The sequence below is a fragment of the Chrysoperla carnea genome, chromosome 3 (assembly GCF_905475395.1).
Source record: "Chrysoperla carnea chromosome 3, inChrCarn1.1, whole genome shotgun sequence".
Taxonomy (NCBI): Eukaryota; Metazoa; Arthropoda; class Insecta; order Neuroptera; family Chrysopidae; genus Chrysoperla; species Chrysoperla carnea.
In genome coordinates, this window is record NC_058339.1 from 22,555,466 (window position 1) to 22,627,554 (window position 72,089).

Consider the following 72,089-nt stretch of genomic DNA (forward strand, 5'->3'; position numbering starts at 1 on the left):
CAAAAAACAAATTGAATTGGATTTACCTGTGTAACAGGTACTAATCGCTGTCTCTATTTCGAGTGTTATGGAAGGGGGATAAGTGAGAACAAGAGAGGTGGTCTTTACTTTTAATCCTAGCGAAGCGAGTGGGTATCATGCTAGTCTTGAAATATGAATTGTAATCTAGGCTAGGGTTTTATGTTTACAGTGCTCTTACAGTTGTAGCTACCTATAGGGATGAAAAATGATTTTGTTTTATAAAATTAAATTACATTTTACAACTCTTCAAAAGTTTTTGCTATTTTTTTACGCATTGTTTTGTCAATAACTTCAATTTCAACAGATACGATGAACAAAAAATATTCATCAAAGCTCATAATTTCAGCACTCGGAAAGATTATAATATAGAACTTTTTCTTTCATTGTGGTCCCTCTGTCTACACATATATTTGTTGTACGTATATAGATCACGAAAATATCGAATAATATTGAAAATGTATTGGGCAATTCTACATAGCCCTTTCTTATTCTTAGTAAAAGTACACAAAGAAAGTATTTAAAGAGAAAAAATCTTATAAGAAGCTTTTCAATTTAGTTAATAAATATTTAAAAAAAGATTATATAACGTTTATGTAAATTTTATAATTTTTTTAAAACATTCATGGAAAAAAATGCTTTTATATATAAGAGAAAGAGAAAGTATAGTAGCTAGAAAATTTTTATAGTTATGCACAGTTTTTAATGTTGATTTATAAAATATCACAATGGAAATAGTCTTTGTATATAGAATTGAAATACTCCTGATTACTTTTTATTTTTTTCCAGAATTTAAATATTGAACATTAATCGATAAACAAGTGAAAACAAACAATTTACTGAGCTAATTGTTGAAATACCATGTACAGACAGTGTTGATTACTCTGTCACATTACACATACATACGCATGTATAACTGATATTCCCATATAATACATAGTATACAATTAACGCATAGTTTGCGCTCCCACGGGAAAACAGTGATGTTTACGAAAAAATGTTTCAAACAAAAATTGTTTATTCTTAAGGAACATTTTATAAAGAACATTTTTACATTTAACCTTTTGTTCTATCTCTAACGGTTGACAAGATGGGTCCGTAGACCTAAGACCTAATTGACCTATGTTGCTCATTTACGAACCTGAGCTCACTTTTTACGTCCTTTGCACGCTATAATAATTTCAGCTTGATATCTCTTTTCGTTTTTGAGTAATCGTGATGAAAGACTAATTAGGATTTTGTTCACAGTATCAATATTTTTAAGCGTTATAAACTTGGGACTAAACTTAGTATAACTTGGTATATTTCATATACATGGTATAAAAACGTTTGATTCATGATACACTGATGTTCTATGGTACACTAACCAACATTTATTTTACACTGGTTATATTAACTTATTCTCAATCAAAACTGTATGATCTTAATATTTCCATATAATACTTGACGTGAAAAACTATAATGATTTTAAGTATAAAGTGTCAAATTTGATAAGAAAGAAACACTAACCAGTCTTTATGATTAATAGAATTTATTGTTTTAAAAGATGACCACTAATATAATACGCCCGACACGACCACCAAGCCTTGGACTCGAAGGCAGACAAAAGTGGATCTTATAGTGGATATTATAACTGATATAATACCACCGCAAGTATAGTGGTTCTAGTAGCTATTACTCACTTCGAAGTTCAAACCTCAGAGGTATTAAGTATGGTATAATATTATTTATAATTTATCAAAATCTTGTTTCTTCATGTCATATAAATGTCAGAAATAAATAATATTTTCAAATACAAAGCATGTAATTTATTTTCTTCATGGTATCAGCTACTACCATTTCTTATCATATATTAACGGAGCGAGTACTTTTTAATTAAGTAAACAATAATTCTTTATGAAGTATATCAGAATGGAAAATCTTGAAATACATCACATTTAATAAATATTTTGAAAATAAATATTTATTGAATAAAATGTTTCATTGCATCGTGAACAAAGCAAATATGAATCAGTTGGTTTGAAAACAGACGTTGATTGACCTGAATAACTTTGGAATTTTTTAGTTGTCATTGGAAATTTAGAATTTATAAATTGACTAGCTTGATACCCACCCGCCTGCTACGCTGACCTTAAAAGTAAAGATCACCGTGTTATAGCCTAAACCTCTCACGCTCTCACTTATCCTCCATCTATAAAACTAGAAATAGAAGGAGGAATTGTTTTACACAGGTAAAATATATGTACAAATTTAAATTTTTTCGAAAATGTGATAAAGATTTTATTGAGGATATCAGAACAGGTGGCCATGAATAGTATCTGGAGTAAAGTAGAGTAAAGTATTATGGTTTCGCGGAAATCAACATGCTACGAATATAACTACAGATATAAAACCGTAACCTAAGAAACTTAAACATTTTTTAATCGAAAAAACGACACCTATTTAATAATAGTTAAAGCTGTACAATAAGCTATGAAATAAATGATGCTTACCTTTGGTAACTTCTGATTCTTGTTCATAGATGGTGTGTTTTATTACTTATAAGGTTCTTTTTTATATAAGTTAATAATTTTTATTTACAAAATTTGAATTTTTAATTATTTGTACTACAATTGAAAAATTGAAGAAAAAAAAATTTATTCCAAAGTTTTAAGTTCTCTTTCATCGATAATCCCCGTAGCTGACCATCTTTTTTTTTTTAATTAAAAATATTCTTCTAAAAAGCTGTAAAAAACTAATTTTTTTTTTAAAATTTTTTTTCTTAAATTGACTTCATCAATCGATGTGTCTGAAGTGTAACAGCAAATATACTTTAATATTATTTCAGGAAGCACTAAATCAGAAACAATAATATTGAATTTTTATTCTTAGAACAAAAACAAACAAAAAATGTATTATTTTTTTAAAAAAGTTTGTGCAAACTATTGAATTGAAATCTATAACCTGAACAAATGTAATTCTTTTCCTCTCTCAAATATATCAAACACCAATACCCATTTATTTTTAGATACATGAAAAATATGGAACAACTTGTTACTAACTTATTGAAAAAAATAACTAGAATGAAAACAAACCTCTACATACATCTCTAAATATCATAAATGCGAAAGTAAGCATGTTCGTTTGTTTATTTGCTTGTTTGTTACGCTTTTTTTTACGCTTTCACGCTAAAACTAGCGAATAGTTTTTAATGAAACTGTACAGTAATATAGTTCATACTTCAGAATAACACATGAGATATAATTTATAAAGATATATTAATAAAAAAAAAAAAAATTAAAAATTAATTTAATTTGACATTACCATAAATTACAGATATCTGTAAAAGTAGTCATTTGACATTACCATAAATTACAGATTTCTGTAAAAATAGTCAATATAAAATATTCCAATATCCTTACCATTATTTCGCGAGTTATAGAAAGGGGATAAGCTAGAGCAATCTTTATCAATCTTTACTTTTAAACCCAGCGAAGCGGGTGGGTATCACTCTAGTATAATGTACATATGTGTACTATGTATTGTTTTTCGTATAAAAATTTCAATTCGGCATACAAAGTGTAGTAGGTTTTAATATGAAAAGTCGTATAAGCTTTTAATTTGGAAAGATATAAAGAAAAGTTCATATGAATTAGTTAACTTTCCAGCTTCATAAGTAATAAGTTAAAACAAATTGTTTGCGTTCGCCATTGCTTTTATTTCAATTGCATATTATTTTCGATTAAGTAATTAAAAATAGAATTTTCTCTTTGTCTTGCTTTTCTCCGTAAAATTGTTTATATTTTATTTATTATTTGTTCATAAACTTCTTTTTATTTTTCAAATGTAAAGATGTTATGGAACTTAGAAAACCTTTTACTCAAGTTTTTTTATATTAATTTTAACTTTTATCGTGAAAACAAAGGCTTTAAATATACAATCGCATGTGATATCTAATTTGCAACACTTAAACCTTAGACACCCGGTAAAGGTAAGTATAAATGTATATGAATTTCGACTATGCGAAACTAAGTTTACTTTGTTCGTTTACTGTTATACAATATATAAAGCTATGAGAATAACGTCACAAAATTTTAGCCCAATATCGTTTATATAATACTTTTATTATGCTACATAACTTAATGTAATACCTACATTTCAGGTGTAGACAGAGTGTCGTACTGAAACGACATAACGGGTAAGACAAACACAGACAAGTACTACCGCTACAGATATCATATACCCCTATATTATCAAACATATAAAATTTTATATTGCAAAACTTTCTTTGAGGCGACTTTTTTAAGTAAATAAGCAATTTTTTAAGTAAACTTACATATTGAAAATGAAGAAAATAAACAAGCCAAGTCATTTACGAGGGATTTTAACCCTGCAAGATGCTTCCAGGCTTGATCACCTGTCAGATAGAAAATCCCACTAAAATGACCTGTCTTTTTTAGATTATTTATTTTTAATACTAAAATATTTTTTATATAAATAATACCCTATAAAATTTCAACTTGCCTTAAGCATATTTTTTGTATTTATTTGCAAAATACTTTTGCAAGCATCTTGCAGGGCTAAAATTTCATGCATTTATTTTCCTCATTTCTCAATATTTAAGTTAACTTTAAAAAAGATTTCGAATTGCCCCAATGATATTTTTGTACATCATAAGTTTAATAATTTAAGGGTTCTAACGATACCACTACCAGGTCTGTATTTTTGTATGAGGATATTATGGGAGAGGTATCATTGTATTTCTGTTGAACCACTTTTTATACCTGCAATACTTTATTTTAATAATTTTTATCAAACATTTCTTATCAGTTCCAAAGTATTTCATACACATTTCGTTTCAGATTTCCACACTAGAAAACACGCTAATATATTTCGACACGACACCAACAATTTAGTTTTGAAACTTTTGTATAGAATACATTCAATCTTGCTTTCAAATTGTTTCGAAATCGAATATACCATAATATTTATCAGATAGTTCTAAATAATCGAAAAATAATAACAAGCATAAACAAGGTTTATACAACAAATCAAACATTTGTATAATGTGTGACAATCTGTATGTAAAAGTATATAAGAGAACGGGTATTACATTCCATTTTGAAAACTATTTCAATTGTCTTTCGATATTTAGTCAACCATGCCTAATAGATAGCCTGTTTCTACCAATACCTCTATCTATCCGTGTAGTTCTCTCATACCTTCTGATAAGTAGAAAAAGATCAATTCGGCATACTTGAACCATCCACGTTTGAAATTTATGATGTTTTGTATTGGATATCGTACTCGTTTTCTGTACGTAATTACATTCTTTATTAAAACGTTGTCTGCTTTTTCATTTAAAAATAGGTAAACGTTTATTTTCTAAGTAAATGACTATTCTAAATAGTATTTTTATGATGCTAGAAATTTATGATTTTTAGTTGAATTGATGTTACAGTTCAGGGTCTTTTGTATTATTAAATTTTCAGTCGGCATCTCTTGAACAATTTAAAAAATCATTAAAAGTATGGGATACATTTTCATTGAGGTTGAAGTTGTTATGTTTCACTGTTTCAGTACCTTTATATAAATGAATTGAATAGATTATATAAATGGTTTATTAGTATGTATGTAGAATTGCTTATTGTATCTTTATATATTTTTTCGCGTTGTAAGCGTTTGTTTTGAAAGAAATTCTCGATTTTTTGCAATTTTTTAAGGGTTACCCCTTTGATAAAATTGAGAAAACCACAAAAAAATTGTGTTTTGAAATTTGATGAAACTCAGTGGATGGGGTAATTTTGATCCAAAAAGTATAAAAATCAGGTTAATTTAATGATTGGATACCGAGTTTCTGAGATATCGCAATATTTGGATAGATTTTAAAACGATTTTAAAAATGATTCTATTTGAATCAATTAAAAAGTATTATTGATATATTTGAATTGGTTTCAAATACTCGGAAGATCAGGGTGAGAAACCACACGGCAATTCGGAAAATTTAGTTCTAGAAAATTGATTCAGAGGTACTCTGCGATATTTTTATTTGAAAATTAACAAGGAAAATATTTTAAAGCATCAGAATAAATATATAAAATTTAAAAATGTAATATTTTAAGCCTTTTTCAATCACAAATTTTTTATCGTTCGATTTAATATTCAGAATAACAATATCAAAATTGTATTGTGAAACAAAACATAAAAACGTATGGCAAAAGTATGAGCTTTTTTTGTTTAATTTATTCAACCGTACTGAAAAATAATTGTCACATATATATAGGACACTTCAAATCTATATACCTACAATTCGAATATTTCCTTACCGTCGTTATGATTTTACAACATAAATCTTCTGGATACAAAAAATGTACCTACTAATGTAAAAAAAAACTCATCTTCTAAAAAAGGATTACTATTAATGTTTCTTAAAAACAATATACTTGTTCTGAGAATCAATTCCTTACTGTTTTTTACAGCAAAAGTAAATGCATAGCTGCAAAAATGAATCTTTAACTTTATCTGATGGGGAATGGAAAGTAGATGCTTTATACTGGAAAGTAGTATACTTTAAATAAGGACTTATTTTAAATGACGCCAAACGCAAGTAACTCAAATGCTCTAATCTGTTTGATTTTACAACACCTGGTATTCTTCACTATCAAGTTAATTCGCGCTAAAGTCCGTATTTTTGGGATTTTTACTGACTTCTTGATTTCGAAAATTATATAGGTGTTTCGTTTTATCCCTTAATGTGACAGACACAAAATTCATATTTTGATAGTGCGAATCGTGAATTTGTGGGGCCCTCAGCTTCTACAACTTAGAGGCTTACCTTATAACTCAACTAGTTGTCAATTTGAAAAACGAATTTCTATAATAATGTAAGTATACGGTATAGGAAAAAAAATAGGACAGTTAAAATATCGGGGGTCTCTTTTATACACGGGGCCTTGATGCAGCTCAAAAAGCCCTTATGTAGATCCGCCTCTATTGACGGGATATATTGCAAACAGTACAAATTGCTCTTTTTAACCCTCGAACTAAAAAAAGGAGTGCTATAAATTTGACCGCTGTGTATTTGTATGTGTGTTTATCTGTGTGTCGGTCTATCTGTGGCATCGTATCGCCTAAACGGATGAACCGATTTTGCTTGTTTTGTTTCGTTTGAAAGACAATTTAATGGAGAGTGTTCTTAACTATGTTTCAAGTGTGAGTTTAGGATTCCGTACCGGAAAAACTTAAAATATTGGCGATGATCTTCAAAATCGACTCTGTTTCGAAAAGGCTTTAATGAAAAAGGTAATTAAATGGAGACTGTTCTTAGATATGTTTCAAGTGCAAGTTTAGGGTTTCGTAGACGGAATATTTGTCAGGGTTTCTTTAAATTTTGTAAATTTCACATATATAATAATTATACAGCATCTTTTTTGAAAATTTTTTGGAGTAAAAAGTTATTTCACATACGTACATGTATAATTAATTATTAATTAAATTATAAAATTCAATGTGTACAGAAATTTATGAATCAATCTTTTCGTGTGCCATATTTGTTTCTACTAAAATTAGTTTTTTTTTTTTTGTTATATGTATTTGTGTGTCAACTGTCAATTTTTAATTGGTTTTATGCTCTTGTTTTATTTTAAAGCGAATAAACACTCAATATTTTTTTAACAGCAAATCGTTTTATGGAGATATGTTTGAGTGATCGTCGCTCGTATGCAAACAGAGTGGTCATCGCCAAATGGTTGTTTCGAATTTAATCAGTGTCATTTTACCAATTCTGAATTATTTAACAATCTATAAGTGTTTTCGATATTTTACAAAATAGTCGTATATTAAATATTTTAAAATCCTTTGTACTTAAATCAATTTATAGAATTTGAATGCATTCTTTATACTTCAAATGTTTGTGAATCACAATAAACCAGAAGTGTTTTTTGGTATAAAGCTTTTAGTGGAAAACGAAGCCAGATTTTTATTGTGGCTGTAATTTAGACAATGTTTATTATTAAATACCTCATTTTAATTGTAGTTTTGTTTTCTGATTCTTGAAAATGTGCATTTTCTGAGGGCTTTGTTTGTTTTTTTGTTTAATGCATTCTTACTGCACATTTGAGGGTCTGGGTTTTTGGTGCCTTTGCAATTAATGGTTTGGTAACATATCTATGGTAGAAATTGTCAGAGACGATAATATTATTTGCACAGAATGGCCAGAATTTTTATTTAACACCTCTCTGACCTTAAATCCGTCGACATCAAAGCAATCCTGCTGTTCTTAAAAAGCTCCAAATGGTTCATGAAGTAGTGGCCGGGAATGGGTAAACCCTTTTTCGGTATCACAACGGACCCTATGGTGTAAGTATGTCCTACCCCAGGACAGCCACTTCAACCTAACGTAGCCTAGTAATTCATGAAATGCGCATTTCCATAATGAGAATTTTGGACTCTCATCAATATAAATAAATTATGTAAATTCTATGAAAAACAATTATGAAATATGAATTACGTTATATTAAAAATATCATTGGTCACATCAATCAAAATACATGTTTAAATGAAATATATATATATGATAATATTTAAAAAATATAGGTATATATATATTATATAGAACCCAGTTTCATATTACCAAATATAATATTAAATGAAGCGTTAATTTAATTATAGATAGTATTATATAAAATAATATATAATATATGTATTTTAATTAATTTTGATTTATAATTAGTAAAAATTTTATTTTATATTTATACTATGAAACAATAATAAATTTTATAATTAACTATGACATTCATTATATTATTTTATTTTGTATAACCTAGTTTTAAATGAATGTAATGTTTAAGTAATCGTAGAATCGAGGGAATAATGTCTGTGAAAATGTTTAGAAACTTTTTATCAATTTCGTAAAGTGTTTTTTTTTTGCAACGGCTTTTATGGAATTTGACTGAAATGTTCCACAAATGACCGACCATTCTGGAGTAACTGTAGAACAGAAAAAGAACAGTTTTCACTTTATTCATTTACTATGCTTCTAAGCGTTTTGTTGTGTAAATAAAAACAAACGGCGACTGCAAATTTCTATGAAAAACCCCATCTCAACGAGAACTTAATGCGGAAAAAACTTCACATATCCTAGGACCCAAGTTTTTATACTACTGAGTAATGAAAAATACTTTGCTGACGCATTAAGATTTTGGAGTCATTATATTAAAATTTTTCCATTTTAACAGGACGGTCTGAGTTTTGAAATACTCTGCATATATACGTTTATACGGTAGAGTATTTTGTATATTATTTGTTTAAAATATTTTCAGGAAAAATTTGTAGAATATTTTCCAGGAACTGAACTGAATGAAATTAAACTACAATGTTCTCTCTTATTTTCATATTATCTAGATAAATACTTTTATTTATTGTATTTTTACCCGACTGCCAAAGAGTAGTTATGATTTTCGCGCATATCTTGTATGTATATATCTGTGTGTAAATATATTTCTTGGCTTGTATCTTCCAAAGGGGCTCGATGAATTTTGACAAAAAAAGCAGGGCTATAATCGTCTTAAAAACCCAAGTGTTTGAAATAGAAATGCTTTATTTAAAAAAACAAAAACAAAAAAAAAACAAACATATCGAGTTGGATATCAAAATAAAGAAAATCAAAAGTTCAAAGGTGAATACAAAAATATATATATTAGTTATATGTTTCAATTTAAAAAGGAATAATTAACTGGTTTTAAAAATTTTAAAATAGTATGATAAAAGGTTTTTTTAGTGCTGGGACAATAAAAAGTTTAAAATGAAATAAATAATTTGAAAATCAAAAACCCGACTGCGTTAAATAAAATTTGAAATGAAAGAAACAAGCTCTGCTCTTACATAGAAGTTGGGCCATAAAAATTTAGACCAGTTCAAATTTTCCCAATAATGAGCCCCGACTATTAAAGTCGCTATGTAACCTATACTAGACTTATTTCTTTCTTTTCAGATTTTATTTATCGCAGTCGGGTTAGTGATTTATTTTACTTTTTTATTTTATTTAATACAATAAATAAAAGTATGCTAATAAAAAAAACATTCTGGTGTTTGATGCAGCGATGTGTAAACTTCTTTTTTTGTTTGTAGCTAGAAACTGGTGGGTTGATAAAATAATGAAATGTTTTATCCAAAAAAAAAACAAACTCTGGTTAATATTACGAGTGAAAAAATAATATTCAAGACCATCCACTCTAAAATGTGGATAATAATATTACTACTACAGAACAGTACAACTTCACATGCCATTGTAAGACATTGCGAGGAAAATAAAATAAATGCTATATCGTGGTATTATTTTAATGCGATAAGACGAAATATAAAAACTTGGAATGAAATATCGTTTTTACGAGTTAACCATTATTCGTTTCGTTCATATGAATATTGTTATGTTACCTCTTGCTAGTTTAGTTTTTAAATGAATACAATTGAAAAAGTTATAGGCACCCACGCTCAAAGCTAAAGTGATCGAATCACTGTGTTTTTTGCACAGTTCGTTGAGTGAAAGGCAGTGATCCTTACAGCTGGAGCTGTGCATTTAAAGACAGTAATCTCATCTTGAATTGCAATCAATTTTGATCGATTTGCGATGCGAAATTAATGAGGCTTTAAATTTTTGAAAAATCACGGATGGCTGTCAAAAACCGAGTTGAACATTGTCATTTAGTCTTTCCTGGGCAACTAATTCATTGCCCCTCGGAAAAGCCGTGTAGCGTATATAAATTTTCATCCGAAATCACTCAGGTCATTCTCATTAATATATGCAAAAAATAGTCGCTTCGAAAATAGGAGTGTTTTCGGTTGAGTTTATATAAGCTTCTAATGTATAATGTCTCTAACTTCATAATTTCGGGGAAATATCAAATACAAAAGTTTTATAGTTTAAAAATTCTTAAAATTATTCAAAATCGTTCTATAATAATCCTTCTAGAATAAAAAATATATACAAACAAATAAATATACAAACACATCTTTTAGATCTTACAGCATTTGCTTTTAAAAGTAAGTTAAATAAAAAATATTCTACATTCCCTAAGGTTTAACAACATGGAAAACCTTTCTCACTTGCCGAAGTAATGAACAATGTTTTCATTATAAATTTGATACATTTTAAGAAAAAATTCCTTTATACCTTAAAAAAAAAAACGTTATAATTTCGTAATCGTAAACAAAGAATATTTACATAAAAAATTATTCTCTGTGAATAAAATATTAAAAACAAATTGGCAGTCGGTGTGGTACTGACATCATGTGAGTGCGACCCCTGTAGTCCACACGACTAACTTTCCAGAGGGAGAAAAACATCTTGAAAAACGGTCTTTTTAGCCTTCATAGATAATTTTTCGAACATGTACTGCAGTTTATGTTGGAACGATTATAGATAAATGATGTGTTTTATCCACTTTTCAGATTCTGTTTATTCAGTTTTTTCTAGGTTTTTTATTACCATGAAAAAACGGCTCAACTAATTCTGCTGAAAACTCTTTCAGTTCTTAAAGACGCGATTACGCGTCGAATAAGCCCAACCACGTGTTAATGTTATAACTGTTCGCGTGATAATCGAGGTAAAAAAATCCGAACGAACATACGCACATGCGTACACACACATACACTAACATCACATTGAAAAGGTTTGATTCGGATATTGCGTCCTTGAAACCGCCATTACATTACATATCCTCTGGGAACATTATCCTCTGGAAAGTTAACAAGGAATACGTATATAATTATTGAAACGAACTATACAAATATGCTGGTACATGCGTTTTCTTTTATTTGGGGATAATATACAACACAGACATTATAGGTTATGTAGTATATCTGGAATTTGATCTGGCATTATCCGTTCAAATACTAGTTATATGAAAAACATGGTTTTGATGATAATGATATCCCTAAATGCATAAAATTCCTTTTGCTTTTTGTACCGGAAAGATAATTTTATCCTTCTAAACTTAATATAATATTGATATCTTTTTTTATCGTGATGTAAAAGTTTAATACTTACGAAGGTAGTAGTAGTTTTACGTACCTATACCTTTTCTAACAACATGATATATTAACATGTAAAAAATTTGAGAACGATTAACCAGGAGGGGATCGTTAAGTAGTACCTAACTATTGATGTATCTTTCTATATTATGTATCAAATGCGTTAACAGATGATAACAACGAACACCCTCTTACATAAATTTTGGTTTAATTATATACTTCTCTGTCATAAAATTTCTAAATCAGAAGCTTGATTTTTGATGGTGTATATACGAAAATTCAATTCAGTTAGGAAATACGAGAAAAGTGAAAACTTTCAGGGTAAGATTGATTTTTTGTAATTAAATTTTGTTTGGCAAGTCAGTACTCGCATTATGAGCATTAATTTTGGTGGTGAAAAGGGGATGATAGTTTGTATGAAAATTTGTCATATTTGAATTAACTACTTAACCGATTTTGAAAATCATTTCATACTACAGTAAATAAGCCGGAAAATACCATCAAATGTGGAAAAGTGGTGGAACAGCTCCGATTTCAAAAATTTTTTGTGTACGTGTTCCTTAGACCTCTAGGAACATTCAGCCGCACTAACCTTGGCATAAGAAAAAAAACTGAGAAAGTTAGGGTAGTTTTCCCATCTCCAAATTGTAACAGTGAAAACAAATCAATATTTCACCTCAAAAATCGCCTTCCGAGGGTTTTCGAGGTCGCTGATCATGAATTCAAGGTTTAAAAACAACTGAAAATGGTTGAAACCCCATTAAAACTACCCCTAGAAGTGTCAATAATTGATAAATTTTGAAGATTTTGAATTTGACCTCAGAAATTGTCTTTCTGCGGTTTTTGAAGTCGTTGATAATGAATTTGAGAGTAAGAAGCAACCGAATGTAGTTCCAAGCCACCCCTAGAAGATACAGAGATAAAATTTTAAATTTTTAATCGAATATCGTCTTTCGGGGGGTTTTTGGCATCGCTGATCACGAATTCAAGGTCAAAAAGTAACTTGAATGGTTGCAACCCTATTAAAACTACCCCTAGAAGTGTGAAAATTAAAAAAATTTGAAAATTTTGAATTTTTTTAAATGTTTATCATTTTCACATCAAGGGGTAGTTTTTTTGGGGTTGCAACCCTCTTAAGCTCCTTTTTGACCTTGGATTCGCGCCCAAAATTACCCGAAAGACGATATTCGAAGAGAGAATTCAAATTTAAAATTTTATCTCTGTCACTAGGGGAGGTTTTAATAAGGATGCTGTGACATTCAGTTACTTTTTGACCTCAAATTCATGATCAGCGACTCCTAAAACCGCAGAGAGACAATTTCTGTGGTGAAATTCAGTATTTCAAAATTAATTTATCATTGACATTTCTAGGGGTAGTTTTAATGGGGTTGCAACCATCCAAGTTACTTTTTGACCTCGGATTTGTGATCAGCGGCTCCAAAAACCCCCCGAAAGACGATATTCGAGGAGCAATTTTAAATTTTTTCCCTGTCACTTCTAAGGGTGGCCTTTAGGGGTGGCTTGGGACTACATTCAGTTGCTTCTTTCCCCCAATTCATTATCAATGACTTCTAAAACCAGAGAGAGACAATTTCTGAGGTGAAATTCAGAATTTTCAAATTTTTTTTATCATTGACACTTCTAGGGGTAGTTTTAATGGGGTTGAAACAATTCTCAATTGCTTTTTGACCTTAAATTTGTAAACACCGAACCTAAAAGCACCAGGAGACACGATTTCTGAGTCAAAATTTTGAATTTAATAAAGTTTTTGTCTCTATCACTTTAAGGGTAGTTTTATTGGGGTTGCAACCATATTCAGTTGCTTTTTAACCTTGAATTCATGATCAACGACCTTAAACACCCTCGGAAGACGATTTTTGAGTTGAAATATTGATTTGTTTTCACTGTTACTATTTGGAGAGTTTTGGGGATGGGAAAACTACCCTAAATTTCTCAGTTTTTTTTTCTTATGCCAAGGTTAGTGCGGCTGAATGTTCCTAGAGGTCTAAGGAACACGTACACAAAAAATTTTTGAAATCGGAGCTGTTCCACCACTTTTCCACATTTTCCGGCTTATTTATTGCACTATCACCTGTAATAAGTTAAAAGAGTTTCTGAGAAATCGCAATATTTGGCTCGATTTTAGTCCGTATCTCAAAAACTATTCGACCGGTCATCAAATGCACCCGATTTTTGTAATTTTTGGGTCAAAATTACCTTATATACTGAGTTTTATCGAATTTGGATATAAAAAAAAAATTTCGATTTTTGCAATTTTTTTAAGGGGTATCCCTTTGAAAAAATCGAGAAAATCGGGAAAAAAATTTTGTGTTGGGATTTGATGAAACTCGGCGGATGGGGTAATTTTGACCCAAAAAGTATAAAAATCCGGTTAATTTAATGATTGGATGCCGAGCTTCTGAGATATCGCAATATTTTGATCGATTTTAGTCCGTATCTCAAAAACTATTCGACCGGCCATCAAATGCACCCGATTTTTGTAATTTTTGGGTCAAAATTACCTTATATACTGAGTTTTATCGAATTTGGATATAAAAAAAAAATTTCGATTTTTGCAATTTTTTTAAGGGGTATCCCTTTGAAAAAATCGAGAAAATCGGGAAAAAAATTTTGTGTTGGGATTTGATGAAACTCGGCGGATGGGGTAATTTTGACCCAAAAAGTATAAAAATCCGGTTAATTTAATGCTTGGATGCCGAGCTTCTGAGATATCGCAATATTTTGATCGATTTTAGTCCGTATCTCAAAAACTATTCGACCGGCCATCAAATGCACCCGATTTTTGTAATTTTTGGGTCAAAATTACCTTATATACTGAGTTTTATCGAATTTGGATATTAAAAAAAAATTTCGATTTTTCAATTTTTTTAAGGGGTATAAATAAATAAATATGTCTAGCCATTCCTTGAGTAAAAGACGAAATATTTTTAGAAATATTTAAAAAAGTTTATAATTAACTTTACCTTCCTGTATCCAACACATAAACGTGAGAATGCTTATTAAATTCAGTGGTTTCCTTTTCTAACGTCAATTTTTCTCATATAGTAAACAAAAAAATATTTAAAATATTTGTTAATATAATAATGATCGTACCGTCTACTTTAAATGGTCCAACCATAAACAAGTTATTAAAAGAGGAAAAGTCCTTGATAGTCGAGTATTAAATACAATACAGGCAACAAATTTTTAACACATTGCACAAACATTAATTTATATTTTCATAAATTTAAATTAATCAACAAAAATATTTATAAAATTTCTTAAAATGAATTTGTGGAAAAATTTTTCAAGTGGAAAAAGGTTTAAAATCAAATTTTTATGTACCCCAATTTGTAAATATATATATGTTTAAATTAAATATTTAAACAATTTATTAATTAATGTTAGAAAAACCATTTTGGCCTACTTTTATTTTATGATATATTTATTATGTGGTAATGATGTTATAATAGTAATTTTTCAATTTTGGTTTAATAATTTTGAAAGTTTTCATTTTAAATCAAATGTAATGTGTTAACCACTAGTGTGGGAATTGTGGAAAAAACAAAACATCAACGAATATGTAACTGGAATGTATGGTGTTTACATATCATGTGCGTTATAAGACTATTTCAAGCAACTTACATGACATATTTGAGCTGGCAACGTTTTGCAGAGTTATTTTTAGGTAGCTGAATTTCAGATATTTATTATAGCCTGTATTTATTTAATATATATCAAGGTATACTAAGTTTAGTCCCAAGTTTGTAACGCTTAAATATATTGATGCTACGAAACAAATTTGGTTATACGTGTTCATAAAATATCCTATTATAGTTTTGGAGCAAATGGACACCAAAGTTTTATCCTAATTTGTGCCCTCACAGGTAAACAGTGATGGAGATAAAAATATTTCAAACAAAAGTTTTTTTATTGCCTATAAGAAACATTTTTTACATTTGTTCTATCTCTAACGGTTTATAATATGGGTCCTACAGGCCCAAGACCCAGTTGGCCTTTCAAGCTCATTTACGTACGTCTCTCTTTTTGAGACCTGTGCACGCTATAAGTGCAATAATATAATTTCAGCTTGATATATCTTTTTGCTTTGGAAATATCTCGCCTGTCTCCACAGACAGACGACCTGTTTGCCTGTTAGTTGAAACTTTTCAGATAGCTTAAACTGGTGAATTTGTGAAAAATTCTAGAAAAACAAAAATATCCACGAAAATTTTCGAAAAACAAATAAAGGGCAGAATTTTCTTGGTTTTGCAATTTCTTCTAATTTATAAAAAAATTGATGAAAGCACTGACATTCAACAGTTTTTATACAAAGTATTTATTTTAACAATTTGCTCAGTTAATTGTTTGTTTTCACTTGTTTCACAAGAACGTTATCCATTTAGGATGAGTCATCCATCGGGGATAAATCATATAAAAATTACAGCCTCTTTTAAATTATTAAAATACGTAATTTTTATTAATAATTTTAATATCTGACGCGGTGTTAGCAACGCAAAAACTGTCTAATTATTTAAATTGCTAAAACAACGATTATATTACCATGATAATGCTTTTAAATTACGTAAATACTTTTTGGTTTGTGAAACCGACCCGAGGTTATTTATTCTTCAACTTTTGATTTTCTTTTAAATCAATTTTACTATGTTAAAACTTAAATAAAAATAATTCCTTAACCTGGCAAATAGTGTTACAACATAATATAATTTTTTAAAAAGAATACTTTTCATAAATATTAAATAGAGGTTTTTAAGAAAAATACTGTTCGGGGAAAAAACTCTTTAAAAGTTTTTTAACTAGAATATTATTTTAATATTGTATTAATAATATATACATAAAAATTTGATCATATATATTTTTAATATATAAAATGACTTTGACAAAACTTCTTAAACTGTATGTTTGTAGGTATATACACTTTGTTGTATTCTTTTATGAGTTACAAAATGACTTTTTTTTTTTGAGAATTTATATTCTGCGCAAGTAGTTAGTTAATGTTAACACAAAATACCTATTTGATACCAAATGTCATAACACTTACTAAACGTGTTGGATATCTATCAAAATAATATTTCAATGATGGTTAAGTATTTTTTTTTGAATAATATGAGGGTTGTTTTGAAAGATTGAAACTGATTTGAATAACAAGGTAGAACGAGCACCAAGGCGAGCGTAGACTTGTGATGAAATTATTTGTACCATATTTTCAACTTTGATGATGAATTTTGTTATAACTTCATGAATGTTGACGAAAAATAAGAATACAATTTTTCGATACCTGCCTTTATTTTTTTTAGTTTTCGATATTTTGAAAACTACACTTTCTTATTGTTGAATTTAATATTCAAAATGAAATTGAATATAAACAAGTGAAATTTACAAAATTTAAAAGACCTCCAACAAATGCGATTTATTCCTTGTAAACCGATTCTTGGAAACTTAGCTGTAAAATGTTCTCAATCGAGTCGATTTGACGGTTTAGGGGCTACGATGCCACTGAGAAACACACAGACGCACAGATGAACGCTTTAAACTTATAGCACTCCTTCTAAAATCAATATCAAATTGATGGTCAAGGACATTAGATGAGATGAAACGGATATTTGGAGAGCTATCATTTTTATGGACAAATTTTTGGAAATATATAAACTGAAATTGAAAAATTTGAGTTGGCTTTGTTCTTTTGAATTATTGTTTTGAATTACTTAATTATTTTACCATTTCACTTTTCGAAATGAATGGAACCAAGTTTATTTGACTATTCATTTCCATAGTAATTATTTATATGTTAAAATTATATGTCATGCCTAAAATTATATGTCAAACTGAATTGATTTTGAAGATGATCCCCAATTTTTTAGTTTTTTCGGGGTACAATTCACTAATGTCGCACTTCAAACATAGCTAAGCACATCATCCATTAAATTACCTTTCAAAGGAAACAAAAAGATTAAAATCGGTTCATCGGATTAGACGTTACGATTTCACAGACAGACAAAAACATATAGCGATCAAACTTATAACACCCCTTTTTTTAGTTCGGGGATTAAAAATGAAATAGAGTGTATAATATAAATATGTAGATTGCATATATTAAACTAATTTTCGGAATTTATGAAGAAAATTTTAAGTTCATAAAATGGTAATAAAAATCATAATAAAAAGAAAATGAGGTAAATTAAAAACTAATAAATAACACAATTCAAAAATAAATTTTATGAAAGACAACTATGAAAATATAATACGCGTATTTGAGGCAAATTTTTTATTTATTTATTTGCAAGCAAGTGTTTACACATTGTATTTAAAGATAATTAAGCTCTTTTCTACTTTACCATATACCAACACAACAACATTACCTTACTCTATACTAGAAACAAACGGTTGTGAAGTAAACAAGAAACAATACAACAAACAAATGATTTATTTTCAACAAGTACAATGCATAAATTATCGTCTTTAACTTGTGTAAACCTACTATTACAAATATTCGTTATGTTATATTGTAAATGTAAACATAGCAAATACGTAGATATGCTTTCTATGTACCATGGGGGAAATTATTGTAATAACATACAGCTTGAGAAAGATTCAAAAAGAGATTCTCCGTTTCCTAATCGAAAAGTATGTATATATTAAAAAAAAAAACAAAAAAAAAACAATTCGAATAACAAAGATGACAAAATTTTTGCTGCAAGAGGAAAATTGATGGATATTGGTTTCTTATTATAATAGAAAGACAAATTGGCAGTACATAGTCGGTGTTGTACTGCAGTCGTGTGAGTGCAACCCCTGTAGTTACGACTAACTTCCCGGGGGGGGGGGCATTTAAAAAGAAGGTCTTAAGGTCTTGGTAGCCTTCATAGATTATTCTTCGAACATGTACTGCAGCTTATACTGGAATAAATGATGTGTTTTATCCACTTTCCAATTTTTTATTACCATTTAAAAACGGCTCAACTAATTGTACTGAAAACTTTTTCAGTTCTTAAATACGCGATTACGCGTCGAATATTACCATAAACGTGTCAATGTCATAACTGGTTCGTGACATAATCGCGGAGAAAAAATCCGAACGAACATACGCACATACGTACACACACACACACACACACACACACACAGGCATCACATTGAAAAGGTTTGATTCGGATATTGCGGCCTTGCAAACTGCGGAATATGTAAAACTGGAGATTTACAAAATAGGCCAAATTACATTAACTTCCTCTGGGAAGTTAATAACAAAGCTATTCTATGAAAGCTATACTTAGAAGAAATGATGAAATCGAGAGCGGTTTAAAAGTGTCTTGGAAATTTCTGAGAGATAAGAAAATGATGTTTTCCCTGCAATTATTTTGTAAACACTATGTTTCTTAAAGCTACTCCACATATCACGAACATATCCCTATATAAAAGTGTCATATACACTCAAAAATTAGGAAATGCATCTAAACCTCGGGTCTTAAGTGTAAGAATTCCCTAAGTATCATTTAATACTTTCGATTGTTATATGAGCAATTGTTGATAATTAAATGGACTTATGTATCCGATAAAAAAATTCAGTGTCTCTTTTCCACTTATTACGCTGATTAAGCACTCCTAATAATCCTTTACAAGTAAAAATTTCCAATTGTGTAGTCTTAAGCACTTGCTTAATGAAATGCTACAGTATGTTCAAAATTGGTTAATGGAAATAATACTTAATTAAAATATTGTGTTGTTTTTATCAATAATTTTTTTGTGAGTTTTTAGAATAAACTACATAGGTTAATGCTAGGAAATGAGAGAATATATTTTATATTCTGGCTTTATATTCAGTTGGTTTCCATTAATACAGCTTTTTTTTGCTTATTTTCCTTTTTGAATTCCTAGAATTCTACTCAAAAATATTTCACATAAATAAAAACAATTTTATTGATTATTTTATGATAAAAATAAATTCAGAATAAGTTACTAAGAATCATAAATATAAAAATGAGCAAAATATTATTAATTTACATCGAAATGAACTTCATAGCAATGGAAAGGTGATTACGATGCTGTTAAGTTTTTGTATTTAAATAAAATATGAGAAACTTTTTCGAATTTGATTACGAATTTAGTGGCCAAAGACACATGTCATTCACTTATCGAAAATGAGACAGACACTAGCTAAATATATTCTTGACGTAGTGGCACGTTGAAATTTTTTTGAAGCAAGTCAATATTTTCTTAGTCCAAAAAATTCTTAAGCACTTAAATACTACTTTTCTTGATTTACTTAGGTATTGGAATCGTTTACTCAAGAAACTGATTATAAGAACAGAACTGGTTAACAGTCAAATAATCGTGTTTACTTTAATCTAGTAATTTTTTTTCACTGTGCAGGCTAAGCTTTTTAATTAATCATTAACGTTCTCACTTTAGTCAGGAAAATCGTCATGTTATATCCTGACGATTCTTTTCTTTGAGGCATGCCGGCTATTTGGAACCGTTGGGAAAAAGCATGGCATGGTGATTTTCATTACAAACGAAAATAATAAAGTGTAAAATTTAGCGCATCTTGTATAATTTAGTACATGTTACATATATTTCTATGCTAGGCGGAAATGGAAATAGGTACAGGATGTTATATATTTTATTAAAGTTGAATAATAAAATACACATAGACGAAAGAGGGTGTTCGTAATGCATCTTTTTCTTTATTATATGTCAAGAAATAAATTATTTCTGTATTTTCTTAAAATTAAAATAAATCTTTTAAAAATTCATGTTCGACTAAATGAATAACAAACAGCACTGCGCTTAACATTATATCTTAAACTTTATCTACTTTTAAACATAGAAACTTGAACGAAGCCAACATTAAAGTTCAAAATATGAAATAGAAAATACCAAGGAACTAGAGTAGCAAATCTGAGAGAGTTAAAGTACAAATATAAAGCAACTTTGACTAAGACTTGGGCATGTATTGGTTTTCCAAGCCATGCCAACAACATGACAGCTAAACATGACCAAGGTTGATCACGTTTAGCTTATAAATCGGGCCGTAGTTTTCCAGCATTCGCCCAGGTCTTATCCAACTCTAAATTTATCCTTGATTTATCAGGATAATTTGTATATTATTAAAAATATTGATTAATAATGGAATAATTTTAATTAATAAGTTGTTTTAATTTCAGATCATGGCATAAATGAAGTTATAAGTTGAATTAGTAAGTTATCTTACAATAATTGCATTTTCTTATAATATTGATGTTGTGATGGCCCAATAAACTAATTTAATTTACATTTGATGTAAGCTATAACATGCAATTTTAATTGGCATATGTAAAAGCTTATTAGTATGCTAACTAGATTGAATCGATAGAATTTCAAGAGACAAGATTCAAAACTATGGCGAATACGTATCAGTTAAAGTAAAACATTTGCATAATTGTTGTGCATATATATATATGCATAATACATGCATGAGCTGTTGCGACTGCGAAAATAAACATATGTTTACAAGCATTTTGACGAGAGTAAAATAGATCGTTATCTATTATATACCCATCTGCATTTGCATTTTTTACTTTTATTTATATTTTAAATGTTAGAAAATCATAGGCATCCAACTTAATATGTAAATAAATAGCTGCAGGTTTACTTGCATTTAAAATAACAACTATCGCAATGTGTACGTATTCGCATCTATTTTGTTTTTAAAATAAGTTATATCGGTGTGTGGCTCAAAGAATGTAGCCTACAACATTTCAAAAGAATCCATTTTCTTATTATACTCTATTTTGGAACGCTGGTCTAAGACAGTATCTACGACAGAATGTCTTCATTCAAGCAGGGTAGTAGTATTGCGTGCTTTCTATGCGACAAATAGCTAATTACCATCAATTACTGCACCAAATTACTAGGGTAGTAATTACTTCAATGATAAATAACGCTGCACGGGAAATCTTCTAGAAACAGGGAAGTAATCTTGCAAAGCACGGAGTTAACGCAGCCGGATTTTTAATTTTTTAATTATTTATTTTTATATTATTCTCAGTTGATTGTCTGATGAGTTTTTTAATGCTAGATTTTTATCTTAATTGATAAGCTCTAGCTATTGTATTTTTGACTGTATATGCGTTCTTGTCTTGATACTTTTTAACACATTGCAATAATAATAATAAAAACTGGAACTGGAACGTTTGGTAACTGAAACGAAATAAATAAAAAAGCAAAACAATTATAGAAAAAGGAAGTTGGAATATGATATTAATGAAAATTAATCGAATTTAATCAAATATACATTCAATAAAAATTATTTTATTATAAACTTATATAAAAAGAATACTTCTGAATGGTATGGAAAGTTCTGCTTTTTGTTACATAGAAATGCTTTTGTTGATTTCAAGCTAAAAACGTTAATTTAATCATTCTCTTTTATTTAACAATTTAATCCAGCCTTGTGATATAAAAAACATCCCCATCTCAGATAGCTAATATAGCAAGCTATAAAAGAACAAACTAACTGAGCGATCAACGCTAAAAGTTGTTCAAAGTTAGCATTGTCTATATTGTGAGTAGTATACAGCGGATAAGTAAGGTAAAGTTAGATTCTCTAAAAGAATCAATCACGAAATAAATCGTTTATGGAGTCCATTGAAATGAATCATTATCATGAGCGAAGCCGTGGGCAAATACTTGTAATAAACACAGACCCTCGTTTACAGCCCTCGTCCTAGACCGGGAAAACGTGCATTATATATTTATATTTAATGAAAATTTTCGATGAAGGGAGTAGGTATTCACAATTTGGCGTTTGTACTAAACGTGAATAAGAACAATATGAAAGTTGTTTTAAAAATTGGGCCAGATAATTTTTTATTTTTGCAAGTTTTTATTGATCTACATATATTTGTATTATAGCTGTGTATTGTTTTATGGATATTTCAAAGTTCGTATGTACCAAGTTGTATTAGTACATCATACATAATTCATGGCGGGTGAGTTAATTTAAAAACAACAACGGGAAATTACAGGAAAATAACAATTCTCTAATATAAGTTGTTGTATAATTAACTAGAAACGAACCTTTAGTGTTTTTATTTAAAACATTTCATTCTTTGTATATATTTCTTCCAAAAATATCTTTTTTAAATATTTATACGACTCTACTACTTTTTTTTTTGTATCTTTTGTATCAAAAACATGGTAATAAGTGAATTCTTAGAAGTACGGACGTCATTTACAAGAACAAAAATTATATCACTTTTCTAAAATTCCTGGTTTTCCATAAAAAAAATTGTAGTTGGCCTTCATTTTAACTTGAAATTGAACTTCCCAACAAGGTCATTCTCATGAACTTAAATATATAAAAAGAATTATTTTGCCTACATTATCTTTGAATTGACTATGTTACAAATATTTATAATATCCATTAATCTCTCATATGCGCTTATCAAATTCTAACATGCCGAAAATAGGTTATTGAAAAATACTACGAGATTAGAAATTCTTTGTTAAATTATTAATTATTTTATTTTGTTCAATTATTCATATTAAGTCGAAAAATTCTAGTTGGAAAACTAATTTACTGGTATATATTCCTGTAACTTATGATATGAAATTTTATTTTGACTCTAGTTTACGAAATACCAAAACTATACTCGATCAGTTTCGATGTAAATGACTATTTATTGATGCAATTATTAAGGACCTAATTGACAGTTAGAAGCGAACTTATTTCATATAGTTGTTTCTTGCATATTAATTAAAATGTTATCGATGTATATAATTTGTTTATAGCATATAATAATTAATACATCAAAAAGTTATTGAAATTTAGTTAATAAACTATGGTAAACTTTTGAAAATTAATTAAAACTAGAATATACTTATGTGACTAGTCTAGTAATTTAAACATTAGAAATGTAAAATTTCGTTCAAAATAGTCTGTAAAAGAAGTTTTTTTTAAAATTTTATCTATTGAAAAATTCAAATTTTCGAACTGGTTTGTTTACTGTTCAACAATGATAATTTTATGTATCAATGTAATGGTATGAAAATTGTTTATTTGTGTTAACAATTATTTACCACTTTTACTCATGATTTTCTTTATTTAGCTTTACTACAGAATGTCCGAAAAAGGCCTGCACAGCAGCAGCAAAACCATGCTGGTGGTTTTTCTTCTAAACTCAATGAACTAGAGTTTAGAACTCTGTAGATTTTGTCATGAGCAAGAGGAAACTGGACTAAATATTCTGCTTAAATGCCCCTCTCTCAAACGACTACATCACTTAGGATAGACTGATCAATCAATAAAATGCCATCCAGAAATATCCTAGAGCTTATTAAATCAATAGAAGCACCTTTAAAACAAAGAACGTAAAACATATCAAACTGGTCACAGCAAGACCAATTGACCTGTGATCAGTTTGCTCTGCGGCCTCTACTCCAAACTCAAATCTTTTAGCTAATTGTATATTTTTTTCTGTCCTCAGATCAGTGATTTTGAGCTAGATGCTGTATAAATTATGCTTGGACTTCACATAAACATACATATTTAGCTCTTAATGACTTGTGTATGCTCCGAAATGATATATTAGAAGCTTATCAACGCGTTGTTAATACTTCTTCAAGAGTGTCATTCACCACAGAAAAATATACTTTAAGAACGCCCAATGATTTATTTAATTGATTTATAGATTGTTATTTATTCTCCTTGAAAATTGGGTTATATAAAAGATTATTTTACCAACAGTTGGCATACATTCAAAAAGTTAATTTGAACGATGTGATAAATGTATGTGAGAAGAAAGAGATCTGTGATATATCAATTATTATAACTTGACCTTACTGCGGGAGTAAGTAAATTGTATCGTATATTATAAACAATTGCGTAATCAGTTGACAAAATATCACGTGATAGTGAGCCACTAATATGTATAAAGCCGGACATTTAACTCAAACGGTCGTGATTTTACATCTTACTATAGTTTGATATTACTACGTCAGTTAAGACATTCTAAAAATAATCCGCCGGTTATGCGAACTGTTCTTACCAATTCCATCACCTTGACTAAATGTTATTTTTTATGAAATACGAGATGATATGGTGAACTTCATTTCACCTACAATTTATCTGATTATAACGTTCAAGAAACATTTGTTCCAAATCTAAATAACATGCTAATACATTATTTATTAACAATCCCCTTGGCAATAACGAATCAGGCTTACAATTTCTTATCGATTATTTGTGATCTAAGATACAAATGTAGAATAATTACCCTCACTAGAGTATGAGCGAATGATATTAGTAGTAAACCCACCAGAAAAATGGGCTAGAACTAACTATTACTATTATTGTTTTTTTTTTACTTTTTAGTGCAAATTAATTTGTTTTGGAAAATTTTTTCTTTTGAAGTCGGTTTTCTTATGGTTAGAAGTATTTTTTTTATTTGGTTATTTTTTATGAATTTGAAGTACAGTAACAACCAGTAACTAATTTGTCACTAAAAAAAGAATCTTCGAAATCGGTTGGCGTGATATTGAGTTACTCGTCCTCTTATCGAGCATACTTAATGCAAAATTAAGACTTTTATGGTTTTCCCATGGATGCCGTTGTCAGAACTGGATGAAAATGAAATGGGACCAGACAGGAAGCACCAGCTTTCAAATAGATAAAGAATCGTCAAAATCGGTTCACCTTAGTCGAAAGTTCTGAGGTAACACACATAAAAAAATAATACAAAGGAATACAGCCGAATTAAAAACCTCCTCCTTTTTTGTTTGAAGTCGGTTAAAAAGTAAACAGAGCTCCAAAAACTGTTGTGGACGCTTCTCATTTCACGATCCATTTCCAATCTTAAATTATGGTCAAATTTTCTGAGGTTATTAACGAAGTGAACTTTAGGAGTTTCCGACTATACTAATTTTGTTATTCTACTATTACTGTTTTTTTTTTTTGTTATTCTATCACAATAGCACTTTTTATAAAAATTATATTTGGACTAAACATTATTTGGTATAATGAATGATACATAAACCAAATACCACAAAATGAGTTTGTTATCCGACATAATTTAATAAAATAAAATGTCGGCTTTAAAAATACAATTACATTTAATTTTTTACTAAAATTATAATAATAATAATAATAAATTTATAAATTAAATAATTGGATAGATGATATTGTAAAAATCTACCTGCCTTAGGTACTTTGGATAATTGCTAGATTTTATGCAATTTTATAATTATTATTATTTTGGTAAATATCAACATAATTTTTGTGGTCAAATAAACATTGTATATTAATTAATTTATTTATTTGTTTACAGTATTGTACAATATGTTGCATAATATTTTCAAACTTGACGATTTTTATTTTATTTGAAAATGGCTCAAATCATGATTAATAATTAAAAACATTAAATATACTGGGTGTTCCAAACCACCCGTCCAGGCTGATTATTCTGAATAGTTTTTAAAAAAAATTGAAACGAAAAAACACGTATCAAATATTTTTTGAAACTCTATCTAACCATACCAAAAACACCCTCCACCCTCAACCCCTGTTAGGGGTAGGGGGTGTAACTTGAAAAAATCAAATGGAAACCCCTATTTTTTTCTGCAGATTTGGATTCTTCAGAAGAAAAGACAAACATTTTGTCTAAGAAATTTTTCCCGATTTTCGGTAGATCGCGCTACAATCGACAAAAATCGTTCTTTTAGATTTGGCATAAGAATTGCGCCGTTCAATGACAAAAATCAAAACGAAAAAGTAAAAATAAAAATAAAAACACAAACACACAGAACCAAAACAAAAAAAAAACAAAAGCAACACAAAAGTTAGAAATTCAACGAAAATAAAAGAGAAGCGAAAATGTCGAATTGCGGTAATTGAGGTAAACCACTAGACAATTGGGAGGATGCTAAATAAAGCTCTTAGAAAGAATTAGATATGAATCATTTTAGATTTAATTTTTTTTCAGACTTTACAAAATAAAAAAAAACATTTTTACAAAAATAATTTTTCTAAATCATAATAAAATATGAAAAACAAAAACAGAATAGTCTTTTCTTCAAAAAAACAAAAACAAAATTGAAAATAACTATTCTCGACTCAAAAAACTTTTCTCGCTTTCACTTGAACTGCAATTCTAATGCAAAATCTAAAAGAACGATTTTTGTCGATTGTAGCGTGATCTACCGAAAATCGGGAAAAATTTCTTAGACAAAATGTTTGTCTTTTCTTCTGAAGAATCCAAATCTGCAGAAAAAAATAGGGGTTTCCATTTGATTTTTTCAAGTTACACCCCCTACCCCTAACAGGGGTTGAGGGTGGAGGGTGTTTTTGGTATGGTTAGATAGAGTTTCAAAAAATATTCGATACGTGTTTTTTCGTTTCAATTTTTTTTGAAAACTATTCAGAATAATCAGCCTGGACGGGTGGTTTGGAACACCCCGTATATGACAATGATGGCAGACATCTGTTTTGATGGGGGAGGGCTATTTATGAGCTTTTCACAAAATTTTAAAAAACCCCCGATAAATGCGATTTATTCTTTGTAAACCAATTTTTGGAAACTTAGCTATAAAATATTCTCAATCAAGTCGGCTCGACTGTTTAGGGACTACGATGTCACTGAGAAATACACAGACGCACAGATAAACACATGTAAGTTTTGAGTTCTACGGAATTTAGTCCAGTATATTGATCGGCAAGAATTAACTTTATTTTATTATTTTTAGCGATCGGATGTATAAGATTTATAAAATCTTTTGCGCATTGGCTTTTTGTAGTAGAAATCCAAGCATACCTGCTAAAATGATCCACTAGTATGTGCATAAATTTCTTTATAGACTTATTTCCGGCAAAACCACCCACTGTATCTATGGACAATATTTCATAGGGTTCTGTTGCAGGTCCAATTCTTGACAATTTTCCAATCAATCTTCCTCGGCGAGTTTTACTTTGCCTACATGTCACACAGCCTTTACAAAAGTCAATGATAAGTTTATCTAAATTTTTGAAATAGTAGTGTTGTCGTATTTTGTTTCTCATTTGTGCAACACCAATGTGACCATAGTGATTGTGCAACTTGTTAATTATTTCCAGGCCTAACTTTTCCGATACAAAAATCCGCTTTCTTCCTTTTAACATCTTAAATATAATATCGTGTCTACGCTCAGTTCCCTTTGCAGTTGTAAGTTCTCTTTGATTTTCATATTGATCCCTCTTTATTTCAGACAATTCTATTAAATTGACCACTTGAATGACATCTTCATTTTCGAAATATTCTAAAACTGGTTGCCGTGATAGTAAATCAGCGATAATATTTTCTTTTCCTTTTTTATATATTATCTGGAAATTAAATTGTGACAAGTAGTGGACCAGATCGCCAAGAATCTCATCAGTTCGTGACTTTGTTCTTAAATTTTCCAATGGTTTATGGTCACTACAAACGAAAAACTTTCGTCCAATAAGATAGTATTTCCAGTATTTAATGGCTTCTTTTATCGCCTTGCATTCTAAATGAATCGTTTCCATTTTCTTTTCTCTTTCTGACAGTTTTCTAGAAAAATAAGCTACAGGGTGTAATAGACCATCTGACTGTGGTTGCCTCAAAGTCGCTCCAAGTCCTTTTTGACTAGCGTCTGTGTCAATGTAAACATCTTTTTCGACATCATAAATTGATAAAATTGGACGGGAACACAGATATTCTTTGATCATGGAGAAGCTGCGTTCACATTCTTCCGTCCAAATAAATTCAGTATTTTTTTTCAGCAATCTGTGAAGGGGCTCAAATTTTTGAGCACTATGATCGATATATTTTATAAAGTAATTTATTGTTCCTAGAACACTTCGAACCCCAGATTTATCTGTAGGTCTTTTCAAATTTTTTATTGCCTTTAAATTTTCTTGTGCTGGTGATATTTTATTTTCTTCAATGTAATGGCCAAGATACTTAACCGATTGGGCTGCAAATTTACACTTTTCGAGCTTTAATTTAAATCCTTCTTCTCCTATTACTTCAAGAAATCTTGAGATATGTTGCATGTGATCTTTCCAATTGCGTGAGAAAATAAGACAGTCATCCATGTAGTTGACGCAAAACTCATCTAGGTTATTTCGTCTTATAATATTTGAAAGTATGCGTTGAAAGATTGCAGGAGCATTTTTCAATCCAAAAGGTAATACTTTGAACATAAATTTCCCGTACTTTGTAACGAAAGAAGTTTTCTCACGGTCCTTTTCTTTTAACCTAATACACCAAAAAGCGGAGTTTATATCAACAACAGTAAAGTATTTACATTTCGAAACTTTTTCCGTTATATCATTTATTGTTGGAAATGGGTAGCACTCTGGGATAGTTATTTTATTTAAGTTTCTAAAATCGATGCAAAGCCTTGATTTTCTTCCATCTTCTTTTTTATATGCGAGTGTTACCGGTGATGCGAACGGTGAATCAGATTCCTCTATTAGATCGGATGCTAGTAACTTCTGTACTTGATCTTTGATTTCACGTTCATCTGGTATAGAACATTTATAAGGGCGGGCCGTAACATATTCATCTCTCATTAACTTTATTTCGGCCTCTCTAGACTTTACTTTACCGACATCAAATTTATTTTTGGCAAAAATTTTCTTGTGATTTTCAATAATATTTAAAAGTTCTACTTTTTTTTCATATCCATCTATGTGATCTAATTTAGGTTTGAACTGATTTTCATTAGTTTCTTCTTGATGGTAAATTCTAATATTTTCAGTGTTTTTCTCTTCTTTTTCATTATCATTGATTTTACCTTCTTTATTAAAATTTTTAACATCTTTATTATCTTCTTTCTTTACATCTCTATTATCTTCTCTCTTTACATCTCTATTATCTTCTTTATTGACATCTTTATTATCTTCTTTCTTTACATCTATATTATCTTCTTTCTTTACATTTTCTTTATCTTCTTTATTTTCATTTGTAATTATTTTGTTAGAAATTTCACAAGATTTCTTCTGATTTTGATTACTTCTTATTTGGAGCATCTCATCATTTTTAGGTTTTTGGTATATGTTTAAATTCTCGTCTTGAATTAGTTTAAATTTTTTAATAGCATCTAAACCTAGTAACAGGTCATAAGAAAATTCTGAATTTTTAACTACAAAAGTATTCAAATTGTTTGTAATATTTCCAATTTTAAGCTTTATGTTTGCCCGGGCCGAACTAAAATTGAAACCATTAATTGTCTTGAATGCAGTGTTATGCTTTAACAAACTTGTTTTTAATACATCTACAACTCTTTGATTAATTAGACTCACGTTAGATCCTGAGTCATACACTGCTTTTATTTTCATTTTATCATCAATAATTACGTTTACATGAATTAATGGAATCAAATTATCCGGGCTCTCTAGTTTAAAGAATTTCGGTCAATTTCTATTTTCATCATTTCAGCCTCATTTTCTGAATCAGATTTCGTTTCAATTAAATTAGATTCTTTTTTCTGAGCGTACAGTATTTTATTTCGGCATTCGTTAGAGGGATGAAATCGATTTTTCCAACCAAGAGCTTCACACATGTAGCATGGTTTTTTCAAGGGTATATCAATTTGTTTCTTTTTAGTCGATTCTCCTAATTTTGTTTTTTCATGCCGATTATCATATGGTTTATTTTCTTTCGAACGTTTATTATATTGACCATCTAGCTTTCGGAGTTCATTGTATAATTTTTTTATAGTGTTAATGTCTTCGCGATCTAGCTCATCTTGAACTTGAGATGGTAAACCCATTACAATCAAGTTTATTCTGGAACTCATAGTACTATCACTTTCTACTTCTAAACATAAATTTTCTTTTGTTAAAGCGTAATCGATCAATGAGCCGCCTAAGTATTTATAGGTATATGCTTTTCTGACAGCTGTCCAACCTTTGTCAATAAAAATGGAAAAAAATGAATTTCGCCATTCAGACCAATTAGTTAGACCAAATTTTTTCAAATTTCCTTCATACCAGTGTTTGGCCGATCCAGCGACAAAAATCGTAAAGCTTCAATCATCTGGGTACCACTTTTTATTTTATTTCGGTCACATTCACTTTCAAATTTAGAAAACCACTCAGAAGGGTTTTGTGTTTTGTCATATTTATCAAGAACAAACTTCTTTTCTATATTTTGCAATTTTATCTCATCTTTGTCATTTAATTTTAATTCTAATTCCTTGATTCTTTTAATTAAAAAAGTTTCTTCTTGGAGTTTTTCACTCACATCAAAAAAAACTACAGATTCCTGTAACGGATAGTTTTTGTAGCTAAGGTTTCCATCTTCATCAAAATATTCTTTTTTCAAATCCTCATCTAATTTAATGCCAATTTTTCGGAAACCATTAATCGGTTTAATAGCAGCAATTGCACTTTTAAGGGTGGTTTTTGATGATAATACCTTATGTTCATATAAATTTTTATGTTCATCTGGTAAGCTAAACCATAACCGCTTATCTTCGGATAGTCCAGCTAATTCAAAATATTCATCGCTTCTTCTTATTAAGTGGACAAACAATTTTTCCATCTTAAATGATTGTAATTTAATTTGTAAGTTATTAATTTATTGAATAAATAACGAGATTGTATTTAATCCTGAAAGGAATAAATTAAATTACAACGTTATTTAATAGAATGTCCACTAATAAACGTTTATGATTCTAACACAATATAAATTATAAAAATCTTTAGTTCAGGTATGTCAATTGAAACAAAAGTAAACAATTATATCACTATGGAAGTGATAATAATTTACACACATTAAACTTTTAACACTCCTTCTTAAAATCAATATCAAAGTGATGGTCAGGAACATCAGATTAGATGAACAGGATACTCAGAGAACTATCTTTTTTGGGACAAATTTTTGGAAATATTTTAATTGAAATTTAAATATTTGAGTTGACTTTGCTTTTTTGAATTATTGTTTTGAATTACCGAATTATTTTACCATTTCACTTTTCGAAATGAATTGAACCAGGTTTATTTGACCATTCATTTCCATAGTAATTATTTATATCTCATGCCTTTTCCAAATTGAATCGATTTTGGAGGTCATCGCCAATTTTTTAGTTTTTTAGGGTACGAAACACTAATCTCACACTTGTTGAGAGTCGGGTAAAAATTGGTTAAAGTATTTAAACTGGGTAAATTATTTACATCCAAAAAAGGAGAATTAGGATTCAATTCTTAAAGTCAATATAGTCAATGTAAAACTTTGAATGCAACTTCAATACAAAATTTGAACTACCCATGTAGGAACCGCCATAGTTGAACGACGGGGCCTAGCCTGGTCCAGTACTGGGGATCCCAGCTTTGGCGCCCCGATATTGGCCCATGCTTGAGCCAAGATGAAATAATTAGCCTTGGCCGACCCAACGATTGCCCGAGCCTGGGACAAGGCTGGGTTGCCCAGCCTTGGCCGATCCAATGATTATCCAAGCCTGGGCCAACATTGGTTTGCCATAGAACGGCCAACGCAAGGGAGCCCAGTCTTGGGCCAAGACTTGGCATCCTAGCCTTGGCCAATCCAATGATTATCCAAGCCTGGGCCAACATTGGTTTGCCATAGAACGGCCAACGCAAGGGAGCCCAGTCTTGGGCCAAGACTTGGCATCCTAGCCTCGGCCAATCCAATGATTATCCAAGCCTGGGCCAACATTGGTTTGCCATAGAACGGCCAACGCAAGGGAGCCCAGTCTTCGGCCAAGACTAGGCATCCTAGCCTTGGCCAATCCAATGATTATCCAAGCCTGGGCCAACATTGGTTTGCCATAGAACGGCCAACGCAAGGGAGCCCAGTCTTGGGCCAAGACTAGGCATCCTAGCCTTGGCCAATCCAATGATTATCCAAGCCTGGGCCAACATTGGTTTGCCATAGAACGGCCAATGCAAGGGAGCCCAGTCTTGGGCCAAGACGAGGCATCCTAGCCTTGGCCAATCCAATGATTATCCAAGCCTGGGCCAACATTGGTTTGCCATAGAACGGCCAACGCAAGGGAGCCCAGTCTTGGGCCAAGACGAGGCATCCTAGCCTTGGCCAATCCAATGATTATCCAAGCCTGGGCCAACATTGATTTGCCATAGAACGGCCACCGCAAGGGACCCCAGTCTTGGGCCAAGACTAGGCATCCTAGCCTTGGCCAATCCAATGATTATCCAAGCCTGGGCCAACATTGGTTTGCCATAGAACGGCCAATGCAAGGGAGTCCAGTCTTGGGCCAAGACGAGGCATCCTAGCCTTGGCCAATCCAATGATTATCCAAGCCTGGGCCAACATTGGTTTGCCATAGAACGGCCAATGCAAGGGAGCCCAGTCTTGGGCCAAGACGAGGCATCCTAGCCTTGGCCAATCCAATGATTATCCAAGCCTGGGCCAACATTGGTTTGCCATAGAACGGCCAATGCAAGGGAGCCCAGTCTTGGGCCAAGACGAGGCATCCTAGCCTTGGCCAATCCAATGATTATCCAAGCCTGGGCCAACATTGGTTTGCCATAGAACGGCCAATGCAAGGGAGCCCAGTCTTGGGCCAAGACGAGGCATCCTAGCCTTGGCCAATCCAATGATTATCCAAGCCTGGGCCAACATTGGTTTGCCATAGAACGGCCAACGCAAGGGAGCCCAGTCTTGGGCCAAGACTAGGCATCCTAGCCTTGGCCAATCCAATGACTATCCAAGCCTGGGCCAACATTGGTTTGCCATAGAACGGCCAACACATTTGTCACTAACGTCCGAAAGTATCCGAATTTCCCCGATGTTAGCATGTACACGATGTTGAGACGCAACGTATACAATACGACTTGTTTACGTCGACATAATTGTTACAGTATCAAGTACAGTATCAGTCTTAATGTGTGACTTTATTAAATAAAGTAATATTTTGATTTAAAATAAAAAACCATGTCTGATTCATATCGGAGAGTTAAAAGATGGCGAGTGTTGCGTAAGAAAAATAATGTTAGTGACACAAATAATTTAGGTGAAAATAAAACCAGTTTAAGTAATTTAACTCACAGTGACAACCATGTCGGTGACAATCCTAGTGATTCTGCTTCAGAACCAGGTGATTTAGTGGTTTATGAAAAGGATAATATTATTAAAACTAACAATTTTGACAACAGCTGTGAAAGTAATACCCGTGATGACAGTGAATCTACTTATAATATAAACAATGATGATCGACTTCCGGATGAATGTACTACAAATATTGAAGAGATTGAACAAAAAAAGACATTACGTGAAAAACTTCATAATTGGACTCTGGATAACATTAACATACTAACATTAAATGTAGTGACAGAATTATTGACTATTCTACGAGATGAAGGTCATGAGGATCTTCCAAAAACTTCTCAGCAACTTTTGAAGACAGTACACTGCCGCCCGATGCAATCATTAACGAGCAAGAAAGAAACAACCGGTTCTTATATATATCTTGGAATTAAAAACTCTCTAGATAAAATAATATCTCCAGATATTTATACAGAAAAAAATATATCTATACAAGTGCATATCGATGGAATATCGATATATAATAATTCTTCAATCCAAGTATGGCCTATCATCATGAAAGTGTATCATCCTAATTATGAAAGTACACCTGTAACAGTTGCATTATACTGTGGTGATTCCAAGCCTTTTTCATCCAATGACTTCTTAGAAGACTTTGTAAATGAAGCTAAAAATTATATGTCGAATGGACTTATCTTAAATGACATTAAATATTCATTTAAAATTTTTTGTCTGGTTGCTGATGCTCCTGCAAGAGCTTTTATTAAAAATATTAAAAATTCAGGTGGTTTTTTTGCGTGTGAAAGATGTTGTGTTGAAGGTATCACTAAAAATCGAAAGCGAGTATACCCAAGTGTGGATTGTGATTTACGCTCAAAAAAATCATTTAAAAACAAAGAACAACCAGAACACCATCTTGAGAATGTGAAATGTAAACTATTAAAATTAAAACAGTTTGACCCAGTGCGTGATATTGCTCTTGATTCCATGCATTTATTGTATCTCGGAGTGATTAAAAATATTCTCGAAAAATTGTTGACAGTGCCAAAACATAGTGCTCGGCTTAAAAAATCTAAAGTTGATATTTTGAGAACGACAATGCAATCATTATCACCGGATATTCCTGTTGAATTCGAACGTAAACTGTTTGATATTGATCAGATAACAAGATGGAAGGCAACTCAATTTCGTTTTTTTTTGCTTTACGTAGGACCTATTGCTTTTCATAATGTATTATCTGACAATAAATATCGCCATTTCTTACTGTTGTATGTAGCATGCAGAATATTGAATGATGAGCTAAATGCTGTCAAATATGTCGATTACGCTGAAGACAAATTAAAAACATTTTTTAAATTGCTTCCATCCGAATACGGTGAAGATTCACAGGTTCTCAGCATGCACAACTTGTTACATTTATCAGATGATGTTCGTCATTTTAGGGTTCCTCTCAGTGAAATATCGGCATTTTGGGGAGAAAATTATATTGGTTTATTTAAACATCTGGTGAAATCACCAAAAAAACCCCTCACTCAAATTGCAAACCGATTACAGGAGTTAGAAACTGTTGACAAACTAAAAATTAAAAAAAAAAGTGACTTATGTGAATGCACGTATCGATATGCTGATTTATTTGAATACAATAAAAAACAGTACTTCAAAATTGAAAAATTAAAGTTACGCGGTAACACTATTTCTTATAATAAGCCAGATAATATAATTCAATTGAGCAATAATAAAATATTTAAAATTAATAGAATACTGAATATAAATAATAATTGCGCAATACACGAAGATATACATAATGTATTTATATGCGGCATGATGGAAAAAAAGAGGAAAGAAGTTTTTGATTTCCCAACTTCTTCATATGATGTCGGTGTGATGGAAATAATTTCTTGGGAAGAACGAACAATTTTATTGAAATGTTCTAATATCAAACGTAAATGCGTGCTCTTGAATCTAAATGATACTCAATATGTAATGACTTTATTACATGCGTAAATCCATTTAGAAAAATCAATAGTTCAGTAAATATATTTTATTTTTGACTTTTATATCAAATATTATATGTATTGTCTTTCCGATATTTCATCAACTAATGTGAAAGATGAGTTTTTCGTGTAACTAATTTTTTTTAAAGTGTATTAAGTGTAAAGTATAACTAAAATTGATAATTAAAACGTTCTCATTTATAAATTACATCGCGATATTCCGATCTATAACTTCCTACATGTCTGAGTTCTCTCAATTATGAACTTTAAAAAAAAAAAAAAAATTCGTAAAATTCTAGATTTAAAAAAAAAAAGCATTAGATGATTCTTTTTATACCATGCATATATGAAATATACATAGTATATTAAGTTTAGTCCCAAGTTTGTAACGCTTAAAAATAATGATGCTAGGAAAAAAATTTTGTCATAGCTGTTCATAAAATCACCCAATTAGTCCATTTCCGGTTGTCCGTCCGTCCGTCTGTGGACACGATAACTCAAAAACGAAAAAAGATACCGAGCTGAAATTTTTACAGCGTACTCAGGACGTAAAAAGTGAGGTTAAGTTCGTAAATGAGCATCATAGGTCAATTGAGTCTTGGGTCCGTAGGACCCATCTTGTAAACCGTTAGAGATAGAACAAAAGTTTAAATGTAAAAAATGTTCCTTATAAAAAAATAAAAAACTTTTGTTTGAAACATTTTTTTGTAAACATCACTGCTTATCCACGGGGCGTTAATTAGGTGCAAATTTTATAGTATGTATTAATATAGGAATATCAGTGTCTATTTAAAAGTGAATATCTTTTGTTATTTACGTGACGTCAAAAAAACAAACGATTGCGCATCAACACTGTCTGTACATTTTTGTATGTGTTATGTGATAAAGAAATCAACACTGACTATGCATGGTATTTCAACAATTAACTCAGTCAAATGTTTCTTTTCACTTGTTAATTATTAATTTAAAAAAAAAAAAAAAAACAGTTCAATTTGTTAAATCATAATAATTTAAAAAACATTGATTCTGAACTCTTCAACTATTTAATAAATACCCCTTTACTTTTATCCATAATCCCAATAATATTTATTACACAAATTTTTTTTAATTTGAAATAAATCTTTTTATGATTTTTAATAAAAAAATATTTATTTTAAATAATTTTTTATTAAAAATAAATAAGTTGATTTTTATTTAAAAATTAAATCAAATTCTTTTTAAAATTAAATGACTATTAAAAAAAAATAAATGCTTTCTCTGTTACTATTATTATTATTATATGGTCTATTACTCTTTTGTTACAAGTCAAGGCCGAACACAAACATGTATAAACATGAATGTGTATACTAATGTTTATGGTTATAGTGTCACATTTCAATCGCCGACGACTCAAGTTCGTCCGACTTTTTCTGTGAATTTAGTTATTGTTAGTCAAGTATTAGTCGAACGTCAGTCGCATCCGAATAGTTCATTTCATTGTGTCTTTAGTGTTCTTCGATCTATCGTAGTTATTGTGGATTATCGTAAGGAGTTATAAATTAATTAATAAAAATGTCAGACGTTGCCAAACAGTTTGCTGTGGTAGAGTTTGATGAAGTGGTAAATGGCAAAAAGGTGGTAGAGTTAATACCAATTTCGTGGTTAAATGATGATGAAATGTTTTGTTTTTGGCCGCCAAAAGACATTGAGCATACACTTCAAAAATTGGTCAAACTAAAATATGCACCAGGTTCCGACTGGGATTCATATCCTATTAAAGTCATCTCTAAAGCAAGTAAGTATATGAAAACATTAATTAAATTAATAAATTTGTCAGCAATCGTGATATTGGATTCGTTCTTCCACAATCTTCTTCTTCAATTTTCTTTTAATTCAACTATTTTTTCTATCTTTTATAATTTATTCTGATTTTAGAGGATCATGAACAAGGACTCCGGAGACTTGAAAAATCATTTAGAAAACGCGTAGTTGAGAGTTCTGAAAGTGAGGTGCCAACGGGAGATGAAAACCAACTTACAACAATGAATTCATCAAGTGTAGCTGACATATTAGATAAGTCACAACAGCCGCTAACAGATGATGATTTCTTGATAATTGATGATCAGGTGATTAATAGCAACAATACCAAGAAAATCAATGACAAACAAAAGGTGATACCGGAATTGTCGCGAGTTCAAATAACTGGTATTTATTTTATTATTTTATTAAAAAAAAATTATTAAAATCAAAAATTAATCTTGTAGTTATTAGAAGTTAATTTGAGGTTTTATCTTAAAATTTTATTCTTAATTCTATAAACTAAAAATATAATCCGGGTAAAATTTTATACTGTTTCTAGACGTAGTGGATTATCAATCACTAGGATTGTACTTAGAAAGCGTAATGAAACGTGAATTTTCAAGTATGAGGCAAAGTATAAATGCGAACATCACTGATAAAATCCAACAAGTGTTGAAAGTAGTCCAATACTCTGCCGATCCACCAGGAAAAGAACAGGCATGGAAAAATATCGGCGAAGAATTGCCTTTTCAAGACGATGACCAATTTATGAAGTTTGATGAATCGATCAAAAATAATGAACTAAAAACGACTGCTCTGGTATGTACAAATTATTTATATTGTATTTATTGGGATTCTTAGCATGAGCAATGCTTAAATATTAGACGTCTGGTGGTAAAAATAAGAATTATTCTTTTCAATACTCACATGAATAATTTACAAATTACTTTATATGGCTAAAGTATTAATTAAATTATTATTTAACATGCTAATTGAAAATATTAAATTGAATTAATATGGAAATGAATATATATAGAATATTGAAACTTCATATCATTTTCTTTAGGTTTTAAAACAAAAATTTATGTAAAACATAAAAATATAAATGTACTATTTAATTGTTGCCATAGTTAGAACACATCATGAATATAATTGATTAACCTTTTGACTACTGGTGTCCCGTATATGGGACAAAAAAATTTATGGTGCCCAGAGTACCAAATTTTTGTCTAATGAAAAAAAAAATTTTTTTTTGTTAAAATTTAATTTTATTCGTTTAAATAAGGGATATATAACGTAAAATTTAAAAAAAAATGATTTACTTATCATGTTTCAAAATGTCCCATATTTGGGACATTGGTTGTCTATGGTTGTTAAATGATTGTATATATTTTTTTAAATATGTTCTAAAATAAATTTTTTATTCTTATAAAATTCAAAATAATTACAGGGAAAATACAAAAATATTTGTAAAAAAAGTATACGAAACAAAACAAAAATAATATACGAAAATGAAAATTATTTATTTAAGTGAAAACTTTTGAAACAGTGAAAACTTCCGAAAAATATTCAGCGGGCAAGTATTTATTAAAATACGAAATTGGAGACCCAACTTCTTCGCATTCGAAACTATTGTCCCATGCGTCCAGTTTTTTTATTTGAAATTCAGCTTTTTTCCACTATATTTTTATTTTAGCTGCTTTTGTAGAAATTTGCTTGTTCGAAGTATCTATATTTTCTTTAGAACTTTCATCGTCACTTTCTTCAAAAATTAAATCTTCAGGCAATTCGGTCTGATTATTATGAATCACATCCGCCCCTACTCTTACAAAATTTTCGCTTCTACCAATTAATGCAGGGTCGTTAAAAATTAAAGAGTCATCTGCTATTTCAATGAGATCTTCTTCATCATCCTCCGATAAATCTATGTCAGATACATTGCCTGATTCCAACATTTGGAGAATATCGTTGGAGCTTAAAGGTTTTCTGGCCATTTTTCTGCCAAAAATAATCAACAAATTATTAGATGAAACATAAATTTTTAGATTTAAATTCAAAAATATTGATATACATAAAATACGTACATGTTTTTTATTTACAACCGATGATTCACTTTGTCCAGTATATGGGACATTAATTTTAAAACCTTTCTAATCACAATATTATAAAAAAATTCTAATTTTTTTTTTAATAGTTTTTATTTTAATAATTTGAAAAATCAATTTTATGAAAATTTTCACGAAACTCGTCAGATTTCCTTCGAAAAAACGCTTTAATCACTTATATGAATAACACACTTTGAATGACACAACAAACACTTGTTTAAACATGCAATTATTTTATTGTTGTAATACCATAAATGAGATGATAATGACATATTTTACTTAAAAGGTTTATTTCTGTAGTAGAGCTTACAGAAATCAAAACAAGATGGTATAACCGAAAAAAAGTCATTTTAAAAATTCATGTCCCGCATTTGGGACAAAAGTTATCATGTAGTGTAAAAAAATTTGAAAAGCCCAGTAGTCATAAGGTTATCGTCGTTTTTTGGGATATTAAAAATTTTCTTAATCATGATCATTCAACAAGTATTTTTGTACCAATCGTTTATTAAAATTAAAACTTCTGTTTTGTATTACATCAATGTTTAATATCCATGTCATAACCAACTTTGAGTACTCTCATTTTTCATTCATTATCGCATAGCTATATTCTAACGATATCTATTAATTATTTAAATATAATTTAGAAATTATTTACACTTTTTTTACAGATTGATATTTTTAAAATGGTTACGGCCGGATCCATCGATTGCGACAACGATGTTCAATCAATAATGAAAAAATTAATAAAAAAAGATGTCCAATTATTGTACAGTGGTTGTGGAAAAAAAATTAAAGGCATTGGAAAAAAAAGTTTTAAAGAAACTCAGACATTTAAGGAAATGGAGAGTAAGTTAATGCTCGATTAAATTTTGAATAGTATATAGTAATAATCATAATTTAATGACTGGTTATTTTCAGAATTTTTGAAGGCTAAGTACTACGATAGTAAGGATAAATTATCAATACTATCCCTAGTAAGTCGCTTTTTGTCGGGAGCAAAAGATAGAGATGGCGGACGAGCTAACCGTGAAGCTAAGCTAATGTAGAAGACTGTTCTGTCAGAGTTGTTTCCTTGGCTGACACCGACTTTTTAGTGCATTTTAATATATTTTAGAAAAGTTTTCATTTTGAAGTTAGTTTTCTTTTTGTTAAAAGTATTTTTATTTTGTGATTTTTAGCAGGGTTCGAGGATATATATCAATGGATATATATACGATATATATCACGTGAATTTTTATGATGATACAAAAATGATTTACAAAAATTTAATATTATTTTATTTTATTATGAAACGACATTTTTTTTTTATTTATAATTAACATTTTTTTACGAATGATTGATGACTGATTTGATAATTAAAAGACTGATTATACTCTAGAGTTATATTATTTTTAATGTTTATTGTTTTGTTGCCTAAGTGTAGGTATGACCATTGACTGGTAACAATTTATAAAATTGTTTTTTGTTTTAAAATTAATTTTTATTTATAAAAATTTTATTATTTTTAATTGATTTTGCCTGATCTAGAAGGAATATTTTATGTTTTGGTTTCAAATACAGTCGAATTGATAACCTCCTCCGTTTTTGTTTGAAGTCGGTTAATTGATTTTAAATTATAGTAATTTAGGTACTTTTATAATTTGTTGATTGTATGAATTTATGTTATGTTAATTGTATGAATTTATGTTATGTTAATTGTATGCTTTTATGTTAATTGTATGAATTTAATGAAAAAAATTAAAGCTTTGAAAACAAGAAAAAAATAAATCTACTTTAATTTTGAATTTATTTTTTGTAAATCAAAGTATAACCTCTTACTATCTAGAGTCTCTCAATGATGATCTCCCCATTAGTATAGTTATTTTATTTCTAAACACTGTTAATAATCGAGAATTTAGATAATATATAGCAATTTTTGAAGTTTTCATAAAGGAAAAATTCTAAAATTTCATTTGAAGTTAAAACTAACCAACTCATCGGTTTCAAATTAATATATTGATCTATAAATATATTACTATTTGAATTCAATAATTAAATTGTACAAATAATTACATTGCTTTATGTGTTTCGTGTAAAATGAGTTGATAAAAACTGTAAAGATTCGTTATTCTTATCGATTTTAGCGAGTTCATGATGGAGTCTTCCACGTCATTCATATTCTGTGATAGAAATTATAACATCATTCAATTTATTATTGATATTAATAAGTACATAAGTTAAATTTGAGTTAATCCTATAAAGTAAACTTGGGTCAGTTTTGGTAATTTTCTTGGGCCAATTTTAAAAATTAAGCGTGAGCAGTCTTGTAAATAATGCATGGCCCAGATTTGAAACTTAACTATGGCCCAACCCTGCCAACCAGGCATGAGCCAGACTTAAAACTTAACTATGGCCCAGACCTGCCAACCAGGCATGAGCCAGACTTAAAACTTAACTATGGCCCAGACCTGCCAACCAGGCATGGGCCAGACTTAAAACTTAACTATGGCCCAGCCCTGCCAACCAGGCATGGGCCAGACTTAAAACTTAACTATGGCCCAGCCCTGCCAACCAGGCATGGGCCAGACTTAAAACTTATCTATGGCCCAGCCCTGCCAACCAGGCATGGGCCAGACTTAAAACTTAACTATGGCCCAGCCCTGCCAACCAGGCGTGGGCCAGACTTAAAACTTAACTATGGCCCAGCCCTGCCAACCAGGCGTGGGCCAGTCGGGGTAACCATTCTTGGGCCAGCATTATCATTCCAGACTTTACCCAAGTCTGGGCCAAGTCTGGCTTACAAGTCTGGCCCAGAGTTCTGCATAGTTGGACCAAGCCTGGGCCAAGCCTGGGCCCGCCGTACTTTCCTACATGGGTAGGTAAACATATTTGGTCCAGCTTAAACAGCTTATAGTAATTTTTAACAAATATCAAATTTGTTTGAGTTAAGCAATATAACCGGTCTTAAAACGGAAAAAAGAGAATATATAAAAGTTTAAATATAACTAACAGAGGAATTTTATATTTATATAGATTTCCTTATGTCTTATTCAAATGTACTATTCCTACGGAATTTACGTATGAAGTTTCATCTACAAAAAATATATATATTCGTATATTATTAACGCTTTCGTGAGTAAAAATATCTTATTCTATTATTGCTCTTTTTTGTATATATAAAAAAAAAAAAAACGTACCATATTTTTTTAATACTCTCCAAAAGTTTTTGGATTCATGTCAAAAAATATTACGCTATATATTTTGATATAAAATGTGGCAAAATCTTCAATAAATAAAAAAAAAAAAAACTTCTATAAAACTTTTTTAATTTCATTCTATTTTGAAAAAATTTTCAAGTATGGTTTATTCGATTTCGCGTATTACAATAAAATCATATGAATTATATGTGTTTGTTTTCTATTGTGCATGTTGTATATGTATCTATCGTATAAGAAACGAACTAATCATAAGCTCAGTATAATGTTATGAGTGAAACGCCTTCCGTTGAAAATAACATATCAACTTTCTATTCTAGTAGCCGGTATCCATCCGCTTTTCTGGCGAAATATCTATTTTTTCGGCTAAGTGAAACTTATTTCTTTGTATACAACAATCGATAATTATTTTTTATAGCAACATCTAATTTTTACGACTCACAAAATAAAAATAAAATAATAAATCGTAGATGGCTGTTTTTCTTTGCGGTGCAGATAAGACAATTCTTATTAAAAAAAACCGCATAGTTCAAAATGTCGTCCCTCTCAAATTGTTTTAAATTTTATACAGTTAAATGAGTTTTCTTATAAAATTTAACACGCACGTACTATTCCTTTTTCTGAAGAATCGTTCAAAAAATTACGAGACAAATTTCTGTGATTAATGGTATCGAAATTAATTTTTCTTTTTTAGGGATAATTTGAATTTCTTATTTTAAAAAAAAGGAGTCAAAGAAAATATACTCAATAAAGGTGTTTTTGAAATTATTAACAGCTTCCTGATAAATATTGAAAATATATTTCTTCGTTTTTTGAAATAAGACTATTCTGGATCGAATTCGATTTCATGCTTACCCTTTTTTGCCTTTGGTACTTATTATTTCTGAGATTTAACATGCCATTTTTATTTAAATGGGAGAATGACAATGTGCGCTTTCAAAATTTGAATAATGCAGCTTTTTAAGGTAAAACAAGTGAAAGTTGTTTATTTTTTTATAAAGAAAATTTTTTATATTTAAACTTTTGTTCTGTCTCTAACGGTTTAAGAGATTGGTTCTACGGACCCAAGACCCAATTGACCTATGTTGCTCATTTACGAACTTGGCCTCACTTTTTATGTCCTCATTACGCTATAAAAATTTCAGCTTGATATCTCTTTTCGTTTTTTAGTAATCGTGATGACGGCAGAAAGACGACAGACAGGCGAGGGACAGACAGACAGACAATCGGACTAATTAGATGATTCTATGAACACCTATGCCAAAATTTTTTTCGTAGCATCAATAGTTTTAAGAGTTACAAATTTGGAACTAAGCTTAATATACTATGTATATTTTATATATACATGGTATAAAAATTAAACTGAATTATTCATCTGTATACCTCAATTATTACACGCGAAATAAACTTAAGTCAGACGTATTACTTTAAACATATATTAAAAATTCTTAAGAAGTTATTAAAATGATCCATTATTTTTTTCTACCTTGTACGCGTCTATAGTTTACAAACCTGGAGGGTATAAAAGCATACATACGCATAGGTATCTATATCTATCTGTATCTACGACGTACTTAATAATGATATCATTTATTTCCTTCATAGAAATTATGTTCCTTCATAGAACCTTGTTGGTTCCTCACTGGATTCTTAAGTTATTCGTGTACCATTAACAAAGTGTTATATTAATTTATTTAACCATTTTGTTACGTTTATTTTCACAAATTTAAAGGTATAACTTATGGAATATTTCACCTAACATTGTTACACAACTATAAGAAAAGATTTATTTTACAGTTGTTAAAGAATTTTAATGATCAGTAATAATAGCCATTGTTGTAAGTATGTAGTTTATATTGTCACACAGTTAATTTAATGTAAATATTTTTAGATAGGAGGAAAATAGACTTGAATTGACTCTGTTTACAACCTTTATTACGTCAAATTATTATTTAAACATATTCAAGTTAAAGACCGAACTATTATGTAGAAATTGACTTCATTTTAGTTTGTTAAAATTTTTCATCACTTTTCCATGATAAGAGAATACTTATCTGAACTGTCTTTCGTGCCTGTTGCAATAAAGTGGTAATTAGCTCTTTCTCATATTTGTTATGTATTTTCTGTTACCGAAAAATGTTCGTGTGCATTTGTTATGTTTCGTAATCAAATGCAATAACTCTTAACAAGTATGAATAGACTACAAGTTCATGCAACACATCTTACATTTCAACTAGCAGATATGTACGGCGTTGCTGGATACTAACTTTCCATAAGTATTCGAATCAAATTTCATAAATGCCGAACAGAAATAAATCACGTGGGGCTTCAAAAATTGACAGCGATCAAAAATTTGCGAGCGCTAGGTTTTTCGTCACTTTGTAAAAAGTTCTTACACACGGAAGAAAGCAGTAAAAAAATACTTCACCGTAACTTCACATTTGTACAGCACAAAACTGTCGCCATAGTGCTAATTTTACTTTTACATTTAGGGGCATCTTTTTCATCATCATTCGTGGTGGGTCACTTAACCCGAAAATTTTTAGCATGGGCTTGTAGTCTAGAAACAATTAAGCACAAAAACAGTTCACCTATACTTTTGCCATAAAATATAAAATATTAAGTGGTATCAATATTTGCAATACTTTTTTAAGTATTGGATGAATCCTCATAGGAGTGTAGCGTCAAGCTTTTACCCATTTTATATAATTTTCAAAGAAACTTTACCCATTTTTCTATAAAACAAAATTATTTAATGGAACCCTGAAATAATGTTTTTGTATAAGTTTGTGATCTATTATCAAAAATGCTATACCAAAAAGAAAAATTAATGCCATACCTCTATATAGTTGGTATTATAAAACCAATGTTTGTCACGCGGAAATTCAATGAATGATTCTTACGTTTTTCCTTTTTTTTTTTTTTTTTTGCTTGAACCGTAATTTAATTTTCCCAGTACAATTTCTCGAGACGTAAGAAACATATTGAAAAATACTTCAAGCAAAACTGTTAAGACCTTTAACTGCGGTTTGAACTCTTACCTCAAAATATATTTTCTACATCAAATTGAGGTAAACTTTGATTTTTAAACGGGTATTAATGGGGTTATAAAGTTTGGTTCTTTATACTATATCTCCCTCTACGCTATATAAATATAGAGGTTGTATGGTGCTCGTATCCCCTTTTTTTATGTATTCTTATAAAACACAGCCAATAAATTCTAGTTCAGATGGTTATAATTGTCGATATGAATTTAACTTGATTGGAAAAGTTCGATAATAAATACTCGCCTCGTTTAATTTATTAAGTCTATTTATATGAGAAAAGTACTAAACAGTGTACGATGTAAAACAATGTGAAGAAAATTATAGTTGTTAGTAATAATTCTCTGGAAAATTAATTGTCATGAAATATTTTCTTCAATTATTGATACTGAAAACATAAATTAGAAACGATTCTTTTTTTTTTGCATCGATAAAGCTGGACTCTCACTATTAAAGTTCTGTAACTTAAAGTGATTAACAAAATTTGATTGGACAAGGATAACTTGTATTTCTTTAGAGATAAGCTTAAATTTTTAATTTAACGAAAACAATGATCACATTATTAATAACTATAGTAAAATTATTTCAATAACTGCACCCACTTAAAAACAAACTGAATCTAAAGTCAGCCGTATTAAAAAAATAAGCTCCCATATTCATGCCTTCAATATTATTTTAATATTTTGACTAGTATCAACTATTTTAATATTTTGACTAGTATCAACTATGTATTAAAAAATATTCCTAGTTATAATAATATGTTGGACAATATTCATGCCTGATTGATTTAATCGAGTTGAATGTGAATTGATATAGTTGAATGTGGGAAAAACATGGAAAAACAGATATATCTGATTTGTGTAGGCACACAGTCATTTTTTATTAAGTTTAAACATTGTTTTATCAATAAAAAAACTAAAGGGGAACTAATGTTGGCTTAATTCATTTGATAGATTCCAAAAAATGAAAAAAAATCGCGAAATTTTTCAGGAAAATATCAAAAAACCCCCATTTTATCCCTCATACATTTTTTCATTTTTAAGTTTTTCTAAACATTGAAAATTTATAAAAAATAATATAAGGACTGATTTTAAACAAAGCCAATACATGTTTTTCCAATTGACTCTGTCAATTTTCTTTATGGCCTGTATATATGTAATATATATCAAGGCATACTAAGTTTAATCCCAAGTTTGTAAAGCTTAAAAATATTGATACTACGAACAAAATTTTGGTATAGGTATTCATAAAATTACCTAATTAATCCATTTCCGGTTGTTCGTTTTAGTTCGGTTAGTTTAGTTTTCGAATTATATTTTATTAACTTTCTTCAACCTGAGTCAGTCAAAATCACAATACTAACTATATAAAAGGCTTCAAGTTTAAGGCACTATAATTTTTAAAATAAGGACCATTTAATTTAGTAGTTATGGATTACTTTACTTAAATATTTCGTGGGTTTTAATAACATTTAAGATTAACAACAAATCCAATAATCATATATTATATTGTAAACAATAATAATATGTTTATGATAGGGTGGTAGATGTTGATGATGATCGTTCCCTTGGAAATTTACTAGCACATACGATAAGGAATTTATAATATTACTAATAATAGTAGTAGTACGGTTATGAGAATGGAATGCCTTTAGGTCGTTGTAGAAGTACAAGTGTATTGGTTTTCATAACTAGCACATTTCACTAAAGTAATATGAGGCTGACTGAGTCTTATGTACAAAATGTATCTAAAAAATGAAGCAACTGAATGGATGGTGGCAATTTTATGCTAATTTACAAAATCGATGTTCATAAAATACTGCATAAAAATGAACACAACTTTATAGAGCATATGGTTGGCTTTATTATTCATCCATTGCCAATTTATTAGCTTTATTTATTAGCCAAGTTTCAATGTTTAAAAAAGTTTTTCCATTCTTTGTTTAAGCAACGTTTCCTGTTGATTAAGCAGTAAACTTGAAGTTGAGCTTCAATATAATCTCGGACCAATAAATTTAACAAGACAATCAGTGAGTGTGACGTTTTGTCATTTTGCTCGATTCTAGTGGAATACCTATATAAAACTTTTTGCAAGATTCATTTTTCTAGAAAATTTTAGATTCTTCAAGTCAATTACCTACTTGCGAGCCGTTTGATAGAAGAAAGACACATTTCGGATCATGAAACAGAGATTTTTGCATGTTACCCAAAAGAACCAAAAATTAAATTTATGGGAGGCTATTACGATTTGCAGGCAGAAGAAAGGGTACGTCAACTTTACTTAACGATCAAGCTGACTTTACTCTACTCGACTTTTTTGACATTCTTCAATAGCCACCTCAATCCATTTCTTACCTAACGATCATATAGGTTTTTACAGTTTTATTCTCTTATTTATTTATCTATTACATGTTGTCTTGTTTATCTGTTATCTGCTATCTTATTATCTGTTATCTGTTATATATATTTTAGTATTTATTATCTATTTTAACTTCTACTTCTTTTTCTTAAAATATTAGCTGTTTTTATTTAATTTTGGACAATTTTCATTTTATTTAAAGTTTTAAGTAAAAACTAAACTTCTTGAATTTGGTAACATATTCCTGAAAAATACGTCATCAGAATTATGATATATGAACGAAGATGATTGAAATATACTTGACAGTTTGAAAATGTCTATACTAGACAAAACATGTCATTCGTTAAAATTTTAAATATTAAACTAAAATACAAATGAACTACTAAGCAAAGAAAGTTTTTTCTTCATATTTTCAATAACCTCTAATTTTTCTTCTTTCCTTTGGGATATTAGACATTTCTCATCGCTTAAATAGCACTACGAAAGAAAAATGACACTGTTATAATAAACAAATCCCAATGAAAAAACAAAGCTTTCAAAAAATATAGCAGTTTTCATTAAACTATCGTTACGCCAGCCTTTAGACGTTACAAACATTGATTTTTATTTTGTCTTTTTCGAATGTTCTTCCGATTACTTCTACCAAACTTCTAGATTGAGATAACATTGTTCTTGCAGCATCGCATTTTTAAGTTCCTTACCTTGAAAAGGAGATTTGTAATATAAAACGAAAAAAGGCAACAAACATCTAAATATCGTGTGGTTTTAGCGACACGAAAGTGATGTGTTGGTTTAATTTTCTTGCGAGTGTATACAACAAAAATTAAACATTTATGTGAACCATATTGTATGCATATGTGTACATGGGTGTACCCAATGAAACTAGGTGAAGTGGTTTGAGATTCTCTGGAAGTGCTTAAGATAATATTATGGCCTCGAGATGATTATGACAAGAGAGAGTATTTCTATCTCCAGAGGATATACACTTATATACATATATAATATACATATACATACTTAAAGAGACATTGCTGATTCTCTGTTTTGTATAAAGTGGAGAAAGATAACATTAAAAGTTTTCTATCTTTGTCATATTATTATTTTATTCTTTATCTTGTGTATTAACATCGTAAAGTACTGTTGTTGCCCTTTTGTTAAGCTTCTAATCGTGTGTTTTTATAACGGGTGATTAATGAAAATATTACCGTATACAATTCTTTTTCACAAAGGATGTATGTGTATTAAATTATTATTAGAGATAAAAAAAAGGTGGAATCGTTGCTGCATGCTGCAATTGTATTATTACTTATTGGACGTTTGGTCGTCAACAAAAATAAAATTTTCACTCAACTTTTCTGATCTCAGAAACTCTACATCCAATCATTAAACTAACTTGATTTTTATACTTTTTGAATCAAAGTTACCCCATCCACCGAGTTTCATCACATTCCAAAACAAAATATTTTTTGCGTTTTTCTCGATTTTTTCCAAGAGGTTCCTAAATTACCTAAAATTGCAAAAAATCGAAAAATTTTTTTATCTTCAATTTCAATAAAACTCAGTATATAAGGTAATTTTGACCCAAAAAGGTAAAAAAATCGCGTGCATTTGCTGACTGATCGAATAGTTTTTGAGATACGGACAAAAATCGATCCAAATATTGCGATATCTCAGAAACTCTGCATCCAATCATTAAATTAAACTGATTTTTATACTTTTTGGATCAAAATTACCCTATCCACCGAGTTTCATCAAATTCCCAAACAAATTTTTTTTTTTGCGTTTTTCTCGATTTTTCCAAAGGGGTTCCTAAATTACCTAAAATTGCAAAAAATCGAAATTTTTTTTTATCTTCAATTTCAATAAAACTCTGAATTTTGGTAATTTTGAAAGGGCACACCCCTTAAAAAAATTGCAAAAAATCGAAAAATTTTTTTATCCCTAATTTTGATAAAACTCAGTATAAAAGGTAATTTTGACCCAAAAAGTACAAAAATAATTCAAAAATGATAACTTCATGGTTGAAATTCGATGTTTGTTATTTGACACCTTGTATTCTATCTATAAAAATAACCTATTTAAAACAAAATTATTACATGAAGCTATATTCTATCCAGTATAATCAAGTACATTTTATGTTTACTTCACGTATCGATAATAATTATCTTTAACGTATAAAAACTCTTAAAACAGATTTCTACCTACGTGCATTTTGCATATCTTGAGTACTGACGTAGTATGTACAATAAATCAATCTTGTAATGGTTAGGAAAATATCAACATATTTACTTTGGAATGTCATCTTTCTGATGACAAATAAGCTTTAATTAAACGTGACAAGTTTGTTTGTATGTATGTTTGTTTGTTTGGATCAAATCTTGCAACTAAATTTTAAAAACTGATGAGGGGGCAAGACGTAAAAAAGTTTCTAGCACCGAAACTTTTTTTATGGTATATTAACTGGAAATATTAATAGCTTCTCAACGAGAACGTGGTGTTGTAGGTAGGGTGCTTGATCCCTACGCGAAAGGTCGTTATGTCAAAATTCATTTTTTCTTTTCGCTACTTATTTGCCATCAACGACGAATCTCCCCTCTTTTTCTTAATAATAAGCAGGATCAAATTTTTCCATGCTTTCACCATAATTTTAGAGAATCAGATCAGAGTTACATATATTTTTGTTTTGTGTACATATAGATACACTCTCGCTCTGAAAAATATCAAAATCGTCATTTATCAGTTTTAAATTCTATCTTTAGTACCTATAAACAGAAATTAGATCCAATTTGGGGAACGAAAAAATACCTGCCGTGAAATTGATACTTTTAACTAAATGTGCATGAGAATCAGGAAAGTATAGCCAAGAAATATGAATTCTTGTATAAATCCTGCCTCGAAAATATAAAGGAAGTACTTTATTCTTGGACAAAATTTACATTTTCTGACAAACCTCGTATACAAATGCAAGAAATGGACATCTGATTATTTCATATTGCATTCTGGGTCACTTAAAACTTAATTAAAAAAGTTTTTCTTGTGGTGCCAACTTAAATGGACACACTGTATGGACCTTATAAATAACGAAGTTCATCTTTATTTAAAAAAAATAAAAAAAATAAAGATTAGTTTTCGTTAGAAAACTTTATTTGAGAGTTGAGTAGATTCCGTAAAAATTAACATGAAAAACAAATACATTTAGATCTCAGCATTCGATTTCCGACAAAAGTATAAGTGTTACTAAGAATAACTTCATACATTTCCTCTATGTTTTACCGTTATCCCGAAAGGTCAAATTTAAAGTCTTTGAGAGATGTTTTTCTTCGAGTAGAGAATTTTTTACTTTTAGTATATTTTCCGAAAATTTCTAGCTGATTTAAAATGAGACACCCGATATAATTACAAACAAGGACTTCGTTGAACTTTCATGAAAATAAACTTTATCATTGTAAAAATAAAATCCGTAAAATACAATAAATGACATTTATACAGTGTTTTAATAAATATTTCAAAAAAACATTTTTGAAACATAGTTATTCATAACTGCACTTTTTGGTTCATCAATATTTAACAACAATATGCGATAACAGATCATATCAATATTGAATTTAAAATACATTACAATTTTTTACACAAATATAGTATTTTAATAAACAAATAGATTTTGAAATTGAAATAAAAAAAAACAGAGGATACATATCTATATAAAACGATTTAAAAAAGAAAAACAGTTTACAAAAAAATTCAATTATCATTTTAATGATAAACTCTGTTTACTCTATAATGAATAAATTCCTTGCCAAATATATAAAATAGTTTAACGTAGAGCGTGTAATAGGTTGAGTGATTTTTTTTTTACTTTTACTGTTAATCATTTAACTGTTACAAAATATAGGGTAGATAAGAAATACACAGTATTAAATGTAGAGTAATCCAAATGAGGTTATTCATCAAACTGTGAATTAACACCGACGTAGGTAGTAGATTGATTATTTGTATGTTCAGATATAAAGAGATGGTGGTAAAGAGGGTTTATTTTAAAATATCTGACATTTCGGCGTTAAGTTAGATTTTATTACAGTTATTAAATCAGAAGAATCTTTACTTAAGGGATATTAATAGATTCAGTTTTGACGTAAACTTCACTTTTTATGGGTGATTCAATGTCGTTCGCTTGTTATGAGTTGCTGCATGATCAATATCAAACAAATTTTTCCTTTACTTTTTCTGCAATTCATTTGGCACAGTACAACATGAATGAATATTTTTCTAAATTATACTATGAGCTAAAATATCTATAGAATTTATGAAAAAATGTTCCATAAAAATTGTAATATTGTCTTTTAACTTTTCTTCAATTTCATACAAAAAGTTGTAGATTTTTTTAAGTCTGTTACCTCATTAAAGAAGTCCAATGAAATTTATTAAGAGCAAAATTTCCTAGAAATACATCACCAAGAAATCAGTGGTACAAATAGGAAACTTTCAAGGTTTTGGGACAAACCTCACATAACACAAACAGTCAATTAATGCAACTTCAATCAAGTCTTGTATATGAAGAAGAATCGTATAATATACGGAGCAACATGGAAACTATGCATGCATTATTTTGTAACCCGTCTTTTATTAAAATTTGCAATAGTGCGCATTATATCTAGTAACATCTAATATAAATATTACGTAAATGGATCAAGTCGTTAAGAAGAAAAACGATTTTATTCCGATACACAAATGATTATAAATATAGAGATAACGATAAATTTGTTTGTTTTGTACGATCGGCGAAAATGTGAAATACTGGATGAATTTAAATATAAGTGATTGGAACGGTCTACAACTTAGCGCTGACGTAGTGTTTTCTTTAGTATTTAAAATTCATAGTTTTTGAATTTCATGACGTAAAGAAAATTGAACATAAATGCAATTTTTTCCGAATATATGAAAACTGGAAAAAAGTTAAATTATAGTCGATAATAAATTTTACATTCTACAGTGCGTTCTTTGGGTTAAGATACTTTTTTCCTAAAATATATAGTTTTTTAGTTAAGTTTTAAAACGGTACTATTGAAAAATTTTTCCAAGACTACCATCTATTTTTTTCGTGCTTGGGACAATTTTTTGCATCAAGGGATTGTACATTTTCTTAATTCTTCAATATTATAAGTGATATCTTAAATGGAAACAAATTGGTATTTTAAACCCAGTCATACCCTATGTGACTTTCTTTTAATGTAAATCTATCATCTTATTTCAACTTAGTTCAATTTGATATCTAAAAATGGATTTTTTTTTCAGTCTAATGTATACCATACTTATCCTAACCCAACATTTATATATAAATTTTTTATACAATTTGAACGTGTCTAGAATAAACCAAAAAATATATTTCATTTTATTACTATGTTATTTTACAACCTAAAAACTTTGATATAAATCAGACGAGCAAATTTTTTTTTATATTGATAAAAATTTATCTTGCTTTCTTCATACCAATATTTATCTGCAATATATTTGTATAGCTTATAGATATATTGTTTTTGATACCAACTCTTAGGTGGTACAAATGCTGCATTTGTACCACCATTTCCAGCATACCAGCATTTCTCATTTTCTAAGGGAAATAAAAATTTAAAACTATTCTTCTATTTCTTATTATAACCTGTATATTATACCATGTATATGAAATATATCGATACAAGGTTTAGTCCCAGGTTTGTAACGCTTAAAAAAATTGATGCTATGAACAAAATTTCGGTATAGGTGTTCATAAAATCACCTAATTAGTCCATTTTCGATTGTCTGTCTATCTGTCTGTCTGTCTGTCTGACAACACGTAATTCAAAAACGAAAAAAGATATCAAGTTGAAATTTTTACAGCGTGCACAGGGCGTAACAAGTGAGGTCGAGTATGACCCATGTTTTAACCGTTAGAGATACAACAAAAGTTTAAATGTAAGAAATTTTTCTTATAAAAAAATAAACAACTTTTGTTTGGGACATTTTGACGAAAACATCACTGTTTACCCGTGAGAGGGCAAATTATGTTCGAACATTGTATAGTATGTATTATATGGGAATATCAGTCATGTGTGTGTGACGTATATGTATGGCTGGCTATCTCTCTTTACTTACATGACATGGTGGTATTTCAACAACTAACTCAGTCAATTGTTTGTTTTCACTTGTTATACATGATATTGGGTCTTAGGGGATACATTTATTATAATACCTTTAAGGTATTGAAGATTACGAATAATAAAGTTTTCTCTCCAATTCGAATCAGGTAAAGAGTTAGGTTACCAGGGAAACACATCAATTAAGTACATACTTGAATTGAGATTGAGAAAATTGCTAAAACCATGTTATAGTCTTGATAAACTTGAAATTTTATGAACGTTTAGCTTGAATTAAAGTTGTATTTCATTTGTTAAAAAAATGACGAACCGTATCGAACACACTCACAATGAATGCACAAGTGCACAAAATGAAGAAAACGGTTAAACACTTTATGTTAGATATTTTTTCCATTTTCACATGACTTATATTTTTTCGACATTATTAAAAAGCTAGTAAGTATAATTTCTGTTATAATTGACATAAATACGATTTTGTTTTTGATGTATGAAATGTTATAAAGAATTGCTAAAAATAAAAGTAGAGACGTTTAAAAAAAAAGATGACGTTTTTAGAACAAAGATCATGCACGGAGCGACGTTAAGTTCAATAAAATATATCCAGAGATATAATATAGGTATTGTATGAACGTAAAGTACCTATTTCACTGTTATATTATATGATGTTGAATGTTGAAAAATGCTGTTGAGTCATGAAAGGATTTAAGTGCGACTAAAAGGTTCACGTCAATAACACATCAGTTAGAAAGTGTTTAGTGTAATGTTAGACTTTTATATATAGGAAATGTATTATCAAGTATAAATTAAAATAATAAAAAGTTTGGATTTTATCATTGATTTTAAATAAAAAATTATAAAATAAGAGTTCTGTAGTTCCTAGAAGGATAATATTATGATATGTCAACCCTGTTGAAAGCAATCTAATTGCACTAATTAAAATATTATAGTTTATTACTTTTACAATTAGATAAGCCTTCGTAATAAGCCACTTTCATGGATTCCATAAATGATTCATTTCGAGAACTTTATCTCACTTATCCACTCTATGTACTACTAACTATATAGGCAATTCAAACTTTAAAGACCCACATACTATCCCTCTACTCGCTAGCTCTAGCATAGTCCAACCCGTAAACGTCGGCTTTGCTCCCATCCGCTTTGAAAATAACGTTGCACTCAACAAACAAACTTCATCACTCATTATAACCCCTTAGGAGATGAATTCCCAAAGGCTATTTACGCTACACTTAAGCTATTTAAGGAACGTGCGCTACACTTCTTGGCCCAGTGGTTTGAACTGTGCATTGATCAATAGGACAATCTTGTTCTTTTATACATATAGACTAGCGGACCCAACGTTTGTTGGGTCATGTGGAAACGTAACTGCAATTCATTAATACCTATACTATGCATAGCCTGCCTGCTAAGCCCGTTAAGCCCAACCGCAAACCATCTTCTCGACAATAGTTGTGGTGGACCGAGTTTATCTAAACCACCATCGAATCCACGCAAAAAAAAAAAAACATCAAAATCGGACCTTCCGCTTAGGGGGAGTTCAGTGACTAACATATACACACAATAAATATATATAATGGATAGAGCAAGAGTGCTCTAAGCAAGAAATTCCACATAGAATCTCTATCCGATAGTTTCTTTGCAGTTGTTTTTCCTTTATTATTTTTCTCTGAAGGAGTAATTCAATAATGCTATTCTATAAATAAATAAATTAATTGAACTACAGTTGGTAGATATATAAGTGTTCTAAGATGTTTATATGCCCCAGGCAGATATAGCGATATTATAAGTTTCAGTTTTTTCATCTTTGATGAAGAAACCCTAATAATCAGTAAATTTATCATATTTTAAGAGAAAATTGGACTGGTTTTGTTGCAAGAAAGGATTCACATTCGAATTAGGAAGAAACAAACTAACATGAAAAAAACACTGTTGAGAAAATTATTACTACCTTAAATAGGAATATGAACAGAACTACGAATAGAATAACAACAAAACATAGTTTACAAGTTAGATGCCCCATAAAAGAAAGGTACGACCATTTAACAATTGAAATCAATATGATATATATCTATATATATTCCTTCCACCTAAGGTATAGATTAATAGTTTCATGAAACTGTAAAATACATACACAGAGTTTGTATCGAGTAAAAACCCCTTACTACTTATCGAACACATACACACCCATGTAATAAGTAAACACACATTTATAATAAATGAAATGGTATATCTATTGTTATATAGAACCATTCATTTGGTAAGTAAATAGCCAAATGAAATTAATGCTTAAAACTTTCAAAGTATGTTCATTTTCAAGAGAATACAAATCATTAGAAAACAAATAAGCTTAAATAATACCTACCACGTAAAACTTATAGTAAATGACGTATATAATGGTCATCCTATATGAAGAAATACCGTTCCCATAATATAAATTAGTTTAATATCACTCATAATGTAATAGTTTCATCGAATTCTTGAAGTTGGATTTGTACCAAGTCCATGGTTTTGGAAAACTTATTGAGATTGTTAACATTGGCGTGTAAAAATTAATAAATTTAGTTTAAAACAAGTGGAAACAAACAATAAACTGAGTTAACTGTTGAAATACCGTGTAAAGACAGAGTTGATTACGCAATCGTTGGTTTTTTTACGTCATATCAGTAAAGAAAGATAGCCAAACATACATACATACAAACTTAAATGATATTCCCATATAATACAAACTATATAATTTGCGCCTCATTTGCGCTCGCACGGGTAAACAGTGATGTCTATGAAAAAATGTTTCAAGCAAAAAACATTTTTTACATTTAAACATTTGTTCTATCTCTAACGGTTTACAAAATGGGTCCTACGGATCAATTGACCTATGTTGATCATTTACGAACTCAAATTTTACCACACTCACTTTTTATGCCCTGAGCACGCTATATAAATTTCAACTTGATATCTTTTTTCGTTTTTGAATTATCGCGATGACAGACGGGCAGACAGACCGACAGGCGGACAGGCAGAAGGATAGATGGGCAGACAGGCGGGCTGACAGACGGACAGACAGGCGGACAGACGGATGGACAGAAATCGAAAATGGACTAAATAAGTGATTTTATGAACACCTATACCAAAATTTTGTTCGTAGCATCAATATTTTTAAACTTGGGACTAACCTAAGTATACCTTGCATATTTCATACATGCTATAAAAAATTAAAAAAACACAGTTATTGTTTTAAAAAGTGGATAGTAACTAATTTTAATTATACTTACACGTTAGGTACTTCGAGAACCAAGGCAATTTAGGATTTAGGGTTGAATTTATTTGTACCTTATTTTCAACTTTGATGATTAATTTTATCATAACTTCATGAATGTAAAATATAAGTATAAAGCCTGAGATATAGGCGCTAAGGCTGTATTCCTTAGATGCTTACCGTCTTTGTGTAATAGAAGAGACCACCATTACGAATGCCTGCATTACTACTGCCTGCATGATAAGTCGAATAGACATTTGTTATTAAAATATAATTTACAAAATATTGGAATATTTTCGCAGGATATGGGAATAAAAATAATCAATACATTATCAAAATATTTTTGGAAATATATATGAAATCTGATTTTGGAAATGTATATGAATCGGATAGAAACAGTTTGGTTCGATCATGCTTGTAATTAGTTTATATTTTCTGTAATTGTTAATTTACGGACATGAAATCTTACTGAAATTATCAAACTGTCTAATTTCTAATAAATTTAAATTTTAACATTGTAGTAGATATACACTATACAATAAATAATACACCCATACCTTGTAATATAATATTATACTTGAAACTTATTTACCAATATCTATAATGACTATCTCTTCCATCTTTGTTCCATTCAAGCTATTCTCGTTCTAATTCTATTAAAAGTCCATTTCGATTTTGACTACTTGTATAATATATGTTTGTAATTATACTCCATCTTGGAAATGAGTATACCATCTAATTTACGGTTCATTACTCAATGAGATTCGTCCTTATATGTCAAACTTTTGTGTATGACAAACTATATTAATTTCTGTGGTTTTTAAATTTTTGGCTTTTTTAACTTCCCGCTAAGAAAATAGGGAAGTTATTGTTTTCACCCTGTTTTGCCAAAATCGAGTTTTCATCAGATCTCGACGTTTTAAGGTGTGAGGAAGATTCCCTGACTACTTCCGCGAGGGTGTCTGTATGGCTGTATGTATGAGTGTGTGTGTGTGTGTGTGTGTGTGTGTGTGTGTGTGTGTGTGTGTGTGTGTGTGTATGTATGTAAACCTCTCATAACTTTTGAACGGCTTGTCCGATTTGATCGCGGTTGGTGCCATTCGAAAGGGCTTGAGCAAACTTAGATTTTGAGGCCTATTTGGATAGATTTCGAGAAATCTCAAAAAAAACTGCAAAAAAAATTTATTTTATTTTTTTGAATAACTTTTAAACGGCTGTATCGATCAATTCCAAAAACTAATCAGCTCTCAACATCAAAAACCACGTCGATCACCACCAGTCCGGTCAAAATCGGTTGATTCGTTCTTGAGTTATCGAAGACGAAAGAAAACCCAAAAAAGCGTTCGGAATAACCTCAAAATTTTTTGTTCTATCAATTGAAACTTAAAGATTCTTCATGAAGCTTCAAAAACTGCGTCAAATGTCACCAACCGGTTTAAAAAAAATCGATTTATTCATTCTAAAGTTATCGCGATTTGAAAATTTAAAAAATAGTGTTTTATCAAATGCTATGAAATTTTTGAGAAGATATGAGTCAATACTTAGACTATGAGTCAATACTTAGACTATGAGTCAATACTTAGACTATGAGTCAATACTTAGCGGGAAGTTACAGGGATGACCTGATTTGAAGAAAGAAATGATTTGAACTAGTTAAGAACATGTTAACAAACTGAAAGAATTAGATGGAAGTAAATATGATATGTATTGAAAAATAACTTAAAACAAGCTTTAATTGTTCTAAAATCATATGCTAAGCTTTGAATATTTTCTATTTGCCAATGCTAAGAAAGCTGAGAAAGAATCTATCTATCGATTTTAATTGGAACCTTTTTCCAGGTCACCGTATCCAGGTACTGTGCCTTAATTTCAGTTAAAAATTTCAAATAACACAATAATGTAGATTTAAATACAGACGAACGCCCACCCCCCACAACTACTGCAACTGAAATCAAATTCAAAATAATAATTTATATTGCGGTATTATCAATAAAATGAAGGTTAGTTTTTAATAACCTTAAAAGATGTCAAATTTATTAATTATGCTTGAAAATTAATATCTGATACAGTAAATAAATAAACAAACAGATTGTAGCAATAAAATAAACGTTACCTATTTATTGAGTATGAAAGCATTCATTGCGTAAGCTATTAGTTTATATATTTACGACAATATCAATAATTTACGATCATATACAAGGTGGTGCAAAAGTGACGAACCTGTTTAAAAGTGAAACAACTCTTAATTAATTTTAATATTTTGATTTGCGATTTTTAAACCGCGAACCTGGCGGATTTCTGTGTTAGGTTATTTTTGTTTGTACTTGACTACAAAGGAAACTTTCTTGAAACGTCGAGCGTCTTAGGAAATAGTGTCAAGTAAGACACATATGAAAACTAACAAGAAATATCAAAAGAATACCTGCATTACACTTATTTTTGGTTGTGTGGATAACTAGTAGTTTTAATAAGACCTTGAATCAATTTTTGTCAATTTTGCGTTCTATTTACGACCTTGTCCACAAAGGAAATTATTTCTTAGCCAAGCCACAAAAGCATTCCAAGAGATGTACCCATCATAGACATAATTTCAGTTCAGACTTTTAGACCATCTTGTATAAACGTTTACAATTTTGTGATATAGATTTGAAATTGTGAGAATTCAATTTAATGGTTTAGGTATTCGCAATTTAAATTAAGCCATTGAGTACTGTATTTGATGATTTGAACTGAATAAGTAATATGTTCACACTAATACGAATCTACGTATTTGTTATAAGCACATACAATAAGTATGTGGAGAGGACAGTTTAAGTCTTTGTCCCTTTTGAAAATAGTTCTAGGTTTGGAATGTACCTGCCTATGGAATTTACGTAGGTTGGAAACACATTAAAATGATAGTTATATCGTGTGGTTATGTTGTATTACTAATACTCATTTTCTTTGTAAGATTAACAACATTCTCTATGCCTACCATAAATTCTAAAAATTATATTTTTTTGTCTTTTTACTTACTTTACTTTGCTTTTTTTTTTTAATTAGGTGGTATGATGATTAGGTGGTATAGAGCCTTTTATTAGAAGTTCACAAACCGATGCCCAAAAAGTTTATGTTGTCATCATTGTAGAACTATGTTAGTGCGTTTCTTAAGTTCTTGTGGCCAGAGAGTTTCAAGAAAAATTTTCGTTTAAGGGAGTTCTTTTTCAAAGGACTCGACATATTTTTAATTTCACAACATTCAAACTGAAATATTTCCGTTTTTTGTTTTTCTCAAAAGAATGATTATCGAATGACAACACACACACACATACTTCTCCAAATTAGTATCCATGCCTTCTCATAACCATGAAACGTAAAGATATGTTGAAAATTTCGATTTCGAAAATCGGACACATGACAGTTACTTAACCTATAGTGGGAAATTAACAATAATTTTAACTATGTAGCCAATCTCAATTAGAAAATTTCCCTAAAAAATCGTATTTCAGGGATAAGTACCACCAAGATAGTGAAGCCCTGGAGGGCTCGTTGGGAACATCTTTTTAAAGTAAATTTAGTTAAAATTAATTTCGACAAATGTGATTCGATTAAAATCCATGCGTTGATCAATTTTCATGCTTTTACTGTACGGTTTTAAATTTACTATCACGCTCTTGAGAAAATGTTGAGTTGATGGTGAAACTCTGACACTAACATTTCCCTTTAGTGCAAGATTGGGTAAGAAAAACATGGGGCGCATGCAGCAGTCGCACCAATTATTAGTACGCTACCTATTTTAGTTAGTTATACCTAAAAATATGGAATGTTAAAATTTTTTCTGGTTGTTTTTTCTCCCTTTTAAAGCTTTGTGAATGCATTGTCCTCCATTTCTGAGAAGGTTCAAATTTCCAATCTCTAGCTCATCGAAAAGAAAATTTAAAAAGTTAAGAAATTCCACTCGGACATTCAAAAGCAAGGTAATAAAAATCTGTTTAAAATGAAGGTATTCTTCAGATGCATTATTATACTTATATGATTGGGACAATATTGTGTATAAATTTTATAATGTATCACTTTATTTGAGCGTATATCAATAATAATGCAAAAATAATATTATTATATGTACACAATTTGATCCCTTTTGCGCAATCGAATAAATAAATTGTTTTATTTGACATCCAAATTTTATGAGTTTTCATAAAACGTTATTTATTTGTTGGTATAGGTGGGTACCTGCCAGCAAAGCGTATATAATATTAAATTATTTAGGAGTAAACATTGGATACAATAACCAACATAATAAATACATAAACATATATAGGTAGTATAAATATGAGCAAGCATAGCTAGATGTGGTAACAAACAGTGGTGGAAATAATCCTGTGAACGAAATTAATAACTTTCTGCCACAAGATTTTTTCTGAATTGATTGTACTGAATTATTTTCTTCAATTACTTGTTATTTAGCATTTAACCTGCCAGCACTCGCGTCATCGCTTAGTAATCTTTAGGCGTGTGATGGGCGATTTCAATTTTTTGCAATTTTTTTAAGGGGTACCCCTTGGAAAATATCGATAAAAACGCAAAAAAAAATTTTGTTTTGGAATTTGAGGAAACTCGGTGGAAGGGGTAATTTTGATCCAAAAGTATAATAATCAGATTAGTTTGATGATTGGATGCAGAGTTTCTGAGATATCGCAATATTTGGATCGATTTTAGTCCGTATCTCAAAAACTATTCGACTAGGCAACAAATGCACCCGATTTTTGTAAATTTTGGGTCAAAATTACTTCATATACTAAGTTTTATCAAAATTTTTAGTGCTGATCGTTCTTAGTGGGCGTGAATCTTCAGTTAGTTGATGTTAGATAAAATTTAATGATTTTTACCAACTGTTATTGTCAATTTTTCTACTTAAATAACATTTATTAAGAAATTACAAATTTTGTTTTTCTCCCCTCATGTAAATACCCCAATTTTGTAAAACACGCACTTGCTTTTAATGTTAATGATACAAAAACATCGTAAATGTCTTGAAATAATCATATTTGCTTTCGATTTTCGGAATAAAAACAAAATCTTTATATATGAAAGTTAACAACCTTGGTTCATAATATTATTATTATTTTACTCATAATTCATGACATACATACATAACGTATGCGTACATATGTTAAAATATTTCATTATTAAGTTTTAAGAAATATAGCTACTTACATAAGGTGGCTTGGATACATAAACGTTTTGGTGACGTCAGTGTTACGATTTATTTTGTAATGGTTTTGTTCTACCAGATAACGAAGAACCAAGTATTTTCGTTCTAGATACGGCAAATTTTAAACTATTGGGTATCAAAAATTATAAAACACCCGCTTTTTTTAAAATCACTGATGATCAGGGATGTAATATCGTTTGAACATTATTAGATAAGGTTATAGCACCTAGCTGTCAGCACATAATCAGTAAAAAATGTTTGTCCAACAGGAATCATAAAATTGAATACCTTCTGCTTAACACTCATATCTGGCAAGTATATTTAATTCACAAAGTGTAACAGTACTATTAACTTCTAAGACTTTTAAACTTTTTTTTGAAAGCTCTGCGTTCACAAATGAGCACGATAACGTCATATTTGAACTATCGATTTTGAAAACACCGATGCGCTGCACCGATGAGCTAAGTTACGACCTCAAACATGACATACTTAAGTATTTTTGCCTTCCAACATAGTGTCCAACAAATTTTATGCTGTGTTTTTTCAGACCGATAGCTTAAATATAACCTTATTGTGCTTATTTGAAAACGCAGCACTTTTGAAAAGAATCGCAGAGAGAAAATTTGGTAGACTCGCCAAAAGGAAGCCACTCACGAAGTATCAAGTACATATTAATCATTTAACAAAGCAGCCTTTCTGTCGCACGGTCTATTCTCAGTTTACCTTATAGTACTTGCTTAGTTTAAATGATTGAAAATTAGAATTTGGATATCATTTTAGTTTATAATTCAAACAAACATTTCCAAAAATAAATAAAAGAACATTAACCCTTTTCATTATCTAATATTCAAAATTCGTGACTATTGAATTGAATGAATATCAAGTTTGAATTTCTAAATAGAACCACAACCAATTTAGATATGCTTTATATTCAAAAGGTATATGCCTATTGTAAATATTCTTATTCTATGTTTGAAAATACATGAATTAGTAATATTACTACTGCTAGCATAACTATTCTAAATATAAAAGCTTTCTTATAAAATATAGAACTGACTTCAAAAAAATGTAATGTCGGTTTTTCGCTAGTTATAACCTGTTTAATATCGAGACCAGGCTTCCACATTCTTGAAACCTATACGAGCTAGGTTAATTTTGATCACAGATTTGAAAAGTATGACCCAAATTTAGTACGATTACATACTTGGTTTGTCAAAATTGGATAAAATTTAGATGAGATAGAGCAAAATTAATTTTTTTGGATTTTGGTGACGTCATAAAGTTAAAAAATTCTTTTTTTTGGTAATACAGGCAAATTTTATCCGACCTTATTGGAATTTTTTTTGAAACACACTAATTTTGGGTCATTCTTTTCAGCTGTGATGTCAATTTTTCGCTCGCTATCACTTATGTGCTTAATTCCGGGACCAACACTCCACATTCGGAAAACCTATTAGAGCTAGGTTAATTTTGATCACAGATTTGAAAAGTATGACCCAAATTTAGTACGATTACATACTTGGTTTGTCAAAATTGGATAAAATTTGGAGTTGATAGAGCAAAATTAAATTTTTTGGATTCTGAGGGCTGGTTCGGTTTATTATTTTTCGAGTGATATCTATGATTTGAGAATAAGATTAAATAAAAAGTAATGACGTTGATTAATGAATTTTGTTCTTAAATAAATATATTATTAAATAGATTTAAAAAGCATGAATAAAATTTAATTCATCGTAAGTTAACGTTATCTTTTGCATAGAAAATTATCTAAGTATTCTAGAGAGTCTTAATTACAGATTTTGTACTTATTTTGCAATATACAACAATAATATCGTATTTTAGTTGTTTGATTAAATATAACAATGACAATGATATAAAAACTGGTAACAAAACAACTTTTTGAAGACAAAAATTACTATTGTTTATTATATGGTTATAATAACATTCAAACTTAATAATTATGATTTAAAAGTTTTTACTGTTTTTTAGCCTGGCTACAAAAATCAACATTCGTTAATATTATAATTCAGTACCTTAATGCTGTCTAGGTGAATACACTTTTTGTAGTTCTATGTTTACGATTAAAGTTTAAAACATTAAATTTTAGTATATATAATGCTAAATGACTTTAGACGCTTTATAATTTCGCCAATTTACGATGCAATGCAAAAACTTTGAACATCATACCAGTAAAATTGTTAAATTTATCTAGTATAGAAAATGCACGAATACAAAATACAGAAAAGTAATCCTTTTTTCTGTAGGTGTTTTAATCAAAAATTCTTTGTACCCGACTGCGTTTCGCAAAGCAGTGGTAATGTGTTTCTCAGTATAAATATATATTTGTGTTTCTATGTGGAACTAGAATGATTTTATTTATCACCATCGATTTATTTTAAGGACTATAATAAATTTCTTGTAACAATTTTCTGTAGTTATCCTGATTAGAAAGAATTACTTCTTTTACAAGGCCAGTCCTTGAGGTAGATAAAATCATTTTTAAGGAATAGAAAGTTAAATTCTTAAATAGAACAACTGTTTAACACATATTATATAGCGAAAAAAGTTTTTGCGGCTATTACAGGACACTGGTTGGGCGGCAGGCATGCTGAACGCCTGGGCCTGGCAGTGTATCATGATTACTTTAGGAGCTGTTACAGTGGTGAGGAAGAGGAGACTATGTCTCATCTTCTCTGTCAATGCCAAGATCTTGCCATGAGGGGATGGATTTACTTGAGCCAGCCTCTCTTTGACGACCTCTCCAACTTAAAGTTCGTCGACATCAAAGCCCTCCTGCTATTCTTAAACAGCTCCAAATGGTTCATGAAGTAGAGACCGGGGATGGGCTAACCCTTTTTCGTTATCACAACGGACCCTATGGTTTAAGTGTATCCCACTGCAGGACAGCCACTCTAACCGAACCTAAACTATATAGCGAAATAACCTTTGTTTCCACCGGATATCCCTGAATACCAAATGAAGTTTATTTTAAGAACGATTTTGTAAATTAACATGAAACTACCTTTATTTTGCTTTCTTTAATTATAATTATTAGTAGAGGACATTCAAGTAAATTATGTAATAAAATACGATGAATAACAATCAAATAATAAATAGACGTTTGTAAAAACTTAGGATAATAAAAATTTTCGTAAATGATTTACAAAATAATATTTGTTCTTTAATACTTGATAAAATGTGAATGTACTAATAATTATATTATTCGTAATGTAATATATAAAATCCTAAATAAACATAATAATTATCAAGGGATCATACTTTGTATATCTATAATAAATACACAAATCTTACTCCACCGCACCGATGTATAAAAATATAGGTATATGCACTTCAAATTTATATCATTATGATTTACTAAATTATGAATAACTTTTTAAAAAAAGATCATTGCTGTCATCTTGAAAATCGAAACAAATAATTTTAACCTATAAGAAAAAAAAAAGATTATATTTTCTTTTAAATGGTTAACTGAATATTTTCTTTTCAGTATACCATTTAGAAGCACTTCAGAAATTGTGGTCAGTTTTTCACATCGCATATTTCCGTTCCTGTTCGTGTACTTCAGTAGTTTGATGGTTAATTATTTTTCCGCTAGATCCGTTTACGAATTTACTTGTATACATAGAAAAACTGTCATCATTTTTTTATATAGATATTTGTGATAATTATTAATAATTATTAATTAATGTTTATAATAAGTTTAATAAGTGGTAAGTAATGCTTGTTTAAATTTAATTATATTACAATTTTATTGTGCATAACCTATAAGTATACTTATTTTCTATATAAAATCATCATTTTAAATTTGCAAATATTTACAGTATAATTAATGAATATGATTATGCTTTTTTTGATTTTTGTTCTAAAATTAGTCCTTAATTCAAATTCGTGCTTAGTAAGATTATCAAACGATTGACACGAGTGCTGGCTGGATAATAATTATTATTATAATCAATACAGTTTATTTTCTTCGCTAGATGAGTATCTCTTAGCTGTGAAACCCAAGAAGATAGACTTTGAAATATTTTATTAGGAGTATGAAAAAAGAAAATACAATACAATAATTGAACAATAAATACAATTATTTATTGAATCAGAAAGTTTTTCGTCTGATTCTTAAACGCATATCCACGACTGCTTATAATTTTATTAAAAGGTATGGATTTATTAAAACAATGTTCGAAGAACAAGTAAATATTTATATAAATAATTAGGATTAAAACCAAAAGTATAAGGGTATAGGTATTGCCAATTATTATCTTTATTTACATTTAAATACTGACTACTTAGTTTATAATAATATATCATGAATAACATAATCTTCTAATATTTGTTTCAAACGTCACTGATCAGTTGTATCTATTATAATAGTTTAATACAACACAATAGAGTTATTATTGATTATTAGAAATCACACAGTTTGGACAATAAACTGATATACATAATAATATAATAATTTTGTATATTAATAACAAAGTATATTTGTTATAATCTTGAATGATTCCAACAAAGGTTTCCTTAGACATTTAAATAACCTAGATCAGAGGTGGCGAACCTTTATGTATCAAAGTATAATTTTTTCTAAATAATTGTTTAATGTGGCCATTGATGTGTCGTTAAATAATTTCGCCTTCGTGATTATTGGGAAAATGTTAATACTAAATATAATGAACGCAAAATTTTATTTTCTCCTCATTTTACAGAAACAAATTGATTGGTTTCTTCCAAGTTTGAAACAAGTGAAATTTTTAAAATTTTAAAAACCCCCAACAAATCCGATTTATTCGTAGTAAACCGATTTTTGGAAACTTAACTATAAAATATTCTCAATCAAGTTGGTTCGACCGTTAAACTTATACCACTCCTTAAATCAATATCAAAGTGATGGTCAAGGACATCAGATGAAATGAAAATGATACTTCTAGAGAGCTATCATTTTTTAGGGAAAATCTTTGGAAATATTTTAATTGGAATTGAACTATTTTAGTTGATTTGTTCTTTTGAATTATTGTTTTAAATTACCTAATTATTTTACCATTTCACTTTTCAAAATGAATTGAGCCAGGTTTTTTTAACCATTCATCGATTCTGAAACGATTTTGAAGATTTTTTAGTATTTTGAGCACGGAACTCTTAGCTTGCACTTAAAACATAGCTAAGAACATTTTCCGTTACATTACCTTTCAAATGAAACAAATAAAATGAAAATCGGTTTATCTGTTTAGGCGCGATGATGTCATCGACAGATACACACACAGACACGCCTTTTAACACGCCTTTTTTTTAGTTAAAAAACAGCATATTGTCGATTGACGTCTCTTCAAGGCATGATTTATATCTATCTATAGGAATTTGCAGGTTTTTGGGAGGTGGGATAAAGTTAACCTGGTTTCATATGTTTGAAAACTGTTTTGCGTAGTTTACGCCTTACAATGTATTCCTATTTCTGTCAGTAAAAAAGTAATATTATGAATTACTCTATTACTAATAATTCAAAATAATGATTCAAAAAATTATATATTGCAATTAATTTTTTTTTTTATTGTTTCAGTTCATAAAATGTGGAAGTGTAATCGTGTGGCTCCATTTTGTTATATGATGGTTCGATAACATTAAAAGTCGTCGTTTTGGTAAGTTTTAAATTTTCAATCTGTTACTTTTAAGATTTATTGTTATGTTATAACATTATCAGCTTTTACTTGATTATTTTTCGGTTTTTAAATACAGCCTTGGCATAAGTTGTTTGACCAGTCCTTGGTGTACTATATTACCTTTTACAATCCCCTGTGTGAAACATATAAGGAGCATACTAGGATCAGTCTAAACTAAAAATGAAAATAGATATGGACATGAACTTTTTTTAATATGTAAAAAGTGAATTTGGGTTCGTCGAAGATTTACATATAATTGAAAAATTGAAATCCGAAAAGCTAAAAAAAAAGATGCATATTAATTTGCTATGGAATAGTTTTTCTTTTGTGATCGGTTGTTTTTTTATTTTGTCCACAAGTATGCGTGATTTTGATGTCAAGTGTATAAAAAAGGATGGATAGCTTTATAAATGTTTTTTACTAAAGTAAATGATTAAAAACCAAACAAACTCTTTATGAAACTATAAACTATACAAAATAAAACAAAATTGAAAAATTAAATATCTCACAATGTTGACTGTTTTGTTTATAAAATTGTTAAAGAACATTCACATTAAAGCAAATTACTGTAATTATACTAAAATGATACATGAAAGAGGTTGGAACTTTATAATATACATAGTACCTATATATAGGATGCATAAAGCAAAGAATATACTGATGAGGTTTATTGCGGATAATGTTAATAATACTTCATTTCAGTTTTAAGATCTCCTGATATTATGTGTCTGTCGAGTAAATCATGGTCGATATTTTATTATTACATGTAATAGGTTTAGTAGAATATATATGTTGGTTAAAGGCCATTAAAACAAGGTGTTACCCTCTTATATACATATAACCTAAATTACATAATATACTTCTTACCTACAAAGTTATGTAAGGGAATATATATATATAAAAGAGTCAATATAATTTTATACGTATTAGCTTTGCTGGTACACAGCTCTCAAAAACGTACGCAATCGTATGAACGTTAATAAGTTACGATATTAATATATCAATATGAGAATCCAAAAAATTTAATTTTGCCCTATCAAATCCAAATTTGATCCAATTTTGATAAACCGAGAATGAAATCCTACTAAATTTGAGTCATTCTTTTCAAATTTGTGATCAAAATTAACCTAGCTTAAATAGGTTTCAAGAATGTGTCCTGGTATCAGAAATAAGCCCATAAGTGATAGTTAGCGAAAAAAGTGACATCACAGTTGAAAAAAATGACCCAAAATTAGTGAATTTCAAAAAAATTCTAATAAGATCGAATCAGATTTGTCTGTGTTGTCAAAAAAATCAAATTTTTTAACTTGATGACGTCATTAGAATAAAAAAAATTGAATTTTGCTCTATTACATTCAAACTTTTTCCAATTTTGATAAACCAAGTATGTAATTCTACTAAATTTGGGTCATATTTGTCAAATTTGTGATAAAAATTACCCTACCTCTAATAGGTTTCATAAATGAGGAGTCCTGGTCCCGGAATTAAGCACATTAGTGATAGCTAGGGAAAAATTGACATCGCAGCTGAAAAGAATGACCCAAAATCAGTGGTTTTCAAAAAAAAGTTCCAATGGGATCGGATAAGATTTGCCTGTGTTGTCAAAAAAATCAAATTATTATCTTTATGACATCATCAGAATCCAAAATTTTTATTTTTTCTCTGTCACATCCAAATTTTATCCAATTTTGACAAACGAAGAATGTTATCTTACTACATTTGGGTCATATTTTTCAAAATTAACCTAGCTCAAACAGGTTTCTAGAATGTGGAGTTTTGGTACCGGAATTAAGCTTAATTAAGGGTTGCAAAAAAAATTCGAATAAGATCGGATCAAATTTGACTGAGTTCTCAAAAAAGAATAATTTTTGTACTTTATGACGTCATCAGAATCTAAAAAAATTTAATTTTGCTCTATCACATTCTTATTTTATCCAATTTCGATGTAATCTTACTAAATTTGGGTCATACTTTTAAAATCTGTGATCAAAATTTTCCTAGCTCTTATATAAAAGGTTTCCAGAATGTGGAATCCTTGCCTGTGTTATCTAAAAAAAAAAAAATTACATAAATTTGTGTTTTTAAGCAAAAAAAAGCACTCTATTTATTTTAATATTGATCATTAATTCGTCTATTTTCACAGTACATATTTTTGAGATGTTCTGTTGGTATAATTCATCTCATTTACGATATTTGTAAACTTTATTTCATACAAACCTATTAGACCTATCAATTTATATTGGTTATGCGACATTCAGACAAACAGTAATATAACTAACACTGAACCATATAACCAATTACTTTTAATTAAAAGTTTTGTTCAACTAATGTGTGTGTATGTATGTATGTGTGTATTTTCTTACCGTCGGGTTTCAATATTATCTTTAGTTAGTTGAACTTTCTATTCACCTTGTTGACATGGAAAGAACTTTCTTAATAGAAAAAAATATTTTGTATTTGTATTTTATTAATTATTACATATTTCTGATGTTATCAGAACCGTAGAGTTTTTTTTCTTCTGTTTGATAAATAATACCAAAGAAAATATTATTTGATATTTTGAGTTATTAATGAATTAAGTTTTTGTGAAAACATTTTTTTGGCATTTCGAGGATTTTTCATGTATGAGGCAAGAAGTGCGTTTGTTAAATGTCGTTCATCATTAGCTTTTATCCGTATAATACTCACAAAGAGATTTTCGTTAGAAGCAGCGAAATAAACTATAATCCATTCTTTGTACTGTAAAGTCAGAAGTTATATGCAATTTTACGAGCGCAATTAGAATATATGAAATATTCATGAACTCATTCACATTTACTACACTCTCAAATATATTGTAACGAAATTGTAATTGCGTTTCTATCGAATGTATGTACATCCGATAGATTCGGCTTTGCCTTGTAGACAAATATTACCTAATACCATTATAATTGCGGATTGTAATACAGCCTTATCCTTAACTTAAGGCGTCAAACAATTAACATGACCAGTGAAATCACCTACCTCATCTAAGCTTGGTTAAACGTATAGATTCCATTCTATTAATAGCGCTCCATTTTTTGCTCCCTCTATATCAATGAACAAAAATAAGTTTCGGTCAAAGTTTGTAGTGAATTTTATCCTCAAAAACTTTTACCATTTAGCTTCTTTCGTTAGATCCCTTGGGGAAACCCTAAGATGATTAGAGTTTTGCGATACAGCCAACTCTCCCTTATGTTTATAATATTTTTTACTTTAGCGGATTTTATTGTTTTGTTCAATTGCAAAATTTTTGTTGGTATACGTATTTGAA

At 29.6% G+C, this 72,089-nt stretch overlaps 2 protein-coding genes and 1 pseudogene across 2 annotated transcripts; 1 reads left to right on the forward strand and 2 right to left on the reverse strand.

Annotated features, from left to right (window-relative positions):
* Positions 1-30,082: 30,082 nt before the first annotated feature.
* LOC123295808 lies at positions 30,083-31,634 on the reverse strand (annotated as a pseudogene).
* A 5,857-nt stretch (positions 31,635-37,491) lies between these two features.
* On the forward strand, positions 37,492-40,979 carry LOC123295928. Its single transcript, XM_044877390.1, has 5 exons — positions 37,492-37,823; positions 37,964-38,233; positions 38,388-38,647; positions 40,602-40,779; positions 40,852-40,979. Exons 1-5 carry the CDS (start codon positions 37,601-37,603, stop codon positions 40,977-40,979), a joined length of 1,059 nt encoding a protein of 352 aa, XP_044733325.1. The 5' UTR covers positions 37,492-37,600.
* LOC123295809 lies at positions 39,398-39,980 on the reverse strand. Its single transcript, XM_044877269.1, has 2 exons — positions 39,913-39,980; positions 39,398-39,826 (listed from the first exon to the last, which is right to left on the reverse strand). Exon 2 carries the CDS (start codon positions 39,820-39,822, stop codon positions 39,508-39,510), a length of 315 nt encoding a protein of 104 aa, XP_044733204.1. The 5' UTR covers positions 39,823-39,826; positions 39,913-39,980; the 3' UTR covers positions 39,398-39,507.
* Positions 40,980-72,089: the final 31,110 nt, after the last annotated feature.

Bases quoted from the DNA above. Each gene is read 5' to 3' on its own strand.
- LOC123295928 (XM_044877390.1), top strand. From the start codon at position 37,601: ATGTCAGACGTTGCCAAACAGTTTGCTGTGGTAGAGTTTGATGAAGTG. The intron at 38,234-38,387 runs GTATTTATTTTA...TACTGTTTCTAG, and splicing joins GTCGCGAGTTCAAATAACTG to ACGTAGTGGATTATCAATCA. The intron at 38,648-40,601 runs GTATGTACAAAT...CTTTTTTTACAG, and splicing joins AACTAAAAACGACTGCTCTG to ATTGATATTTTTAAAATGGT.
- LOC123295809 (XM_044877269.1), bottom strand. From the start codon at position 39,822: ATGGCCAGAAAACCTTTAAGCTCCAACGATATTCTCCAAATGTTGGAA.